At 33.1% G+C, this 72,089-nt stretch overlaps 1 protein-coding gene across 1 annotated transcript; it reads right to left on the bottom strand.

Moving 5' to 3' along the window:
• Positions 1–38,563: 38,563 nt before the first annotated feature.
• LOC138339248 (uncharacterized) lies at positions 38,564–39,220 on the bottom strand. Its single transcript, XM_069290830.1, has 2 exons — positions 39,019–39,220; positions 38,564–38,931 (listed from the first exon to the last, which is right to left on the bottom strand). The coding sequence occupies exons 1-2, from the start codon at positions 39,218–39,220 to the stop codon at positions 38,564–38,566; spliced, it is 570 nt and encodes a 189-aa protein (XP_069146931.1).
• Positions 39,221–72,089: the final 32,869 nt, after the last annotated feature.

Raw genomic sequence — 72,089 nt, 5'->3', positions numbered from 1 at the left:
AAGAAGGTAAAATCAAAATATTTTGCAATATTGCTTACATTGAGTTATTAAAGATAAATAACCGAATGAGAGACAACAAAAACTAATCCAGTATAGTATAATATGGGATAACAAAAGCATGTCAAGAGAAGGTGTTAATTGGATTGGTTTTTGTTGGGGTGGAAACGATAACTTCTCTTCAAATTGGGGTGAAATGATCGTATTTCTTTCAGAACTTCATCACAGTTCAAGTTCTTTAAGTTATCAATGAACTACTAAGACAAAACTACGCGAGAAGCTTGTCCTTCTTTTATCAGTTTCATCCATTCTCTTTCTGGTGTTGACATTATTTCTCTATAAACAAATCCGATTCAATAACAGGAAGAAGAAATTTTTTGGTCGGGAAGATTTCTCTTTCTCCAGTGCATGGGTATATTCAACTTTGGTAAGTTGATATAAATATTTTTAGCTATTTTTGTGTTTGCCGTGTATTTTATTTTTTTAGTTTCTTAATTAGTGTTTGTCTTATATATATATTTTGATCTGTCAATTATTAATGTTTTCCTTTTATAGACATATGTGTTAACCTATGCATCACAACATTTATGATATGATACAACTATCATAAAAATAAGCTATTGCTTATGAAAAATGAGAGGGTGTTTGAATTGGCTTAAAAGTCAGTCAAACTTACTTTTAACTTATGTATTTATTTATGGAAGAGTTTGACAAATATAAAAAATAATTTAAAATAAGTAAAAAAAGATTTAAAAGACGTCGAAAAGTGTTTAACAAGGTAAAAAAATGACTCAAATAAGTGTAAAACGACTTAAAATATTTCATAACCCAAAAGTAGGTCTCCCCCTACTTTTATTTTTGACTTAAAGTCATTGTTGTTTGATTTTTATTTTGACTTAAAAGCTAACTTTGACTTAGTATTTGATACTCTCTCCTTCCACAATTGTTTGACAGGTATACTAAAAATATATATCGAAGATTAATTTTCAATTTAAAAAATCAAGAAATAATAATTCAATTTTTTCCAATTCTGCCCTTAATAATACTCCATTTTGTTCAATTGAAAACTTATGTAGACTTTTGATATTCTTGGTATAGTAGAGTTATATAAGTAAAATTACATCTTGTATTAAAATTTTCATTGAGGGGAGTGCATTGCCTTACCGTGACAAACAATTCTGGACGGAGGGAGTATATTTTTTCAACATAATTAAGACGTAACATATGTTGAAAGTTACTAAAGTTATGTGCCTCACCATGTTTAATCTAGGGATTATTTATAAATTTATATATAAGAACATTATTTATTTAAAAGAGAAAAATACATCAAATCCCTCCTAAACTTGGCATTAAAACTTACTTAATATTTTAACTATATGGGTGTTTAAATCCCCTTAAAAATTTGGAAGTGATAAAATATCACCTAAAGGGCTAACGTGGAAAAGCAGAGTATTCACTCTTCTAAAAGCGTGTGATACAATAATTAAAAAAATAAATGGTATTATGAAACTCATGACATGTTTATTGGCAAATATATAACTAATAGTTTTTAATTTTTCTATTAAAAAAATTTAAAAAAAACAAAAAAAAAAGTGTAAAATTCTTGTTTAGAAGTAAATGAAATTTGTGATGTCAATATACTTTTGTTAAAAAATTAATTTTTGTGTTTTCTCTTCATTTTGTTAATTTCCCGAAATATTTTCTTTCCCATTAACACACTCTTTATACCTTTCTTCTTTCATATTTGTCATTTTTTCTTCAAGTTCATCTCTCACGTCACTAGCCATTTATTAACCCACAAATCTCAACACCTAATTTATATTATTTGAATGTAAACTTTCTTGAATTTTAAGTAATTCATTTTGAATGTTGGTCTTTTAACTTTTATATACAACTTTCATTTTTATTTGCGTTGTTAAGAAAAAAAATACTTTCACCAAATATCACTTTCCAAGTACAAATTTTCAGGAGACGGTTCAAAAAAGAAGTAGCATGTATTCTATGTTTTATAAATAAAATTGATGAATGTTGAAGAGAAAACCAAATACTGAAGTTTGCAAATGGTTGGGAAAAAAAGAAGTCAGTGAAAGCTGAAAAGTGTGAAAATCAAAAAAGAAGAAAGAGAAAGTGTGGGGGGGGGGGGTAGAAGAGATGGGGTGGAAGAAGGTGGAGCAATTTTAATTTTAAAATTCATTTTAATTAATTTATTAGTGTAATGAATTAAAAAAAAATTAAAACGGGTAAATGAGCAAAAAATATAAATTGAAAATTTATGGTTGTGATGTAGCACTTACATGAGTATGATGGGGCAGGTGAAAATGATATTCTACTCTCAGGGTTGTATATAATTCACATAAAAAATGTTAAGGGTAAATTTTATCGTCTGTGTAGTTTAAGTGCTAAAGTAAGTTGGGCTGCCAATTTTTTTTTTTTTGGGGGGGGGGGGGATGTAATGTGTTTTCTCTATTTAGTTAACTTGAAATAAAAAATAAAGTCTTACAAAACCAATTCTTTATGATTATTTTATTAATAAAATATTGGGGGGAAAACCCTAATTTCCTTTCTTATTGAAAATTAAGGTCATAATTGCAATGAAATTTTTGCTGAAATTCAAAAAAACGAAAGGATTTGTATAGAAAAAAAAGTGTTGTTAAATCCAGCTCACTTATTTGGAAGTTAAAATCTTCTTCTCTAATAGTTATTTTTTGGGTCAATTTTTTAAAGAATCCGAAGTATTTATTTTTAGAAAAAGTATTTATTTCTAAAATTGTTGATTCATTTGATCACTTATTTAAAGAAAAAAAATTAAGTGCTTTCTATATTGACAAAAGTCATATTGGTAAATTTCCCATAAGAACTTTCCGGACCTTGATCAATAAAAAATTTAGTCTTATATTTTTCATGTGTTTATCAAATTGGGTATTTGAACACCACAAAACCACTCATTATTGTACAAGATGTTTCTGGGTAAGAACAAGGGATACTTAGGGTGATTTCATCGTTTTCATCAAGAACATTTTTATAGGTAAGTAGTTTGTTCTCCAATTCAGTACTTTGATTTCGAGGATTTATAGACAGTAATTATGGCCCTATGGGAGGGTTTGGGTTCATCCAAAGGTGGGAAAACTCGGGTTTATGAGGATTTTGGTGTGTAAGACCTTGGGTTTTTTATGAACACATTTGTACTTGATTTAATTACCATAATTCTCTTATGTAACCATGGAACTTATTATAGTTTTAGGCAAGTAATTTATGGAAAAGTATTGGATTTGATAGAAAATCATGAGGTTGACCTGAGTTTGGGATTAAGTTATAATCAAGGAATCTTAGGCCATTGGGATTTATTTTGTACTTGTGTTCTATTTTAGACCTAGGACAAATAAAAGCTTCATAAAAGGAGTCAACAATTTGTGATCAAACTTCTATCATAGTTGTTTGGTGCCCAAGCAAGCTAAACTTAACAAAGTAGTCATTCATGTCTTTAATAGAATAATACCTTTAAATTATTGAGAGATAATAAGGTATTTGATTGCTGATGTTGACCTTATAAATGTTGTTAGTTGTTTTGGTAGGGGTGTTAATCTGTGAGGTTTTGTTGTTTTCTATTTATGTGATTATTAATTGCTTCATTAGTACAACTTGTATATGTATTGTTTTGGAGATGGGAGGAGTATAAACTGAAATATTACCTTGTTGTCATTCTTATGCAATAAATGTGTTTATTTGGATGTAAAAGTGTCATTTTATTCATTGTAATTGTCCATTGGCTTGGGTAACATGCATGATAAATACTAATGATTGGCACGATTACCATGTGTGGTACATAATATCTCAAAATAGACTCAAAAATTATATTGATACAAATTACTAAGAGTTTGTTCGAATACTACGCCTAAAACATGTGATTGTTTATGTCTGGGTTCCATGAGTGAACCAAGTTTACCTCTTCGTAGTGTATTGTTATATATTGATTCATGAGTGGTCAATGTTATATTTAAATTATTAGATGGTTCTTAAACATATGGGTGATTGATATGATTTTGGATATGTTTCAAGCGGTTGTTAAGTAAGGATATTGATCGGGAGTTTTTTTATTCACAAGCTTGCACTGTATTATATTGTTAGTCTGGTGGTCTAGAACATATTAGATGGGGCAGGGCGGTTTAGTCAAGGTTTAATAAAAGTCTTGTAGGGAGTGGTGGGCTCACAAATTTTACCAAATGGTTTCAACATAGAAAAAAAAATAAGCGAATAAATTAACAACAAAAGAAAGCATGATTGATCAAATTATTCATTACAATTATATTCTGCGAGTCTTTGATTTCTTGAAACCTATTCATAATATTATAATCAGAAACAATATCAAATATTTTTTTTCTAAATAAGGCACAATACATCCTCTACTTAGTTCATATTCCATTCAATTTTGCATTCAACTTTTCATAAATTTCAGTGCCGAAAAATCTCTTCGAACTGAAAATATGGCTACTGGCAAGAGAAATGCAAATTTCACAAGGCGAAATACAAGGGGATAGTTTAAATGTTTCTTTGCATTGACTTCCTTTCAAAAAATATCATCAAGTCTTAGGGTAAAGAACATATCATCAACATCACGGACATCAACAATATATGTCTCTAACTAACTCTTAACAGTAACCATCATATTTTCACCAAAATCATTATGATATAATTGAGTCATTCTCCGTACTTTCATGATGTTAAAATCAAAAAGCAAGTCAACCGGATTCAAGTAAGTAAATCCAATAAGTATATTTATTCTCACCTCATTAAAACGATCATTGACTTCTTGAAGTTGTCGATAAATAATCTTAAGATAAACTTTAACATGATAATGTTATGCGATACTATACTCAGTAACATTACATCGAGATCTTTGAAAATTCACATAGAACTCATAAAAGATTAGATATCAAAATATTATTAACAAAAAAAATAGATACATTCTCCATAAGTGAATCTCATCCTTAATCCCAAACATTTTGCAATCATCTATTCACCACTTTAATAAGTTGAATGACATTTGTAATATCTTGTTATTTCCTCATTAAGATCATTTGTAATAGCTAAAATATCTTTCATCGATTGCAATATGAAAGCAATCTAAAATGTTTGACAAACTTTAAGATATCATGTTGCTCTGGCACTCTCTTCAACAAATTAAGAATCAACATCAATAATTTTAAATACCCCAACAAGAGTCAACTAAAGTTGATGAACTAAACAATGGATTGCATGAGCTGATCTACTTTTTGTCAAATTAAAATTTAAGGTCACTCAGTCGCCCTTGGATATTGCTTTCTCCATAATAACATTTCCCACGTATATGATATACACTCCAAAAAATATCAACCAAGAAAATTAACAATTGCTTTTAAAAAAAAATAATACAGCACTAATACTATGAACATGAACAATCCCAATAAACCTTTCAGTTACGAATCTCTATTTAACAACATATCACCAAAAAAATTCATTTTCTATTTACATGATACGTCAGAACATTCATCGACTAGCAATGCCAAATAATAACCATTTAGATCCTTCATAACAACATAATTGTTTCAATCTTACACGCAGTTATGTTATCTTTGTCAATTTTATGAGAAGTAAAATTATTATATATAACAAATTGATTCCTTTGTTATGGAAAATTCAATGAAGAAAGAATTGAGGCAAGAAACTCTTTTGAGTAATTTGGAATTACCCAACCCAGTCTAGATTTGGAAGAAATTGGAGTTATTAAGGGTAGGAAAAATCAAGTAATAAATAAGAGATATAATTGTGAATTTTATTACATGAGTGGATAGATAAGACGATAACAAACTTGTACAATTTTACAGAATCGAATTTGGATGAGTAGTACTTCCGAAAATAATATTTTAGTGAAAGGGTAAATTCTGCATCCGTCGGGGGAGCTAGAGCGGGATTTTGGCCTCTAGATCAATAAGGTTTTAACTCTCTGAATCAGTTTTTCGATCCCTAGAACCTATTTTCTTGGGTTATCATTGATGGGAAGAGTTTTCATCTAAGAATTATGGTGGAAATGTAACAACCCGGAAAAATTTGAGGTAAGAATCAAACCATTTATCGTAGTGAGTGAGTTTTGCCAAGGAATTAAATTTTTCTTAAGTATTAAAGTTAGTTCACTAGATTTAATACCTTGTGTTCCATAAAGAATTAAATTGGACATAACAAAAATCTGAAAATTGGAGAGTTGAGTAAGTATGAGTTTTGAGTCAACTTTAAACAACCATAAATCCTAGCACATGATAAGTTAGGTGTGCTACAAGATCCCATACGAAAGATCTTTGAATTATATTTCCAAAGCCGCCGATTCATTGGGTTAATAATGACCAAGTGTAAGTGGCAACTATATATAGAAGAGCCAGAGTATTCATAATGTGATAGATTAATCTAGGCTTATGAATTTTGAAAGGAGAACCTCATGGTATCTATAGGATGATAGAGTTATTTGAGAGATAATATGGAGTAAGTGAGTAAGCAGCTCTTAAGTTGTGAAGTGGAATGTGATGGTTATTCGAGTATGCAAACAAAGAGGTAAGGATTGACTAATCGTCATGAATTTCTTGTGGGCAAGTGTTTCCAAATTGCCATAGTACTAATGAGGTATTGTATAGTAGGTGAGCAATATTATTGAAATTCGGGTTTAGTAATGAACATTAAGCATGAATTTGAGATGAGTGCTATGATCCAAAAGAGTGGCAACAAAAGGTTGATGATGTAAGTCTTGAGATTTGATATGGTAGATTTGACATAGAATAAGTGAGGAATGGAGATGGTTGTTGCAATGAATGCGAGTAGTAGACAACTAACCTTTAGATAAGGGCAGTGGTATGGCTAAGTCAAAAGAGTAAAAGAGCAGTACAAAAATGTACACCAAATAGAGATGTAGAATAGGTAACTTTCAAGTGTCAACTTTAGACCTAAGGGGAAGATGATAAGATGAGAAATCAAGTCAAGTGTTGAGAATTTCTTAAGGATGGTTAGTAGGATTACGTGGAGTTGTTAAATTACTTAGCTTGAATGTCGTGTTGTTAAACGTTAGGTGGATTCTTGAGACTAGCAAGGTGGTGGTACAAAGTAATAGTGTTGGGATGAGATTCCAATAGAGAGGTATAGAACTAGAACCTAATATTAGGTTAACCTTGAATATATTGAAAGTATACCATTAGAAGAAAACCTTAGTAAGAGCAAACCATTCTATACCCAGTTTAGTTGTCATTCGAGGATGAATGATCCCAAAGAGGAGATAATGTAACACCCCGAAAAATTATTGAGCTAAGACTCGAACCTTTTATCATAGTGAGTGAGTTTTACCAAGGAATTAAAATTTTCTTATGTATTAAAGTCAGTTCACTAGATTTAATACCTTGAGTTCCATAAAGAATTAAATTGGAAATAACAAAAATCTAAAAATTGGAGAGTTAAGTAAGTATGAGTTTTGGGTTAAGTTTAAACAACCATAACTCCCAACATAGGATGAGTTAAGTATGTTATAAGATACAATAGGAAAGATATTTGAATTATATTTCCAAAGCCGTCGAGTCTGCTATATTTCGAGTTTGGATGAGTGAGATCTGACCTTTTGAAGTTAGGTTGTCCAGTCAAGGAAAATTAGCCGAAAATAATGAGGGGTATTTTGGTCATTTCCTTACCCAATCAAATTAACTCATTTTAAGTTATATTTCAGGGTAATAATCCTTTTTTGTTCATTTCATAATCCAAAAATACGCTTAGGGTTTTAGTTGAGAGTTCAATAAGAGAAAAGAAGAGAAAATCGGAGAAGATTAAGCGTTCGTCGAGATTCTTGCATCTTGTTGCGGAATTTTGCCATTGGTATAATACCTAAAGAGGAATTGAAGCTTATATAGTGTTGGATTTGTTCACCCACACGCCAAACATGTTATTTTCAGCCTGATTTCATTCTCAAAAAGTTAAAGGATTCAAGTTCTTGTTAGGTGTTCTTGAGGTTCATTGTAGATCTTGTCTTCTTGGAGTTTTGATGATTTCTTGAGATTAAAGTGATTGTTTTGAGTGTATTAGTGTTTAGTTAGGTTGGTTAATTGAAAATAAGAAAAACTTGAAAGAAAATCGATTAAAAGCGATTTAGGGTCAGAAAATGAGAGGCGAAATTCATCAAAACGTTGCCTGAAGAAGGGATGGTGTGGCGCGCCCTAGATGTTCCCGGAGGGATGAGTAGGTGAGACTGAAGTGCTCCCTACTGTACTCTATGATGTTAGGGGCTGGCGCCCCCCGCCCAGAACGCGCCAGGGTCGCTTGCCCCAAGTCCTTTTGCATCGGTAGTCCCATTTGAGCTCATTTAAAGTGTATCTTCACTCCTTTTGATTCTAAACACTTTAAAGTACTTCTTAAACACTTATAAATCATTGATAACATGAATCGTAACCTTTAAGCAATAATTCAAATTCAAGATAAATTCAGGAATAATTTTTTAGAGTTCTTTCGAACCTTTTTTATAGAGTCCCTTCTAGTTCTTTTGAGAAGTCTTCTACATCTTCTAGTAACCTCTTTTCAAGACTCAATCAAGTGACTATAAGAGTGAAGAGTATGTATTCAAGTGTCAAAAGTATCATCTAAATCCTCCATTCCATGAATCAAAACTCTTGAATTCGTAATTCACATTCAAGAGAGAGTTAAAAGTAGAGTTCAAGAAAGCCTTTAAGTTAAATTGTAAATTGTTTGAGATCCATCATTGAATTGAACTGAGTTTTGAGGAAGTATATAAGAGAATGGGAGATTCATATACATGATTTCAATCGAGTTACTTAGACCCTCGAGTCATTTATTCATGCTCATAACTTCCGCATGAATTCAATAAATTGAGTATCATCGAGAGGAGTGGTATTTCCAAGTTCTTGGTTGTGAGTATTGAGTTCCTTATTCCTATCTAAGTTAAGAAGTAATTTTTAGTTTTCGAGTTGAGTAGTTCATGCTCATAATTCCACATGAACTCTCCAAGTTGAAATCATGAATTCATCCATAAACATGAGATCATGAACCTTGAATCCATACTTCAATTCAAGGAAAATTAAGAGTCAAGTCAAGAAGTTATGAGTCAGGTTTAAAAGTAAGAAGTCAAGTCTAAAATGGAGTGAGTAAAAGTAAAGTTTTCAAAGTTCTTAGAGTCTTACTTAAACGTTTTAAATTGGTTTTAAGGATCAAGTTCGAGTTAAGGAAAAGAGTAAAGGTTAAGTTCATTTCTCAAAAGCAACAAGGGAACTAAGTATTCCCCAAGAGTTAAGATTCAAGTAAGCAATGAGTATCAAAGTTTAAACAAAATATTTTCAAAATTTTGAGAAGGAAGGGAAGCTAGACTTTCATAGAACCTATGACTAGTTTTAATAGAAGAAAGAGAAAAGTATGATTTCCAAGAGAGCTTTTTAAAAGCTAGGTGTTGAGCACTAATCTCAAATCACAGAATAAGTATGTTTTAAAAACATAAGAGCCAGTATATATATATATATATATATATATATATATATATATTGAGAGTAGTATTGAGCATCGATGTGGTTATGTGAGTTTAGATAACTCAAGTCTCCATGTAAACCATTTAGTCATCATGGGTAGAAAAGTGTCATACTTTTTAGATGAACCCTCTTCATAGTTTACTAGTGGATCCATTAGGCAGTTCAGGTCCTATACTCTGGAAATGTTAGGATGGTCAGGCAGCGTGGGCCTAGTAACGTTGTATCATCATTGTAGCTCTTAAATGATGGTTGTCGGTTAGAGAAACTCCCACATAAATTATATTAGTTTCATATATAAGTAAAGTTGAGTTTACTATTTTTTTTATCTATAATGAACTAAGAGTTACACTATTTTGCCAGTTTTATACACCTTGCATATGTCTTTATTGCTCTATATTGAGTTGAGTATCTTATTCTCGAGTATTCTTAAGTATTCCTTGAGTTTCAAGTTTAAGAAGAGGTAAGTATGTTTCCATCTTTTTATTCAAGCATCAAGCTTATGTTATGCTTTAGAATTCCCCGTACATGGTCGTACATTCCACGTACTGAGAAAATTGGCCTGCATCTTCTCATGATGCAGACATAGCTATTCAGGATTATCATCAAGAGATCTGTTGATACATTCTAGATTCGAGTTAGCTATGGTGAGCCTCTTTGATTATGAAGGATTTCATTTATTTTTCACTTTACTCAGGATGTCGTGGCTCTTGTCCCAACTTCCATTTTTATCAGTTAGAGGCTTCATAAATAGTTTGTATAGTTGAAAAGTCTGTATTAATCATTAATTTTATTAAATGTTTTAAAGAATAAAATTGCCTACTTTATGGCTAGTTGAATATATTACTTTTATTCAAAGTTGTTCATTTGAGTTATAGACTTTTGAATTTTATTTCAGCTTTTAAGTTTCGTATGCTTAAGTTAGTCTTCCGCTTGCAGTCAACCAGGATGATTGTTCACTTGGGAACTAGCAATAGTTCTTGACTGCAGGCCACATCCAGGGTGTACGCTCAGGTCGTGACAAGAAAAATCCCTAATTTGGGTATTACGATCATGGGTTTGAACTAGGTTTTGTAGTTTGTTAGTATTCAGAAATTTAGTGTTTCTTTATTGACTCCCATATATAAATTGTTTTTTGTAGTCCACGAACAAGCGGAACAAATTCAAAAAATGAAGGATCAAGTTATCTAGGTTTTCAAGTTTATTTCGAGGAAGGTAATGGTTACGATTTTATGATTGTGTGATACACTTATTTTAATTCGTTGCGATACGTGTATATGTATGCATGTTAAAATAATAGTCATAGATGTTGAAATGAGATACATAAATATCGATACCATGAAATCATGATTGAATGGTGATCTTGATTTGTTATTGTGATGTGTTATTGGGATCGTCTGCCACGTACGTTCCAGCATACTAACTTGATCGGATTGTCATGTTCCTACATGCTAAATGGATCGATTGCCCTGTTCCAACAAAAAAATTTGATCAGATTGCTACGTGTCGGCATGCTAACAGTTTGACTTTGGGTTCCGTGAAATTACAAACTATGTGATGAAACATGTGAATTGTGATGTTTATTCTTATGATAGTATTGAATATATTGAAATTTATGAATGTTTTATAATGTTGTAATTGCTTCTTTTTGTTTCATTAGTGGGATAGCCATGTGATTCTACCAGTATACCGTGGTTGTTTACTAATTCTGCACTTGCTCTTATTTTTTGTTGAGTACAGAGAATCTACCTGCAACTATTGACACATCTCATTTATAAGATCAGTGAAAGTTTGAATTCAAGGGTGAGCTAGCTCTTCCGGGATGCCTTGAGTTCTCTTTGTTTAAGTCCACTATTTTCGTACTCAATCTATTTGCTTAGGTGATGTTTGTTTAGGGGTTGTACCTCATGTTCTTAGACTTTTCATTGTTGGAGTTTTGGTACATTGACTTTCATATTATTCTAAGTGTATTTTTCGAATTTTTCGTTTATTAGACTTGCTTTCGTAACATAAATATCTTAGTTTAGATTATTTACTTTAGTTGGATGGTAGTAGTGGTTCTCCACCAGAGTACTAGTGTGGGTGCCAATCACAACGGTTTGGGTCATGATATTATTATTTTTTGAATCTTTGTTCAACAGAAGATCTCTAATTTTATCACACCGCCTCTCATACTATGAAAGAACTTGAAAAAGTTACCTTTGCTTACTGATGACTCATCTTATCCATGTCCATGAAATATCAATCCTTGATTCGAAAGGAGTCTCACCACCTCAACAAAAGCTTTTAAACAAATTGTGTGCTCTAGTTTGGTTTGATTAGATTTCTTAATAAATGCATCTTGAATTGATTGATCTTGCCACATTATTAGATCTTCATACTTCATCATTGTCTGGTTGTGAGAACTATTTGATCCACCAATGTGTACATTTAATTTTTTTTGTGTCAACTACTATTGGTATATCACTTGACATAGTCTGATTACAAAATTCTTTCACGGTGAAGACAGTGATGATCTCCGACAACTTCTACAAATTCTTTCCTTCTGATGAAAGTTCAACCATGATCTTGTTTGATTTGTACATACATATGAAAATATCAAGTAATGCTAACATATTTGTGCGCCACATTTGACCGATGTTTTAGCTAAGCAAATAGGATATATTTATGTATTCTAAGTATAATTACTATTTACTTAATCATCTATTCATATTAACCACGTGACAAGGTAAGGTGTCAGTCGGATGATTTTGTTTGATGGCATGCACACAATAACTACTCATCATGTTTTTGTAAAATCATCAAGTCTATTTCAACATCAACCAATTCAATATATTTAACTTATTAAGTATTCATAAGACAAGACTACGTGCGAAGCTTCTCCTTATTTTATCACTCTCATACACTCTCCATCTTATGAGGAGATCCATCAATTCATTTCAATAAAACGGAGAATAAGATTCTTACATTAGAAAAAAAATGTCTTTATATTGTAATATTTATTACAAATATTAATGTGTTTCTCTTACTTTGGTAACATTACCAATTTAGTTATTCCTTTGGAATTTACCATCCATAATTAGTATTTGCTTTAAATAGACGTATATAGACCCTTGCAACTAGTGTTGTACAAAATCAAACTGAAAATGAATTACAGTAGATCAAGTCAAATAACAAAAAATCTTATTTGTGGTTTTGTTTGATTTGATATGGTATTGAAATAGAATCCAAGTATACTTTGTTGATTTAGTTCAACTAAAAAAGAATTCAACGTGATGTGTGTGTGTGTGTGTGTGTGTGTGTGTGTGTGTGTGTGTGTGTGTGTGTGTCTGTGTGTGTGTCTCTCTCTCTCTCTGTGTGTGTGTGTGTGTGTGTGTGTGTGTGTGTGCGCGCGCGCGCGCGCGCGCGTGTGTGCGTGTGTGTGTAATTTTAAAAATTATTTTATACATAAAAGTAGGGGGTGTCAAGTGGGTTGGTTGGGTTGAAATTTGAGATATTAAAATGGGTTCAAATAGAAATTGAGTTGGGTCTTTACTTGCCCAAGTTTACTTTGGGTTCAAGTGTATTAGGTTGGGTCTTGAACCGCCCATTTTAACTCGATTATTATCAATAATTTTGACATAATGATATTTAACTTTCATAATCACAATGCGAATTTCAGCTCAAATTTTTTTAGAAAAACAACAAATGGATAGATAAATCCTAAAAGATGTTGAATAGACAATAATCCATACCTTTAATATTAGAACATATCTTAGTAAAACATTTTAAAACGGTTGACACTAGAGATTTAATTGGCCTTAATTGAGAATTCTCTTGAAATGGGTAATGCTTGAATGAGTAGAGATTGAACCAAATTCAAATTATCTTGAGCCCAACCTTTACAACTCTTGACAGGTTGGACAGGTTACCTATGTTTGGGTATTTTTACCCCCCCCCCCCCCAGGGCTCCCACCCCTTTTACTCTCTTGGTGACTCAAACTCGTAACCTTCAGGTTGGAAGTGAGGGGTTCTTACCATCCAAGAAGCTCCCTCTATATAAATATCATACCCCGAGTCTACACCTTGGACGCGGCCGGCACCCAACGGCCATTGTTGGCCTTGAGCGAACCCTTGACCAGGCTTACTTTACTCAATGGAAGACTTACCTTAACTCAAGAATAAAGCTGGAAAAATTCTCATGAAAACACTTTCAATAACAGTCTTGGCCAAATATTGAACTTAAGTCTCAAAACAATATATGTATATCTGCCAATAAAGAGATACCCAAAACTTACTATCTGGCTATCTGTTTGTCAATGAAGCCTCAACTACTAATAAGATGAATGCTGGGACAAACACCACAACATTCTATAAAGGAAGAATGGAAAACAATTAAGGAGTCCTCCAGGATGCAAGAAGGCTCACCAATGACTTTGAACGCTCAAGATGGATAAACGAGGTGCGAGATGTTGATCTTTGTTACCTTATCAAATGACAGTGCACGCCAACTGACATCAATACATTGAATGTACGAGTATGCGAGTTGGAATGCAAAATAACAACTACTAAGTTTGAAAGGATTAAGAGATTGTCCTGAGAGGCTCTAGCTGGCGTGGCGCGCCAGGCCCTGTCAGACAAAGGCTGCCTTGTGGGGCTCTAGGAGGTGTGGTGCCCCAGGGCTTGTTAGACGGGATTTTTGACTCTTCTTCTCCGATTTTCAGTTCTAAACCTTCTTATCTGCCTTAGATCTTACTCCAAACAGTTAGGCTCACTAAAATCTTCAAAACCCAATGTTTTAGACTCGTGAAACAACCTTGAAACACAAAACAATCAACCAAAGTCATACCACAACTCAACCAACAAGAATTCAATGATTTTTCATCAAGAACTTGAATGTTCATCATTCTATCTACTCTTATTGCTCTAAATTAAAAATATTGTTGTGTGGATGGAAGAACCCATCACAGAAAGATCTCGCATACCTGATTTGGGATCACCCCCGACGAATTCCACTACAATATCTTTGAGTTCTTGGTGAAATCTGTTTTTTCTCCCTTCTCCTTCTCTTCTCTTTTCACCCAAACCCTAAGTGTAAAAAGTACTTTTATAATCTAAAATAAAACTTGGTTTACCCCAATTAAACTCTTAAAACAAATTAGTAAATATAAGTTGAAAAGACTACTTTACCGTTACAAAAATCAGGATATGACTTTCCTCACTCTAATAGCCCAAATTACGAAAGACATATCTCTATAATACGATATCAAAAAATAGCAAACTCGGCCCTGTTTGAAAGATCTTTCCAAGGTCCTTCACTCCACATAAATAACTGCCCATAACTCCTCCTGAGCTAAAAGTTATGACTGTTTGAAAATGACCAAAAACTTACTTTTACACTTGGGAAACTTTCAGATTTTTCCTATTCTTTACGAAAAAAATTATTCTTAGTTTCTTCGTTTAATCCTAGATATTTCGAGTTACCAATGTTTCAATAAAAGTGTTGACTTATATATAATTTCTAACTATCACTAATAATTTTTCATAATTTTTATCATCAAATATATTTTTTTAATTTTTTGAGATTTAGAATTTTGATTACTGAAGTAAAGGTTATAATCAATTGATTAATGCAACACTACTGAAGCACAATTCAAAATTAACTAAACAATAATCTTAACAAAAATTAATAAATTAATCAACTCAGCACTAAAATTACAATAATGTTGAATATTTATACTTTAGTTTTACATTGATTTCATGTAAACAACATAACATAATTTTAATTCTTGTTTAATGTTAATCATGTAATTAATACTTTTTAGACTTATTTTAATGTTATTGAGTACTCTTAAAATATAAACATTTTCGTAATGATTTATTAATTTGAAAAAATTATTTTATGTGATTTTATTATTATTTTTTTTTGAATATTTAGTGTCATCGCACATCTCATATTTTGTGTTATTTTATTGAGAAACACCTTAGATAGTTGTATTATAGTTGGACTAAAAAAATATGTGGAGGACAAGTTAATTATATACTTGTATAAATATTTTACCGGAAAAATAAAAAGATTAAGGTTTATTAGTATGGTTTAGCTTATTAATTTAAAAGTTAAACACAAATGATTTTGTTTGATATTTGAAAAAAATTGAACCAACCTAAAAAATTGCGAAGTTGAAAACCCCCAATTTTATTAATTTGATTTATAATTTAAAATTTTAACACAAATAATTTAAATTGATATTTAAAATGAATCAAAATGATGATCATGTATCACAAGATATTCTTATCTCAGGAAGAGTGGAGACATTCTTATCTGGGAAAGAGTGTTCAATTGATACATTAATCTTTTACATTACAACACTTACTATATGACACAACTATCATAAAAATAGGTAATTGCTTTGTAAAAATGAGTCAATGATGATTTATATGTCAACTAGTATTTGAAATATCTTTTCAACACTTACTATTTGATATATTCTAACAACTCAATTTTCCCAATTCTCTTTTGTTTCTTAATTTTGAATTAGAAATACAGTAGAATTTTGAAGTTTATCAAGTTACCAAATTATAATTAAGAAGTATATTTTATCGCAATTTAACATAAAATAATCAAAATAAGTTAACTAATTTATTTAAATAACAACATATAATCTACAATGTATATAGAGAACTGAGGGATCAAACCAGGTTTTTGTAATAAAATATATTGGCATTATAATAATATTAAATAACAAATTTGAGAAGAGATGACAAATACGGAAGAACATATATCACTTAATCATTAATATGCATTAATTGTTTAATTTAAGTAGAAATTAAAAAGGAGGTAGACACATTTAAATAGATTGTCGTAATTTTTGTGAGTCTTTTAATTGTAATTATATTTGTGGCTGTTATAAATTAAATATAAAAGAGGAGAACACCATAGAATTCTTTTGAAATTTAAAACGAAAGAAAAAGAAGGTAAAAGAAAAATACCTTGCAATATTGCTCACATTGAGTTAGTAAAGATAAATAACTGAATGGCAGACAACAAAAAGTAATCTTGTATAGTATAATAAAGGATAACATAAGCATGACAAGAGAAGGTGTTAATTGGATGATTTTTTGTTGTTGTGGTGCAGACGATAACTTCTCATCAGATTGGGAGTGAAATGATTGTATTGTATTTCAAAACTTCATCCCAATTCAAGTTCTTTAACTTATCAATAAACTCATAAGAAGCTTGTCCTTCTTTCATTATCCTTCTAGTGTTGACATTATTTCTCTATCAATCATTCAATTCAATAAAAGGAAGAATAAAATTTTTGATTAGGAAGATCTTATCTTTCTCTTGTACTATATTTATAACAACTGGTGCATGGGTATCTTCAACTTTGGTAAGTTGATATAAATGTTTTTAGCTATTTTTTGTGTTTTCCTTTTATTTTTTTAATTTCCTTTCCTTAATTAGTATTTGCCTTCTATTTTTTTAATTTTATTTCCTTAATTAATGTTTGCCTTTTATATTTTTGATTTTCTTTCAATTATTGATGTTTTCCTTTTATAGACATATGTATTGACCAAAGCATCACAACATTTACTATATGACACAACTACCATAGAAATAAGTAATTGCTTATGAAAAATGAGAGGGTGTTTGGATTGACTTAAAAGTAGGTCAAATTTATTCTTTATTTAGCTTTTGATTACTGGAAGTGCTTGACAAATATATAAAATAATTTAAAATAATTAAAAAATATTTAAAAGAAGTAAAAAAATGTGTGACAGCGTAAAAAAAAGACTAAAAGTAAGTTTAAAACGACTTAAAATATGTCAAAACCCAAAAGTAGGTCTCCCCCTACTTTTTATTCTTGACCTAAAGTCATTTCAGTTTGATTTTTAAGTTTGACTTAAAATCTAACTTTGACTTAGTATTTGATACTCCCTCCGTCCACAATTGTTTGACAGGTATACTAAACATAGATATCCAAGAATAATTGTCATTTTAAACAATCAAGAAATAATAAATCATTTTTTTCCAATTTTGCTCTTAATAATTACTCCATTTTGTTCAATTCAAAAGTTATGTAGACTTTAGATATTTTTGGTTTAGTAGAGTTATATTAGTCAAATTACATCTTGTATTAATTGTTCATTGAGGGGAGTGCATGACTATACCTTGACAAACAATTATGAACGGAGGGAGTATATTTTTTCAACATAATTAAGACGTAACATATGTTGAAAGTTACTAAAGGTATGTGCCTCACCATGTTTAATCTAGGGATTATTAATAAATTTATATTAAAGAGCATTGTCTACTTAAAAGTGAAAATACATCAAAATCCTCCTGAACTTGTCATTAAAACTTGCTTACCGCTTAACAATTTGGAAGTTATTAAATACAACCTTAAGGGCTGATGTGGCAAAGCGAAGTACTTACTCTTCTCAAAGCGTGTGAAACAATAATTTAAAAAAGCTAAATGGTAATATCAAACACATGACATTTTTTTATCGGCAAATATATAAGTAATAGTTTTTAACCTTTTCTATAAGTTAATTTTTTTTTTTAAAAAAAAGTTAAATTTCTTGTTTAGAAGTAAATGAAATTTGTGGGGTCAATTTTTTTTTGTAAAAAAAAGATATTCTTTTTGTTTTCTCTTCATTTTGTTGTGTTCCCGAAGTATTTTCTTTCCTATTGACACAATCTTTATACCTTTCGTGTTCCATATAGTCATTTTTCCATCAAGTTGATCTCTCACCATATTAGACATTCATTAATCCACAAAACTCAATATTTAATTGACTACTAAAAGTAGTGTAACTTGACTCCTAAAAAGGTGCTGAAAATACTCCCATATCAAAGTACTGATATACTTTGTTATTGACTCTAGAGTATCCTAAAATATAGGAATTAACACGTTGACTTTGTAAAACTAGGTAAAACAACGAAAACAGTAAATACACTAATTTGTTATAATTGATACACTCTATATACCTTTCTTCTTCCATATTTGTTGTTTTTCCTTCAAGTTCATCTCTCACCTCACTAGTCATTCATTAATCAATAAAACTCAACACCTAATTCATATTATTCAATGTAAAGTTTCTTGAATTTTAAGTAATTTATTTTAATTCTATCAGTGGTGATGCAAAAAATGTTGGTCTATGAACTTTCAAATACAACTTCCATTTTTAATTTGAGTTGTTAAGAAAAAAATACTTTCAGTAAATATCATTTTCCAAGTACATATTTGTAGGGGAGGGAGAGGGAGAGGGAGAGAGTTCAAAGAAGAAATAATAAGTATGTATGCTATTTTTTATATTAAAAAATTGATAAATTTTGAAGAAAAACCAACTATTGAAGTTTGGATATGGTCCGGAATAAAAGAAGCCAGTGAAAGCTAAGTGTGAAAATCAAAAAAGAAGAAAGAGAGGGGAGGGGGGAGGGGTAGAAGAGAAGGGGTGGAAGAAGGTGGGAAAATTTTAATTAGTTGATTAGTGTAATGAATTAAAAAAATGAAAACTGGTAAATGAGCAAAAAAAATAAATTAAAAATTAATGAAGTGGTGCCTAAATGGTTGTGACGTGGCACTTACATGATTATGATGGGGCAGGTGAAAATGATATTCTACTCTCAAGGTTGTATTTAATTCACATAAAAAATGTTAAGGGTGTATTTAATCGCCCGTGTAGCTTAAGTGCAAAAATAAGTTGTGCTGCCAGGTTTTTTTTTTGTGTGGGGGTGGGGGTATGTTATGTGTTTTCTCTATTTAGTTAACTTGAAATTAAAAATGAAGTCTTACGGAACCGTAAGTTCCAATTCTCGACGATTGTTTTATTAATTAAATATTGCAAAAAAAAAACTTAATTTCCTTGCTTATTGATAATGAAGGTCATACTTGCAATGGAATTTTTACTAAAATTCAAAAAACGAAAGGATTTTTATAAAAAAAGATTTTGTTAAATCCAGTTCACTACTATGGAAGTTAAAATCTTCTTCTCTAACAGTTTTTTTTGTCAACTTTTTGAAAATTCTAAGTATTATTTTTTTAAAAAAATATTTATGTCTAAAATTGTTGATTCATTTGATCAATTATTTCAGGAAAAAAGATTAAGTGCTTTTTATATTGAGAATAATCATATAGGTAAATTTCCCGTAAGCACTTTCAGGACCTTGATCAATAAAAATTCTGGTCTTATATTTCTCATGTGTTTATTAAATTGAGTATTTGAACATCTCAAAATCATTCATTATTGTACAAGATGTTTCTGTGTTAGAACAAGGGAGACTTAGGGTGATTTCATCATTTTTATCAAGAACCTTTATAAAGGTAAGTAGTTTGTTCTCCAATTCGGTACTTTGATATCTAGGCCTTATAGACGGAAATTATGGCCCTATGGGAGGGTTTGGGTTCATCCAAAAGTGGGAAAACTCGGATTTATTAGGATTTTTGTGTGTAAGACCTTGGGTGTTTTTATGAACAAATTTTTACTTAATTTAATTACCGTAATTCTATTTTGTAACAATGTAACTTATTATCGTTTGAGGAAAGTAATTTATGGGAAAGTATTGGATTTGATGGAACAATCATGAGGTTGACCTGAGTTTGGGAGTAAGTTAAAATATAGGAATCTTAGTCCAATTGGATTTATTTTTTACTTGTGTTAGACCTAGGACAAAATAATGTTTCACAAAAGGAGTCAACAGTCTGTGATCCAACTTCTGTAACAGTTGTTTGATGCCCAAGCAAGATAGACTTAACCAAGTAGTCATGCATGTCTTTAATTGCATAACACCTTTAAATTATTGATATATTACATGTATAGATCTTTGGGTACGAAGTTTGGGAAAATGAACATGTGTTATAGTTGCTTAGGATAATAAGGCATTTGATTGCAGATGTTGACCTCAAGATTGTTGTTGGCTATTTTTGTAGGGGTGTTAATTTGTGAGGTTGTGTTGTTTCCCATTCAGGTTATATGGAATTATTAACTGCTTCATTAGTACAAATTGTATATGTATTGTTAGGGAGATGTAAGGAGTATAAACTGAAGTGTTAGCTTGTTGTCATTCTCATGCAATAAATGTGTTTGTTTGGATGTAAATGTGCCATTTTATTCATTGTGATGGTCCATTGTCTCGGGTAACATGCATGATAAATACTAATGGTTCGCTCGATTGCCATGTGTGTTACATAATATCTCTTAATAAACTCAGAAATTATATTGGTACAAATTACTAATAGTCGGCTCGAATACCACGACAGCTAGTACATGTGATTGTTTGTCTGTTGGTTCCATGAGTGAACCAAGTTTACCTCTTCTTAGTGTATTTCTATAAATTGATTCATGATTGGTCAATATTTGCATTTAAATGATGAGATGGTTCTTAAACATTGTAAATGATGTCTTAGGAGTCCTTGGTGTTTGGGGTTATATTAAAGGTGTGATGAATCACATAAGGGTGATTGTTACGATTTTAATTATGTTCCAAGCGATTGTTAATTTGAGATATTGATCAGTAGTATTTCACAAACTTTTATTGTATTGTTAGTCTAATGGTCTAGAACATAATTGATTATCGGGATTTTAGGAGAGGTTTAATAAAAGTCTTGTAGGCAGTGGTGGACTCAAAAATTTTACCAAATGGGTTCAACATCAAAAAAGAAAAAAACATAAATAAGCGAATAAATTAACAACAAAAGAAAGCATGATTGATCAAACTATTCATTACAGTTATATTATGTGAGTCTTTCATTTCTTGTTCCTGTTCATAATATTATCTTCAGAAACAATATTAAATATTTTTTATTCTAAATAAGGCACAATAAATCCTCTAATTAGGTCATCTTCCATTCAATTTTGCATTTAACTTTTCATGAACTTCATTGCGGAAAAAGCTCTTCGAAATGAAACTATGGCTACTGGCAAGATCAATGCAAATTTCATAAGGCGAAATACTAGGGAATAATTTAAATGTTTCTTTGTATTGACTATCTTTCAAAAAATAACATCAAGTCCTTTTAGGGTAAAAAACATATCATCAACATCATGGACATCAGCAATATATGTCTCTAACTAACTCTTAAGAGTAACCATCATATTTTCACCAAGATCATCAGGATATAACTCAGTCATTCTCAATACTTTCTTGATGTAAAGTCAAAAGGCGAGTCAACCGAATTCAAGTAAGAAATTCCAATAAGTAAATTTGTTCTCACCTCATTAAAACGATCATTGAATTCTTGAAGTTGTCAGTAAATAATCTTAAGATAAACTTTAACACAATAATGGTGTGAGATTGTATGCTCAGTAACTTTGCATCGACATCTTTCAAAATTAACAAAGAACTCATAAGAAAATAGGTATCAAAATGTCATACTTAAACAAAAAATGTAGATACATTCTCGATAAGTGAATCTCATTCTTCATCCCTTACATTTTGCAATCATCTCTTCAGCTCTTTATTAAGTGGAATGACATTTCTAATATCTTTGTTCTTTTCTCATTAAGCTCATTTGTAATCACCAAAATATCTTTCATCAAGTTCAATATGAAAGAAATCTCAAATGATTGACAAACTTTAAGATATTTTGTTGCTCTGGCGCTCTCTTCAACAAATTAAGTATCAACATCAATAATTTTAAATGCCCCAACAAGAGTCAACTAAAGTTGATTGAAGAAAACAATGGATTGCATGAGCTGATCTACTTTATTGTCAAATCAATGTTTAAGGTCACTCAGTGGCCCTTGCATATCACTGTCTAATTAATAAAATTTCCCGCGTATATAATGTACACTCAAAAAATATCGAGCAAGAAAATTAACAATTGTTTTTTTTATAAAAAAAACATAAAGGCTAGTATTATGAACATAATAATCCCAATAAACATTTCAATTACAAATTTTTATTTAACAACATATCACAAAACAATTTTCTTGTTCTCTTTACGTGACACATCACAATATTCATCAACTAGAAACGATAAATAGTAACCATTTAGATCCTTCATAGCAACCTAATTGTTTCAATCTTACACGCAGTGATGATATCTTTGTCAATTTTATTAGAACTAAAATTATTATATTTAACGACTTGATTCCGTTGTTCTGGAAAAGTCCATGAATAAAGAATCGGGCAAGGAAATCTTTGAGTAACTTGGAATTACCCAACTCAGTCTAGATTTGGAAGAAATTGGAGTTATTAAGGTGTACGAAAATCTAATAAATACATAAGAGATCTAATTGTAAATTTTATTACATGAATGGATAGATAAGACTATTACAAATTGTACCACTTTATAAAATAAAATTAAGATGAGTAGTACTTTTGAAATTAATATTTTTGTGAAAGGGTACATTCTACCTCCGTCGGGTAAGCTAGAGCGAGATTTTGGCTTCTAGAGCGGTGAGATTTTAACTCCCTGAATCGGTCTTTCAATCCGTAGAACCTATTTTTTTGGGTTATCATCGATAGGGAATGGTTTGATCTAAGAATTATGGTGGAAAAAGCACTAACTTGGAAATAATGATCATGGCTTTGAAATAGGGTTCATAGTTTGTTAGTATTCAGAAATTTAGTGTTTCTTTATTGAGTTCCATATATAAATTGTCATTTGTAGACCACAAAAAAGCGGAACAAATCCAGAAAAGAAGGATCAAGTTGTCTAGGTTTTCAAGCTTGTTTCGAGGTAGGTGATGGTTGCGATTGTATGATTGTGAGATACTTTTGCTTCGTTGTGATACTTGTATATGTATGCATGTTGCAATATTAGTCATTGATGTTCAAATGAGGTATATAAATATCAATACCATGAAATCATGATTGAATGGTGATCTTGATTTGTTATTGTGATGTGTGATTGGGATCGGCTGACACATACGTACCGGTATACTAACTTGAATCGGATAGTCATGTTCCGGCATGCTAACTGGATCGGTTGCCCTGTTTTAGCATAAAAAGTGGATCAGATTGCCACATTTCTGCATGCTAACAATTTGACTTTGGGTTTCGTGAAAAGCCATCCTGTATTATGAAACATGTAAGTATTAAATATGTTGATATTTATGAATGTGTTATAATGTTGTAATTTCTTGTTTATTTGTCACGCCCCGAGATAGCCGAGACACGAACACGGGACCTAAGACCACACGTGATCCAAGCTAACCCTACTGGCATGATCATGAGAATACTAAATAATATAAACTGATGAGGACGCTAAATCATACTTTAAATGAAAAGATAGGGAATAGACATATACTATAGCTGAAATATTTGAAAACATATGAGTTCAATACAAAGAAAATATTAACTCATTGCTAAGCTGAAATTAACTATATCTGAAAATAGCCTCAAACTTACTAGAAATGTTGGGACAAGCCCCAACTAAATCTAGACAAAACTAAAACTAAATGACTAAAAATACTGGAACTAAACTCATGACTGTTGTCCTCGGAGAATCGACTCACCACTGATTCTGCTGAACTGGAGATTGGCAAAACGATCTAAGCGTGATCTAGATGTTGAGAACTTGAACCTACATCATGAGAAGATGTAGCGCACGTATGCGTCAGTACTTGAAAGATACTGCGCATCTAGGATAGAGTAAACTAAAAATAAATCAAAACTGAACAAGAACAAAAGAAAGTATAGTAATCTGAACATGATATACTGAATGTTGAGATAACTAAATGCAATGACCAATTTATAACATGATGAAACTGAATACTGAATATACTGATAAATGGTCAATGCAATAAAGTCTGACTAAACTGTGGGAGCTACTAACAACCAATAACAAAACCACATGAGCTAAATGTGGAGTCCGATGTAAATGTCTCATCGACAGGATCCAATATACCCTGCAAGAGGTATAAAGGCAGCTGGCATGATCACTAAATTGATGCCCATGGAGGGAACATATAACCTACTTGGCTAGTAGTTCTGGGACTATTTAGGTACATTGAACCTTAGTCCAACTTGGTATTATGTTACTCCCAATGAATTAAGTGATTAACATATCATGATTGAGTTTCTGTAAATACTAGATAGCTCAAAACTAAACATGCAAACTGAGAATGCAAGAATTATTCTGATAATTATGCATTAATAACTGAGGAATGTATATCTCAAGTAAATAAAGTATCTGACCTAACATGTGTAATTCAAAAAATAAAGAAATACATAGGTAGGGTTCTGAAATTCATGCAATAAATTGAATAATAACTTTACAATCTGATTTGAAACATATATCTAACTAATTATTGATGATCTTCTGTAACTCTACAAATCCTAGGTCTATTCATGATAAGAGAATCAATAATTGACTACAAACTAGAGACTTAATGGATGAAAAGAACCCACTAGTGAAATCCCACATACCTGGTGATGAAATATACGGAGAAATATTTAGATTTTGGGGCTAGAACTGCTAGAACCATGCTGCGTTTTTTGAACTAGGGTTCTTGACCTTTTTCTCCTTTCATGCTTCTAATTTTCTATGTTTTGATTTATGATTTTGACTTAGGTAAGTTCTTGTTGTGTTTCAAGGCTTAAACTGACTATATATATATATATATTTGTTTTTTTAAAAAAATCAATAAATTGATAGATAAATCCTAAAAGATATTAAATAGGTAATAATTCATACCTTTAACATAAGAACATATCTTAGTAAAGAGTTTTAAAACAGTTGAAATTGGAGATTAAATTGGGTTTAATTGAGAAATCTCTTAAAATGGGTTATGCTTGAATGAGTTGAGATTGAACCCAATTCAAATTATCTTGAGCCCAACCCGTATAACTTTGGACGGGTTATCATATTTGGGGTTTTTACCCCCACCCCCCCCCCCACCCCCAAGATCTCCTACCCCTTTTGTTCCCTTGGTGACTCGAACTTGCAACCTTCACGTTGGAAGTGAGGGGTGCTTACCATCCGAGAAGCTCCATCTACATAAAAGTATTGACTTTGATATAGTTTCTAATTATCACTTAGAATTTTTCATAGTTTTTATCATCTAATATATTTTAATTTTTTTTTTTGAGATTTAAAATTTTGAGTAGTTAAAAAAAGGTAATAATCCATTGATATATGCAACTCTAATGAAATACAGTTTAGAATTAACTAAACACTTATCCTAACAAAAAAATAAAAAAATTAACTCTACACTAAAATGACAAATAATGTTGAATTTTTATTCTTTAGTTTTATATTGATTTAGACATTTAAACTACATAACCTAATTTTAATTTTTATTTAATATTAATCATGTAATTAATACTTTTTAGACTTATTTTAGCGTGATTGAGTACTTTTAAATTATAATCATTTTCATAATGACTTTAATTAGAAAATTTTATTTATGTGATTTTATTATAATTTTTGTTTAAGATTTTAGTATCATCACACATCTCATATTTTGTATTATTTTGTTCGGAAGCACCTTTGGTAGATGTATTTTGGTTGGACTAAAAAAATATTTAGAGGACAAGTTAATTATATACTTGTATGAATATTTTACCGGAAAAATAAAAAAAAACAAGGTTTATTACTTTTTTTTAATTTATAAAATTACAACTTTTGTTTGATATTTGAAAAAAAATGAACCAACCCGAAAAATTGCGAAGTTGAAAAACCCCAAGTTTTATCATTTGATTTATAAATTTAAAATATTGACACAAATAATTTAATTTGATATTCAAAATAAATCAATCTGATGATCATGAATCCCTACATATTCTTATCTTAGAAAGAGTGTCCAATTAATGAATTAAAGTTTTACAATACAACACTTAATATATGACACAACTAACATAAAAATGGGTAATTGCTTAGTAAAAATGAGTCAATGATGATTTATATGTCAACTAGTATTTGAAATATCTATTCAACACTTACTAGTTGATACATTTCTTCCAACAACTCAATTTTCGCCAATCTCTTTTGTTTCTCAAATTCGAATTGGAACTATAATAGATTTTTAAAGTTTATCAAGTCACAAAACAATAATTATGAAATATATTCTATCCCAATTTAACATAAAATATTAAAAATAAATTAACTAATTTATATCAATAACAACATATAATCTACTATATATATAGGGAGATGAGGTAGCAAACCAAGTTTTTGTAATAAAATATAATGACATTACAATAACATAAAAATAACAAATTTGAGAAGAGATGGAAAATATAGAACAACATATATCGTGTAATCATTAATATGCATTAATTATCTACATTAATTAGAAATTAAAATGGGTGTAAACACATTTAAATAAATTGTAGTTATTTTTGTGAGTGTTTAAATTGCAATTGTATATGTGGATGTTTTTAATTAAATAAAAAAGAGGAGAAACACCATAAAATTCTTTTGAAATTAAAAATGAAAGACAAAGAAGGTAAAAGAATAATACTTTGTAATATTGCTTACATTAAGTTATTAAAGATAAATAACTTAATAACTACTAGGAGAAGCTTTCTAAAAAGACCAAATCAACAACTATATGAGAGACAAAAAAAATGGTATATAGTATAATATAGGATAGCAAAAACATGACAAGAGAAGGTGTTAATTAGATAGTTTTGTTTGTTGGGATGTAAATGGTAGCTTCTCTTCAGATTGCGATGAAATGACCATATTGCTTTTCAAAATTTCATCCCAATTCAATTTTTTTAACTTATCAATGAACTTATGAGACAAAACTACACAAGAAGTTTCTCCTTCTTTTCTCACATTCATCCATTCTCCTTATGATGTTGACATTATTCCTCTATCAATCGATTCAATTCAACAAAAGGGAGAAGAAATTTTTGGCTGGGAAGATTTGTCTTTCTCTTGTACTATATTTGTAAATAGTATTGCATGATTATCTTTTAACTCTGCTAGTTTCATAAATTTAGCTATTTTTATAGATTATCTACCATAATTAATGTTTGCCTTTTATAGACACATTTTTGTTGAAGGAAGCTGATGGAACAGGTTCGGTGAAGCTGTCTGACGAGTTAGAGTTTGAGTTACACTAGGACTAGACTACTCAATCCTAATTTATGTACAAGTCTATACTTCATACGACTACGATAAGGTGTATATATTATATTTGTGTTGTATTCAGATTCATAGTGTAGCTAGTATAGGACTCTTCTCCTATATAAGGAGTATGTAACTCAATCATTCGTTTATTAATACAATCCTTGACTCTTCACATATCTATGAGAATTCTACATGGTATCAGAGCAATAAGCTTTTCTGCTCTTTAACGTATTAGATCTAAAAAAACAACCAAATTATCAAACTGCAATGGCCCCTTTAACCAACACTCTTTCGACCTCTTCACTTTATTACCTTATTTTGTCCTGCTCCATTAAAATTAAGTGGACGAACTATCTTCTATGGAGGACACAAATGACTCAGTTGATTCAAGTGATGAGATTAGCCTATCTCATCATAGAACAACGTAAAGGGACCTGTTCCACTGGACAGACTATTGAGAAAACTGTAGCAGGCGAGAAGGGTGCAAAAGATAGCAACATTATTGATAAATGGGAGGAGAAGGACGTGTTACTAAGGAGCTGGATATCAGGCACCTTGACAGAAGAAATCATGTACCTGATCGTAGGTTGCTCAACTGCCAAGGAGATGTGGGAATGCTTAGAAGAAGCATATCTTTAAGCAACAAAAGATAATGAGTAACAGCTTAAGCAGCAGCTGCAAAGTGTGAAGTTTAGAACCAAACCAATTGATGAATACAATAAGAAATTTAAAGGCATATGTGATTGCCTTGCAGCCTTTCACAAGCTTGTCAATGAGGATAACAAAGTGAATTATTTTGCTAGAGTTCTAGGTCTTAAGTACAAGACCTTCAGAACTGTCATGTTAGGTAAGATACCATATCCGACTTTTAATCAATTAATTAATGCTCTTAGGGGTTTTGATATGAGGGAAGATGAAGAAGAAGAGCCTTAACAAAATCATAACATGGCATTCTCTGCCCAAAGAGGCAGGGGAAGAGGAAATTACTCTCAAAGAAGAGGAGACAGTAATTTTAATTCTAGTGAAAGAGGCTTTATGCCTGTTGGAGGTAACAGGTTCTTATAACAACAGAAACTAACCTGGTCCTCAGAACAGTCCTTCAAGTCGATGCCATGAAAGGAATAATTTTGATCTGTGTCAAATTTGTGGTAGGAATATCCATACTTCTCTTAAGTGATTTTAGAGGTGGGATTACTCTTACCAAGCTATAGATGATCTACCACAAGCGTTATTGCTACTAATCTTCAAAACACTGATGACACCTTGTATGTGGACTCGGGAGCAAGTAGTCATATGACACATAACTCATGTATCCTAACTGATCTTAAACACTATAATGGATCAAATAAAATTATTCTTGGGAATGGATCAAAGTTAGACATAACACATGTTGGGAACACGTCCAGATCAGGCAAATTAAAGGAAGTTCTTGTAGTCCCTAAGATTAATAAGAATTTACTCTCAATTAGTAAGATTGCAAAGGATAATTGTTGCACTCTTGAATTTGATGAAACTAACTTTGTTATAAAGGAAAAGAAGACAAGGACATTGCTGGCCGGGGAAACTAAAAGGAATGGACTCTATGCTTTTGAAGATAACAATTTCTATACTTTAATTGTTGCACACGATTGGAACACGTCAGACAACATGTGGCATACTAGATTAGGACATCCTAGTTTGAAGTTTTTAAAGTTTTTGAATAGTAATAGTTGCATCAATGTTAGTAGTTGGAATTAAATACCTACTGTTTGTTCTAGTTGTCAGTTGGGAAAGAGTTGTAAACTTCCTTTTGGTTTGAGAAATAAAATTCAGAAAGAACCTTTATTAAAAATCCATTGTGACTTATGGATACCTGCTCCTGTCGAATCTTCCCAACATATGAAATGTTACGCCGTTTATATTGATGATCACACAAGATGTATATGGATTTAACCACTGAAAAAGAACTCTGCATTCTTTGAGGTCTTTCTAAAGTTTCATAAAATGGTGGAAAAACAATTTTCGAAAGAGGTTAAGATTTTTAAGTGTGATGGAGGTGGTAAGTTTATCCAAACAGACCTCATTCAGCATTTGGAAGATCAAGTCATTGTGAGATATGTTTCATGTCCTAACACACCTTCTCAAAATGGAGTTGCTGAGATAAAACATAGGCATATTGTGGAGACTGGCCTAGCTCTACTACTTCATGCTAATCTACACTTGTTTTTATAGGTTGAAGCTTTCCTCACTGTTGTATTTCTCATCTATAGATTGCCTTGATCAGTCCTAAAAATGATGACTCCATTTTTTAAGTTGTATGGGGAACAACCTGATTATAACAGTCTAAAAGTGTACGGGTGTAGATTTTTTTCCATATATCAAGGGCAATAATAAGTTCAGTCCAAAGACCTATCCCTGTGTGTTCATTGAGTACATCAGCTTAAACAAAGGATATAGATGTTATCATCCCTATACAAGAAGGGTTTACACATCTAGACATGTTGTGTTTGATGAAAACACATTACCCTATGTGTCTTCAAAGCAATCTCAGACAAACATTGATGTCTCACCTCACCTTGCTACATTTATTGAATCTTTCTCTAAACTGCAGACACATGATAATTGTGATTCAGGGGAAGTACAGGCTGCTAGTGCACAAATTACTAGTGATAATGTTGCTACACCTCATGTACTCGTTGATGATGAGAGTTTTATTGAACTCTGAGGCGCAGGATCAGATGTTGAGGAACAGGTTGAGGTTGATGATCCATACAGTAGTATTGAAAGTCTAGCTGCAGATTCTGAATCTGCCAGCAGAAGTGAGGAACAGGTTGCGCTTACAGGTTCAGTCAATAATCATTATCAAATAACCACTTTAGTTGATGTACCAGTTGACCATCAACTTGACGATGCTACACTCCAGTCTACTACCTTACCAGTTGAGGTATGTCCTGCACCAAAAGGGCATCATATGATCACCAGGAACAATGTGAAGGAACAACACTTGTCACTTGTTGCTCGCAGCAGCACAAAATTTGTGAAAGAACCAAATTCTACTAAGGAAGAACTAAAATCACCTCATTGACTTGCAACAATGAAGGAAGAGATTGATGATTTACATTCTAAAATGACATGGATTTTCGTGCCCAAATCTCCTAGTATGAACTTGGTTGGATCAAAATGGGTGTTCAAGACAAAATCAAAAGCTGATGGAACAGTAGATAGACACAAGGCCAGACTTGTGTCAAGGGGGTTCTCGCAGCTTGAAGGGACAAATTTTGAAGAAAAATTCAGTCTTTTTGTTAAATCAACAACTATTAGGGTTGTTCTATCCATTTCTGTTAGTACAAAGTGGAAACTTAGACAACTCGATGTCAAAAATGTCTTTCTCCATGACTTCTTATAAGAGGAGGTTTACATGAGTCAGTTTCCTGGTTTTATCAATCGCCAGTATCCTCAGCATGTATGTCTGCTTAAAAATGCATTGTATTGTCTTAAACAAGCACCAAGAGCTTGGTTTGATAGGTTTAGCATGGATCTCTTACACCTTGGTTTCACTAGTAATAAGGCTGACCCTTCCTTATTTACTTTGAAAACTCACCAAGGCAAAATATTTCTCTTGTTATATGTGGATGATATTATTGTCACACGAACTAATCCATTTAATGTCTCAGAGTTGTAACTACAACTTGGGAAGGAGTTTGCCATGAAAGATCTTGGCCATTTACACATCTTTCTTGGAGTTGAGGTTAAGTATTTTGATGGGGGAATCCACTTAAGCCAGAGTAAGATGTTGCTGAGCTGCCAAACAAGGTTGAAATGACTTTTCCAAAGACAATATCCACTCTTTTGGCGCAAAATCATGGTCTACATGAAGCTGTGGGAAATCTGGTAAAAGCATCTTTTCACAGAATGATAGTAGGGATTATTCAATACTTGACTCTCACAAGACCATATTTTACTCATTCTGTGAAATTAGCAAGCCAATTTAAGCAAAATCCAAATAGTGCACATCTTCAAGGGGTGAAAAGAATTCTCAGGTACATCAAAGACACTCTGTACTTTGGACTTAGACTATTTCACAATCACCATGTAGGTTGTATGGGTACTCAGATGCTGATTGGAGAGGTTGTACCACCACTAGGAGATCCACTACGGCCTATAGCATCTACCTAGGTGCAAACTGTATTTCTTGGACCTCCAAGAAACAGTCCACAGTTGCTCGTTCAAGTGCTGAAGTGAGTATAGAGCACTTACCTCCAGTATATCCGAGATGACATGGATCATGGATCTACTTCATGATCTTGGGGTGTTTCTTCAATCTGTATCTACATTGTATTGTGACAACATGAGTGCTTTGTAAATGACAGTTAATCCAGTTATGTATGCTAGAACTAAACATGTTTAAATAGACTATCATTTTGTTCGTGAGAAGGTGGCTAGAGGACAACTTGTTACTCAATTTGTGAGGTCCAAGGATCAGCTAGCAGATATTCATACAAAATCATTAAACAAATAGGTTCTTGCTGAGTTTTGTCGCAAGCTAGGAGTTACAGTTCCTCCACTCACTCACTTGTGAGGAAGTGTTGAAGGAAGCTGATGGAACAGGTCAAAGGAACAGGTTCGGTGAAGTTGTCTGACGAGTTAGAGTTTGAGTTACACTAGGACTAGACTACTCAATCCTAATTTATGTACAAGGCTATACTTTGTACGACTAGGATAAGGTGTATATATTATATTTGTGTTGTATTAGGATTCCTAGTGTAGCTAGTATAAGACTCTTCTCCTATACAGGAAGTATGTGACTTAATCATTCATTTATTAATACAGGTTGTTTGAATTGACTTAAGAATTGATCAAATACAAACCTATTTTTAAGTCACTTTTTGATTTGTGAAAGTATTTGACAAATATAAAAAAATAAGTCAAAGTAAGTCAAAAATGATTTCAAATAACTTAGGAACTATTTGGTAAGGTTAACATGACTTGAAATAAGTTTTAAAAAATCGAAGTTATTAGTTTATTTCGATTTATAAATTTAAAAATTTGACACAAAAAATTTGGTTCGATAACTGAAAAATGGAACCAGCCTGACAAAATTCGAGGTTCAAAACCCCCAATTCTATTAACTTGGTGCATAAATTTAAAATTTTAACATAATAGTTTAATTTGATATTTAAAAAATCTGAACCAATCTAATCAATTACACCCCACTTACAACAATTGATAGTATTATATGAAAAAGAGTGTTCAATTCATGCATTAACCTTTTACAATACAACACTTACTAAAAATAGGTAATTACTTCTAAAAAATGAGTCAATGATGATTACTATAGTCGACTAGTACTTGAAACATTTTTTCAACAGTTACTATTTCATACATTTTTTCAACAACTCAATTTTTCCCAATATCTTTGTTTCTCAAATTCAAATTGAAACTACAATAGAATTTTGAAGTTTATCAAGTCAACAAACTACAATTACGAAATGTATTCTATCTCGATTTAACATAAAAGAATTAAAAAAATTGACTAATTTATTTAGGGAGCAAACCATGTTTTGTAATAAAATATAATGGCCTTATGATAACATAAAAATAACAAACTTTAGGAGAGATGACAAATATGGAAAAAGAAATTGTGTGAGCATTAATATGCATTAATTGTTGAATTTAATTAGAAATTAAAATGGATGTTGACACATTAAATATATTGCAACTATTTATGTGAATTTTATAATTGCAATTGTACTTGTGGATGTCATAAATTAAATAAAAAGGAGCAGAAACTCTCACACCCTGAGCCTACAGCCTGGGTGGGACTGACATTCGGTGACCATTAATGGCCTCGAGCGGACCCTTCGTCTTGCTTATCTCAATGGAAGATAGAAGTCACACTTATAACGATAAAAGAACTTATCTCAACTACATAACAAAATAACTGGAAATGTCTTAAAGATGTAAACATTAAACATGGATAAAATGGCAGCCCAAGTCTTTAACATAAGAATGAAAATGTAAAGACTACTAAACTACTAACGGTCTATGAAGCAGCCAAAATGGACAAGCTCCACAAAACCCTATTGAACTAACTAAAAAGCAATAAAAGATGTCCTCCGGAAAGCAACGAGGCTCACTAACTGACTCCGAAACACTCAACTGGATCAACGGTGCGCTGGATGTCAATCCTCGTTACCTGCATCTGCATCATAATACGATGCAGGCCAACTGGAATTAGTACATTGAATGTATGAGTATGAAAGTTGGAATGTTAATACCACTTAAGCTAGAAAGAAATTCTGAAAGAAACACTTACATTGGCTCTTCTCCATGAATACTTACTAAACTCATTTCATTATAAGGCAGACTTAAAAAAGTGCAGTATGAAGAAAAGTTGTTTACAAACATGCTATAAACTTAGTGTGTATGCAAACATACAATAAACTCTTAAGTGTATTAAAAGTATAATGAACTAATGTATACGAAAATACATACCTGCTATGGGAGTTTCTCTAACCGACAATCATCATATAAAAGCTATAGTGATGATACAACGATCTATCTCACGCTGTTAGCATATCCGACACACGTCCAAAGGTATAAGACCTGAACTGCCTAATGGATCCATTAGTATAATGTGAAACGAGTTCATCTAAAAAGTATGAACCTTTTATACCAATGGTGACTACATGGTTTATGGGGTTGTGAGTTGTCTGAACTCTCCCCTATATTGGTGCTCAATACTACTCCCAAAAATATGCTAGCTCTTATGTTTTAAAAAAATACTGATTCCGTGGTTTTTAGATTAATACTCAAAATACTTAGCTCAAAGCTATCTTGGAATCATAGTTTCCCTAATTGCTTGTTTTAAAAAGCTATAGTTCTTTTCTGAAAACTTTCTCTAAGGCTCCTTAGAAATCAAAGTTTCCTTAAATGTTAACACATTTCAAGTCACTTTGGGACTTAGTCCCCATATACCTTTAAGGAAAAGAACTTCAACTTCACTCTTTACAGAACTCAAAACTTAAGTCTTAAAACAAAGTTAAAAAGTTAGTAAAAGACTAATGAAAAGTTGAAATGACTCCTCTCATTTGACTCCTGATTTCTCTTAACTTTAATTCTTAACTGCTCTAAACTTGAATCTGACTGATACTGAATTGAATTATGGATTCAAGGAATAAGATTTATGTTTTGAAAAACCTCATAATGTTTAGGAATTATTCTAGGTAGCTAATCATGAGAAAAATCCGAAAATCAAATTTGAATGTGCGTCCGCGACGCGAAGGTATAATTTAATTCTGATTCTTAAAATGTCTTTTGAGGTAGAACACCTCGTTAAGATCCCCGATGCGGAGAAGAAATTTTGATTAGGGAACATGTCGCGCGACGAGCTCCTATGTCCATATTTCGCTCGTTGAAATTTTTTCTTCATTTTTCTTCCTCAATTCACCCAAACTTGGTTCTTTTTCTGAAATCTCTTTTTTATATAGATCCCCAGAAAATGTACCTAAGAACCTAACCCGAAATGACCCCATAATGCGTCGTAACGAATTCAAAAACTTCACAACTCAGGCAATTCAAAAACAACACATGAATTCAAGAAAAGGGTATCAAGATATCAATATTCTAACGTTTTTATGAGTAATCCAAACTGAAATAATATGCTTGGCACGTGGGAGAAAGATTTCAATGTTATGAGAGACTTACATACCCGTTTGAAGCAAGTTTCTTAGTGAAAACACCAATATTCTTGGTTGGTTTTTCCCTTTTTCTTTTGTCTTCTCCTTTCTCCTTAGCCCTAGCGTGAAAATTCCAATTTTCTAAAACTGACCAAGTTTAGTCTTGACCAATATCAAACTCCTAAAACTAGAATAAATAATAGGGTATCTAAAAGACTAAAATACCCTTGAAAATCTCGGATTGGACATTTTCTTAATTTAACATCCCAACTTCCAAAAGGTGTATCTCCCTCATACGATATCAAAATTATGCGAACTCGGCACTGTTCGAAAGATCTTTCCAAGGGCTTTCCATCCATAACAAGAAATACCTCTAAATCATCCTAATCTAGAATCAATGGTCATTTTAATATGACTAAAAATCCCTTTTTATCCTTAGTTAATTTCCCAAATTTCCTTATACTTTCCAAAATTAACTATTTCAAGATTTTACACTTCCTTCTAGTTCTTTCTAGTTACAAGATGTTACAATATCTACCCCTTGGAACATTCATCCTTGAATGAGGTCACTCCTACAATGCTAAGGGCGGTAACATCTAGTTCAAACACCCAACAAGAAAATGACACAAATAACATACTTACGCATAATTTAGATAGTACTAAGAAGAAAATTAGTACCTTGGTCTGCATTTTCTCTGGATTCAAAGAGATGTGGATATCTCCTTTTCATATCCTTCTCAGCTTCCGAAGTAGCTTCTCCAACATATTGGTTCCTTCAAAGGACTTTGACTGATGCAACTTTTTTTGTCCTCAACTAGCGAACTTGGCAATCTAAAATCTCAACTTGAATTTCTTCATAGGATAAGCTATTTTTAATTCCAACATTTTCAGTTGGTACAATCAATGAAGGATCACCCATGAACTTTTTCAACTTAGAAATGTGAAGCACTGGATGAACTGCTGCTAACTCTTGGGATATCTATAACTCATAAGCTACACTGCCAATTCTCTTGGAATTCTATAAGGTTCAATATATCGGGGACTAATCTTCCCTTCTTACCAAACCTCATAACACCCTTCATGGGTGAAACTTTAAGATATACCCAATCATCCACCTCAATCTCCTATGGTCTTGTCCTCACATCAGTGTAGGACTTCTGACGACTGTGCACCGATTTCAGTCTCCCTTGGATCACCTTCACCTTCTCCATGGCTTGATGAAATAGATCTGGTCCTATCAACCTTGATTTACCCAATTCGAACCACACAATAGGAGATCTGCATCTTCTCTCATAAAGAGCTTCATATGGAGTCATTTGGATGTTCGAATGATAATTGTTGTTGTAAGAGAACTCGATGAGAGGTAGGTGATCATCCCAAAGCTCTTAATATATCTTATAAGATATGGATAGTACGCTCTATTTTTCCATCCTTCTAAGGATGAAAAACATTGCTTAAGTTCACTTTTAAACCCAAACCCTTCTGGAAACACTTCTAGAACTGCGCAGTGAATTGTGTACCTCTATATGAAATGATTGAGAATGGGACTCCATGAAGTCTCACCACCTCCTAAATGTATAAATTCACATAATCCTCTATCGAATGAGTGGTCCTCACCGGCAAGAAGTGGGTTAATTTTGTCATTCTATCAACAATCACCCAAATTGAATCATGTTATCTTTGAGACCTTGGCAACGATGAAATTCATGTTAATCATCTCCCACTTCCATTTTGGAAGTTATATATTTTGAGCCAAACATAATGTACTTTAGTGTTCCACTTTCACTTGTTGGCAATTGGGCATTTGGCAACAAATACAGCAATACTCTTCTTCATGCCTTTCCACCAATATACCTTTCTCAAATTTGGCACATGTTTGTGGAAACCGGATGAATGGAATATCTGGAGCTATGAGTTTCCTCCATGATCCTCTCCTCTCTATCCACCCTAGGTACACACAAACTACCTTGATACTTCTTCAAACCATCTCTCTCTTATTCATAAGCTAAAACTATTTGCTTATAATCATTTTCCTTCAAGTCATGCAAAATGGGGTATTGGTCTTGCTTCTCTTTCACTTCTGACACTAGTGATGACTTACCCCCATTGGTCACCACTATCCCTTCTTCTGTGGAATATATAAGTATGACTCCCAGGCATGCAAGTCTATGGACATCCTTGGTTAACAACCTGTTCTCTTTTTTAACATGGAGGTACTAACCATAGACAACCTCATTAAGGCATCAACAACCATATAAGCCTTACCTGGGTGGTAAAGAATACTCATGTCATAATCCTTGAGTAATTCTAACCACCTCTCCTCTCAGAGATTGAATTGTTTCTGGTAAGCTCTTGTGGGAGTGAATATGTCAACATTAACACCATACTAGTAGTGACGCCATAATTTTAATGCATGAACTACAACAACAAATTCTAAGTAATGTATTGGGTAATTCTTCTCATGAATTTTCAACTATTTAGAGGCATAAGCTATAACCTTGACATTATGCATTAATACACCGCCTACACCAACTCTTGATGCATTAGAGTACACCACAAAACCTTGAGTACCTTCCGGTTTAAGTCAAAATTAGGGTAGTAATCAACTTGTTCTTTAATTTCTGATGCTTTTCTCACAAGCTTCAGACCATTGAAACTTGATTGTTTTCTGAGTCAACTTTGTCAAAGTAGACAAAATGGATGAGAAACAATCTACAAATCTTCTACAATAACCAGCCAAACCAAAGAAACTCGTAATATCAGTTGGAGACATGGTTCTAGGCCAGTTCTACACTGCCTCAATTTTCTGGGTATCAACTCTAATACACTCACCGGAAATTATGAACCAAGAATACAAAAACTCAAGCCAAAACTCACACGTAGATAACTTGGAGTACAACTCTCTATCCTTTTAAGTCTGAAGAACTATTCTAAGATGACTAGCATGGTCTTCTTCATTTCTTTAATATATTAGTATGTCATCAATGATGATGATAAAAAACAAATCTAAATAAGGTTTGAAGACTCTATTCATAAGATCCATGAATGTGGAAAGGGCATTGGTCAAACCAAAAGACAAGACCAAAAACTCATAATGCCCATATCTGGTCCTAAAATTGTCGTTGGAATTTCACATTCCCTAACTTTCAACAGATGGTAGCCTGATTTGAGATCAATTTCTGAGAAGAAAGAAGCACACTGAAGCTGGTCTAAAAGATTATTTATCTATGGAAGAGTATATTTATTCTTTATGTTCACCTTGTTCAGTTGGAGGTATTTTATACACATCCTAGGGAACCATCTTTCTTTCTCACCAACAAGACCGGAGTGGTCAAAGTGAGACACTAGGTTGAATAAAGCCTTTCTCTTAAATGTCTTTTAACTGCTCTTTTAACTCTTTCAACTCTGTTAGTGCCATTCTATATGGCGGAATAGAGATGGGTGAGTATCTTGAAGAAGATCTATACTGAAATCTCTCTCTCTCAGGAGGGACTCCAAAAAGATCATCTCGAAAGACTTCTGGAAACTCTTTCACTACTGGAACTGATTGAATAAGAGGCATCTCAAAACTAGAGTCATTAACTCGGACTGAGTGATAGACACGCACCTTAGAAACTAAATTCCCCACCTTAAGGTACGAAATAAATCGACCCTTAGGCACTGCTGAACTGCTTTTCCACTCTAAGGCTAGCTCATTCGAAAACTGAAACTTCACTATTCGAGTGCTACAATCAACTGAGGCATAATAGAGATGAAGTCAGTCCATACCAAGAATGACATCGAAGTCTATCATGTCTAACTCAACTAAATCAGTCATGGTACTCTTGTTACTGGCGGAGATGGGACAATCACGATAGACTCTTTCTATTAGAATGGATTCACCAACACGTGTGGAAACACTGAATGGTTCACTAAGTTGCTCACGAATAATGTCAAAGTTCATGAAAACATATGGAGATATAAAAGATAAACTTGATCCTAGATCTAGCAATGCATAAGTAGTAAAGTCAAAGACTTGAATCATACCAGTGACAACGTCTGGAAAATTCTCATGTTCTTGGCGATTGTTGAGAGCATACAAGCGGTTTGTTCCTCCGCTAGAACTTATGCCCTAGGTGTAACTTTGTTTGGTAGAGAAACTGATGAAGACTGAGCTTTGTTTCCCCCATTGCCACCGCCTTGCTTGTTCTTTGGACACTCCCTCATGAAATGCCTGGTATGACCACACTTGAAGCAACTCGTGGATCCCTCACATCAAACACTAGATTGATTTCTACCACACTTGGTGTAGGCAGGAGGCTTACTGCCTCCTTGCGCCACACTACCCTATGAATATGCAGGCTTAGCTCGGGAGTTCTGACCATGATGCTCAACTCTGTCTCTGGGTGCAAATGCACTAGCAAATGATGGTGTAGGCCTCTTTTTTTTCTGAAACAGTGGCCGATTCGAACCACCTTTCTGCTGCCCAGACTCATTTCTAGTCTTAGCCTTCTTGTTTCTGTACTCTTGTCGGTCCCTCAACTTTTCCTCCTCTACCTGTTGTACGTAGATCATCAACCTCGAAATATCCATCTCCAATAATCATTGCAGCTCTTCCTTCTTTTCTTGATGCCCGACCCAAGCCATTAAAAAACAAGCTCATTCGGCTTCTCATATCTTTAACCATCTTAAAAGCATAGTGAGACAATTGGGTGATGAAAAGAGCTAGAGGGTATATGAGCTTTAGGGATTCATCTCTAAAAGAGAAATATAAAAAAAAACAATAATTTTTAAAAAGGGGATAAGTAAAGAGGTAAAAAATGTGAGTAATAGAAGCGGAAAATAAAGAACCTCAATTAAAAAAATAAAAGAAGAAAGAACGTACTAGACTTTAAGAACAAACAAAATAATGAAAAAAAAAAGAAGAACAAAAACAAACAAAAAAATAAAATATATATAATGTTTTTTTTGAAAGGGAGGGAATAAAAAATAATTTCTAAAAAATGGTAAAAGAACATAAGCAAAAGAGGAATAGGATACCTGTCAAAAAAATGAAGCATAATAATAATAATGATAATAATAATGATGATAATAATAATTTTTAAAAAAATTTAAAAAAAAGTAAAAAGGAAAAGGAATATAATAATAAAAATATTAATAAAGAAAAACTAAAAAAAAAGTATCTCTTAATTTTGATTTGTTTTGTTTGAGTAAACTTATGTGTATCAAAGAAAGCAGGATTTAAATAAATTGTTAGGCGAATAAATATATGTATTCAAAAAACTAAGTCAAGTCATATACAAGTCAATAAAGCGATCGTGCTAGATACAGGGGATTGGAGGGGCGTCTTACACCTTCCTTTCGATCAATAGAATTTCTTACGCATACTTGTTCGTGCAGACCATAAAACAAAGAATCAACTTCCTTTTGATTAGAGATTTTAAAAAGGTGACTTGACATATCAAAACCCAATTCAAGTGGCGACTCAAAAATAAAATAATCTCTTTTCAAAATGTCACTTCAATTGGAAAAAACTCTTTCCTTCATAAAACACTAATTCTGAGGAAAATATAGGGGTGTGACAAACATCTCTTTCCAATGTCATTCATGGACCAAATGTTAGAAAGTCTTGTGGAAAGGGTTGGTATTGTTATCTAAATGGGTATTCGGGCTATAATAATGATCTTCATACCTCTGGAATAGCACGATAAGACTACTTTCACTTGTCCTTACGAGATACGTCTTCAAGAGGATGTCATTCCGGTTGTGTAATGCATCGATAACTTTTCAATGTTGCATGATATCTATGTATTTTTATATGGTGGAACACACTATCGAGGAATTTATGGATAATTTTTTTCTATGGTTGGTAACTCGTTTGATGATTGCTTGGCTCATTTGGGTAAAGTTCTAAAACATTGTGAAGAATGCAATATTATGCTAAACTAGGAGAAATGTCCTTTTATGGTAAATGAAGGCATAGTTTGGGCCATAGAATTTTGCAAAGGGCATTGAAGTTGATATAACAAAGGTCGAAGTGGTTGAAAGTTTGGCTTTGTCCATCTCTGTAAGAAGTGTTCAAGGGCATGCATATTTATATAGGAGCTTTATTAAAGATTTCTTGAGAATTACACACCTATTGTGAAAGCTATTCAAGAAGGAGATAAAGTTTGAGTTTGATGATGCTTGTCTGAGAGCATTTGAGAAGATGAAAGAGAAGTTGACTTCGGCACTGATCATTATTTCATCGGATTGGGACAACCATTTGAAGTTGTGTGATGCAAGTGGGGCACTTGGTGTAGTACTGGAAAAAAGATGAGAGAAGATGCTTCATCCCATATATTATACGAGAAAAGCTCTAAATTTGGCTCAAAAAACTTACACAATCACCGAACTTGTATTTCTTGTTGTAGTCTTCACATTTGAAGTTAAGACCATATTCAAAGGCGAATCCGGGATTTAAAGGTTGTGGATGACGTATCACCATTAAATAGACATGTTTATTAAATCGACCAAATATTTAAATTATTTTATCCTTATAAATAGATATTTGGAATTGTTGTTCGGTTATTCATCTTTTCAATTTATAAAAACAATTGAATCAAAACAATAAACAAATAAATAAATAACGACAACTTGGCGCAATGAAAATATTTCCAACAATATCCTCTATGATTGCACTTGCTGAATTTTCAATATCTATATGCACTCAACAATAATATAGTTATTTATATTTATAAATAATTCACCATCTATGTAAGAGACTTAACTAACGTAGTTGGAATTATTGTACATGCACAGTTTCAATAACAGAAATGAAATCTTATGTTGTTGTTTTGAGTTTTGACTCCCAACCATAACAAATTTAAAAGATTAATGAATTGATATGAAGTTTTAGTACAATTCTCATGTTGTCTTTAAATGCAGCATGCATTTTATCTTGTAATTTTAAATTCTTGATAAGATTTAAATCATCATATCCAAAACTACTTCTTTTTTCATATGCATTCAAATGATTAAGATAATAGAGCAAAGGATAATTTAAATTTGGCATTGAGTTTCAAAACTTTTGAGAAAAAGAAAAGGAAATTTTGAGGGAGAATATCTAAAACAAATCTTTATCATTATATAACCATAAATTATGCATAAGGAATATTACAAATTAAAATAGTTTCTAATAATAGAAAAGTAATGTTTTTTTGAAATAATCTAAAAAAGAAAGTGTATATCATAAATTTAAATTTAAGTAGTAGTATTTTAACATGCCTAAAATAAAAAAGGGGGGGAAAAGAAGTCGATGAAGACAAATTTAGAAGTTTGATGTCATGCTAACAAATATATGGTAAAGGATAAAATATCATAGATGACTGATCTCAACACATTGCAAGTTCGAATCGTGGTAGGGAACAATTTTTTTTTTTTTTTGGAAACAAAAAAAAAATGCAGTGTATGCAGAATCGATCCCGCATGTCAGGGGAGTAAAACTTGATCTTCTACCATTAGAACCATATGGTTCATTTGTTCTCTAGTTGCAAGTTAAATATTTATATATATATATATATATATATATATATATGTATATATATATATGTATATATACATACATATATATATATATATATATGTATATATACATACATATATATATATATGTATATATATATATATATATATATATATATAAAAGAAATTTAAACTGAGATCACTGGTGACGTGGCATCATCACGGCCATACATAGATCTGCCCCCTGATCCTATTTTCAGGGCACTAAAATCATTGTGCACACATGTATCTTATGGCAAAGAAGGATGTAAAACTAAGGTTGATTCGATGGGTGGGTATTATTGCTGCAAGAATTTGACTTTTGAGGTGAATGATAGAAAGGGGAAATAAATCCAAGCGACTGATCACTCGTCCATATTAGATAAAGGGGCTATGTTGAAGTTGGATGATGGAGTTAAGATAGATGATACGTTACCAAACGAACAGTTTATGGCTTATTAGTTTGATTTTATCCCATGGTTCGTAGATTTCGCCAACTACTTGGCAAGTGATCTGGTGCCGTCAGATTTTTCATTCCACCAAAGAAGAAATTCATGTCTAGTGTGAATAATTTTCTTCGAAAAAGACTCGTATTTGTTTTGTGTCTATACTAATGGGATTATTTGGCGTTGTGCGTCTGAGGTAGAGATGATGATTATATTAGAGGTGTGCTATTTATTCCTGTTGATGGCCATCGTAGTGGTGTATGTACTGCTCATAAAATCTTACAGTGTGGGTATTATTCTCCTACTATCACCCAAGATGCTCATGATCTATCCAAGTCTTGTGATTCATGCCAAAGAGAAAGAGGTATCTCAACAAAACAAGAACTCCCAATGACTCATATTTTGGTGATTGAACTATTTGATATTTGGAGCCTTGTCTTTATGGGTCCGTTTGTGAGTTCGAATGGGATGACATACATAGTAATTGTGGTTGAATATGCGTCTAAATGGGTGAAAGCTTTTGTGCTTTCAAATAATAAAGGGAAGAGGTTCGTCGCATTCCTAAAAAGAATATCTTCTTCTTATTTGGTAAACCAAGGGTCATTATTAGCGATGGAGGTTCCCACTTTTGTAATGATTTGTTCAATCACTTTAAAGTGAATATGGTGTTTGTCACATTGAGCAACTCCCTATCATCCACACCCTAGCGGGCAAGATGAAGTGTTAAATTGATAAATTAACAAAATCTTTGCAAAGACTATGATTCCAAACAGAAATAATTGGTCGAGAAAGCTTGATGATTCTCTATGGGCCTATGCACTACATTCAAGATTCTTATAGGTATGTCTCCTTACCAACTTATTTTTGGGAATTCTTTTAACTTGCATGTAGAGCTAGAGCATAAAGTAATATGGGCACTCATGAAGTTGAAGCTAGATTGGGATGCCGCATCAAGACAAAGGTTGAATGAGCTTGATGAGTTTCTCCTAAAATTGTATGAAAGTTCAGACTTATATTCAACTAAAGGTTGCGCTTATTTCCTGGCAAGCTCAAGTCTAAGTGGATGGGCATATTCAAAGTGGTAGAAGTGTTTAATAATGGAGTGGTTGAACTTGAGAATAAGAAAGGAACAAGATTCAAGGTTAATAGTCAAAGGGTAAAAATCTAATTGGGTCAACCGAAAGATGTCAATGTGGTGATCGAAGCATAGGATTTTGATGAAGTCTAATTAATTAAGGGGCTTGTGTCATGTCATGACATTAAATCAAGCGTTGCTTGGGAAGCAATACAAGATTTAAAACCCTTTATTTTTAATTCATTCCCCATTTTCCCTCCTCCCAACCGTTACAACTCTTCAAAACCAGTTACTCGTTCATCATCCCACCCTTTAACATTTACTCCCAACCCATCAATCTCCCATATACCATTATATATTCCTTTTCTCTCTCTCATTTTCTCCATCTTTCCTCATTTTCTCTTATTCTCCTCAAATTTTATTCCTCTAAAATTGAAAGTCGCGCGTCTTAAGTCTAGCAAGTGTGGTTATCAAAGTCTAAGACAACACTGTCATACAACTTTGAAATCTTTTGAAAGATATTGGTTTAAAACAACAAACAATTAAATTTGTAGTTGAAATTGAAAGTTTCTAGTTAACCTTGGGTTTAAATTATTTGTTAAATTTGATAATATTAGTTAAAGTGTACCCTTGGGATGAAGATATTGTGAGTGTCATTGAGTTTGGGTGTAAACATATGGGTAAACGACTTCTAGTTGTGTTCTTGACTTAGAGTTTCAATTTGATTATTTGTATTGTGTGAATTGAATAAACAACACCTTATGAATGATATAATAACAATAAATGTGTTTAAATGCATGTCCTAAATGTTTATTGGTAGTCAAAATGTTAAAAGTACGATATTGGATGAAATTGAGAAGTTCATTGTAAAAATGGTAACTAGCGGCCTTGACTTATGGCTCGTAAGAAAACCTACGAACCTTAGTTTAGAGTCCGTTAATCAGAAGTACAAACCAATAGGCTAAGTTAGAAACAAAAGTTTTTCATATGGTCCATTGCTAAATTGACGGACCGTTCTAATGATTCGCCTCCTTACCTACCGTCCATACACGTTTCTACAGCCCGTAATAATTAACCATGGGTCCCAAAATGATAGTTTTTTTCTAGATTTGTTTTAGTTTCCTAGCTTTAGTTTTCTTTTATTATTTTTTTATTTTATCTAGTTGGAGTACTTACAAATATTCTACACATATTATGGATTCAAATAAAGAACACACTTACCAACAGAAGTATAAGTCCAAGTCCTTGATCAATGGAGGAACAATATCACCATTTTTGTTTAATAAGATAACAAAGTGGATGATTGTCACCAACTAATTGATCAGTCGACTGTGTCTGAATTTGATCCAGGCATGACCAGACACTCTCATATGGCACATCAAACTACGTGGAAACAATCTAGAAAACGTGATATTGTCGAGGTGTTAGAGGGGAGCAGTCCTCTAAAGACGATGATGCCTCACAGTTTGAGGAGGGGCACAATGTTTGGGAGAAACAAATAGGGTATCCCAATCTAGTTCCAGAGCAGGTTAGTGCCCACCTCTGCTTCTAGCATTACTAAAACCGCAAAGGCCCATGATTCTCCCACACTAGAGTTTATACACCTTTCTGTTGTGCCAAATCGATGGTGTGTTCCAGGGATGTTCCAAATATTCTCAGAAAGTCTACACATGAATGAATAGGTTAAGCCAGTTGTGACTATTATAGAAGAGCTTCGAGTTCTCACTAGAAGCCTTAACACAGTGTTGGCTATTTATGAGTTGTCCAAGCAGCACATATGTGAGTGGATGGCATTCAGGAGGTATAGCTCAGAGATGATTAGGGAATTTTATGTTTCTAAAGAAGCAAATGTACATAATTCTCTGCCATCACGGCCTAAGGCCATAGCTCAGCTCCCACTTTGGACTACTTTGGTGTGAGGCATCTGCATTGATCTATCCAAGGCCACAGTTCACCTATTTATTTATGAACCTTCATATGTTCACCCAATTAACACAAGTGAGTACAACTATTAGATAAGGGTGGTTCATAATAAAGTTATCATGCGTGATTCTGACCAGATGGAGACCCTAGTAAGCTAGATGTCTAGGCACATTACTGAGAACGGGCTAAATGTTAAGTGGTTTTGTGAAATGACCTAGCCCATAAAAAGCTACTTTTAACTTTGCAGCCAAGTTCTGGTGTTCTATTATCAAGTAAAGCTTGTCCCCCCCATTGGCTAATTATAAACTGACTTGGATTAGTGTTGTGATGCTCTTTTCATTGATGGTAGGGTACGAGATAGATTTCTCCTTGATTCTGACAGTCAAGATTCATGAGAGGGTTTTTAGGGACAAGACCACATTACCATTACCATATTTGATCTTCTGCCTATGTAGAGAAGCCAATGTTCTAGTATGAAGATGTGATAGGTTGATATAGGTGACCAAGAAGGGTGATGTTCTTGATACAGGATCATGCAAACCCCACAGCTCCACAAAGAGGTATCCCATTTGATTTACCTCTTATGGGGGTGGCACTTGCTCCTGACCAAAATGATCAAGGGCGCCATTCTTGCCCCTACTGAGGTGCCCCATGTGACTACTCAACCTTCCATTTCACCTGGCCCGGTTATGAGCATACCACATGCTCTTACTCCTTAAGGATTTTCCATGTTGCCACTAGCAAAAATTAATAAATTTGAGACTCAAATGGTAACTATCTTGCTGCACATTAGGGCATGGATAAATAAGTTTTTAGAGGAATTGGAAGCAAGGAGAGAAATGGTTATTTAGGTGAAGATACAGGTAGTGCACATGAGGGTTGATTCTTTTAAGCTTTGGATGTTATAAAGGCCTCATCCTGGGCATATAATGGATCTAACTGCATTTCACGTGGAGTTGGAAAAAATTCAAGCTTATATTGATTCCCTAGTCAGTGTAGATGTTGTTGTACCGGATCCTTCCCTAGAGGATGATATTGGAGATGTGGTGATTAATGCATTATTTTGTTAGGATGGTCCTACCTGTCACCCTCTTCTTGAGGCTGGAAAGCACACATGGGATTTAGAGCATACTATAGATATGGAGGAGGAAAAGAGAGCTAGAAAGAAGGAGAAAAAACAGTTAGACTCAACACAGAGGTAGAAGTTACTTGAGGAGGAGATGTGGCAACTTATAGAGAAGGAGTTGGTGATAAGTGTATCCGGTTCGAGGGGCACTATTGATGGTTCCCCCCTCATTTAAAGTTGAGGGTGTCTATGAGGGCATAACTCATGTTTATGCAATGGGTTTGGGGAAACCAGACCCACCTACTTCTTGATAGGTCTTTAGTGTTTATGCACTACAAGTTTGTCTCACCCATGTTTTCTTTTTTTATTTTTTTGCATTGACGGCATTGTACTATATTTTTGTGTGGGTGGGGTAAATGGATTGTCAGTGTTTGAGTGAAAATTTGAAAAACCCAACACACAATCCTTTCCTTGGGGTTTTCTTGCATGTGCCTTTTTCCCTAAGGAACTATGTAATTTTAGTTTAACCGGTATGTCTAAGATAGTATAAGTGTATAAAGATATTAGAATTAGATCATGAGGACAAAAGATCCCGAAAAGTGATTCCCCTTAGATTTTTTATATCTGATGTATCTATGTACTTAATAATTTCAATGTGTAGGATCTTTGCATGGCATGAAAGGAATTGATTAGACAACGTTACTTAAGCTTTAACATGAACCAGATACATTGAGGATTTGATAGTTAAACAAGGTTCCACATGTGTGTGAGATTGTTTGTATAGTCATATAGTACATGCAAATCTAGAAAATTACACATTGGTCTTGCTAAGATAATTTAAAAGTGGAAATTAGGAAATGATCACAGGTCATTGTTGATAATGAGTCCACTTAAGCATAAAAACAACCAACCAAAAGAATATTTTGATTCCTTCGATCCAAATGTTGGATCTCGATGAATACCATTCTTTGAATACACCAAATTCACCTTTCCTAAAAATATTGTGAAATTCTACTTTTAGTCCCCCTTGGACATAGTGTACCTCAACTCATGCAAAAAACCTAAATTGAGGGTGGCTACTGCAAATTTGTTTCTTGATTTTGACCCTGGTTCTTCCTAGGACATTATGCACCTCAACTCATGCTAAACATTTAAGTTGAGGGTGACTATTATGAAGGAAAACAAGAAAGAAAGGGTATGAAAAGAGTCAGGTATAGATAAAAGTAATAAAAATGAGTAAAAATATTGAAAATGGTGTGACTAATAAAAAAGAAACACAAGAATGAAAAGCTTAAATAAAAAGATGAAAAAAAACAGATGAATCAAACAAGAAGATCAAGTCAAAAGTCACACTGAAGCTTCAATGAATCACAAGGAGAAGAGCATAAAGCAATATGATGTCAGAATTGGTTGTAAAGAGGTAAATTGGTCAATGTAATGTCAAGTAGTGCAGAAAATGACTTAATATACAAATATACCACAACTGATCCTAAGCCTAAGTTACAAGCTACGAAAGTCCTACAGTAATCCTAAATGAACGTTTTGGAAAGTCAAAGCATAGAAAATAAGGGAAAGCATATGGTATTGAGCACAAACAGTATTGAATATGCTTCTGAATGTGAGTATATATTGACTCCCTAACTAAAAATTGAAATTACATGTGAACAAAGGGATCTCTTGCATTAAGGACTACATTTTTGAAGAGTTGGTATCTTAGTGATTGTTGTTTAGGTATGTGAATGTGTCTATCAGTATGTTTATGTCATGTAATTATCCGCATGCATTGGTTTGTTGAGTTGAATAAATGATTTCCACAATGATGAAAATAAATAAGGAGGGTGATTGCTGAGAAAATGTCAGTTGATTGCTTGAGTTTTTGAATTACTTCTACATAAGTATCGTTTAGAGCTTGTCGTGTCACCTAATGATAAACAACGAACTTAAGTTGAGAATGTTTATGTACCTTGAACTTACAGTATTTTGATGCATTAAACTTAGAGTTTTGCAGGATTCTTAGGTGTTCTATTATTAGAAGTGGTGGTATTTTGGTCTGGTTTTGTATGAAATAGATTTTGGAATAGCTGGTGTTAAAAGTGTAGCAGCAACAAGATTTTGGTGATAGACAACTGGACTTACGAGACGCACCTATGAGTTGTCATCTCTACAACGAGTCATAGGTTTCCAAATGTAGGTGACACTGTCCAAGCTAAATATCCTTAGTCTTCCATTTTGTACATTGTTTAGTATTTGTTTTCTATAAATATTAGTTGTACTTTTCATTTTTGGGTTGTTGACGTTTTGAGATACTTACTTTTTAGCTTTGAGAATTATTTGCAAAGACTTTTGGCATTTAATTCTTGAAGTTTGATCATAAAATTTGTATTTGTTATTCAATTTAAGATTCCAGATTTCATCTAATCTAAATAATTTCATGAAACCTTAACATGAATTGTGAACACTCATGAATGATTAACTAAATCCATAACTAGGGATTTGGGAACCATGAGTAAATAAGTAAAACTAATAAGTATGTAATTTTGGAATAGTGTTTATGCATATATTGTTAATCTCATTGTATTGAATGCTTTCTAATGGTGTGCAATGTTACAATTTACCTCATTCCTAATTGTTCGACCAAGGAATTAATTAATGAGAAAAGGGTTAAACAACAAAGATTACCATGATAATTTGTTATCTAATAGTCTAACCCAAATACGTAAGGGCTAATCTTGGGTTAAAGATAAGCTAGTAAAGCATACACCCATATTACCAACCTTGAATTTTAACACTTAAAAGATACCTACTTGGTGAAATTCCCTACTTGGAAAACCATACACTTAGGAGATACCTAATTTACAAACCTTGCATTTAAACACTTGGAAAGAGTTACTAGTATTAGAAATACTGCATTACGAATTTGTGGGAACACATATATCCTAGTTTCAATCTCACATTGATATTGCAAACTTCGAATTCTATTACTTGTTATTAAAAATTAATCGACAATTACATTGTGTCATAAAAATCCCACCTTTTTACTAGAATAAGCTAACTAAAAATACAATCAACAATAAATTAGTCTAAGTCTATACCATTTTCCTCGGGGGATCAATCCTAACCTCAGTTATATTTTTTAATTGAAAATCCTCACTTATACTTTTGCAAGAAGGTATAATTTTGGTTTATCAATAATTAGACCAAATTCATGCACGAATAACAAAAAAACAGAGTAAAGCACAATACCTACTATTTTAAATCAACACCCAACCCCACTGAGCATAGAACAATACCTACTACATTAAATCATTACCCAACCCCATTTGAGAACCCCTAGATCTTGTTTTAGCCAACCATAAAAAAAAATAAAGAAACTATACTTTTCATGAAAGAAGCCACAGGTAAACATGAAATCAAGCAGCTAAGAGTAAACACACTTTGGATTTAACTTCAATTTATCAACTTCAAATTGTAAGACCCAAAAAACTAGAATAGTTTTCTTCAAAGGTAAATTGCTCTTACACTATCTAGGAAAAAGCTTTATATAGTTTCCCTTTCAAACTCTCCAAAAACATAAAACTTGGTACTTCAGAATTATATCCTTTGGGCTATTTGTAATTTTCTAAAAGTTGGCCCAGAAATCTATTAGGTGCTTCCTTCAGTGACATTAGTCAGGCTCACCAAACCTACTCGGTGAATCTCCCTTCGATCCTCATCTCTACTTGTGATGCTCTAGGCTTTAGGTGTTTGAAACATAGTTGTCCAACTCAATTGAGTCAGCCTTTGACGATTGTGAATCGTCAAATACCACCTTGACTCGCCTTTCAAGCATTATTTCACTGCACACTGTCTCTTTTGACAAATTGTATCTATACCGCCTTTCTCCTTCAACAGATTGTTGTTTCTACTAGATATCGCCGACCTTATGTGATAGACACAAGTGTTATGCATTGTCAAATTGGCCGAGGTCATGTACAACTGGTGATCCTTCCTTCATGTTAGGCAATCAATAATGTTTACTTTGCACTTTTTTTGTATTTTTGGTCATTCTTCCAAACATCAGACCTTGCCTTGTACAATTGCCTTCATCCCTACAAATCATCAATATTTTATCATAATAGGAAAAATTAGGCATTTAGGACACTAAATATTGAGCAAAATTGACCTTAAATGAGTTTAAATGTACCACTCATCACTACCCCAAACTTAAACTTTTACTAGTCCTAAAGTAATTCAAAAACACAAATAGCTCAATAAGGGTGTCGACAACAATACTCAATGAGAGATAATATACAAGCGCCAAGGAAAAACTATTCTCAATAAATTCATGTTAGTGATGTACCGTGGTTTCATTGTACTTCCAATTATTTTTCCTTAAGTTTAGTGTGTGTCTAGGGCCTTTTTGAAGTAATTTTAATGGTTTTTATCTATGTTTTGCAGGACAGTCATCCAAAATAGAAATGCACAAGATTGTGCAGAAGAGGTGACCCACGAAGCCATCGACGGCTCGTCATTCCATCGACGATCCGTAGGTGGTGGTCGTCGATTGGAGGCCCAAGCATCTGGAAGCAACTCAGGGAATTCTGACCAAGTGTGGGGCTATAGAAGTATCAACGGTCCATCGACTGATCTACGGACCGTCCTGGCAAACAGTCGATCAGATTAGAGATTAGCCCTAGTACCCGAAGTTGAAGAAAAACTAAGTGTGGAACTACGGAGGCATCGATTGAATGTAATCGCATCAACAGACCGTGTGGTTGGTCCGTCGATTTGATTAGAGAAGATGCAAGGATGAAGGCTGAAGAAGATGCTAAGTATGGACCGACGGAGGTAGTCGGCGGTCAGTTGTTCTATCGACGGACCATCAGTGGTGTCGTCGATTGAAGACGCGATTATGGACAAACTGTCTTTATTTAGAAATCCTTATATTTTTGGTCTTTATTATTATAAATAGATTTAAAAACCCCGTTTTTAAGGTTTGAATTTTTGTTATTTTTTATACTCTTGTAATTGGGAACTTTGGATATTGGGAATTAGTTCAAGTTTCCGGAATCGATTCTCAAGATATTTTTGTTAATTCAAGTGCTATTTCTGGATTTTCTTCAAACTTGTCAAAGTAAGTACATGAAATCTTTTTTAACAACTATGAATTGTGTTTTTCTAAGCATGAGTCACTAAATCCACAACTAGGATTGTGGGAAGTATGGGTGATTAAATAGGTAAAACTAGCTAAATAACAATTCTAGAATAGGTTCTTGCATGTATTGATAATTCTTTCGTTTAAAAGTCTTTTTAACGAGCGCACGCGTTAGAACTTTCCCTATTTCTACTTGCCGGACCAAGGAGGTAGTTGATAGGAAAATAATTATCAACATAGATTTAGCATATACTATCTAATAGGCTAGTTTCGATAGGTGTGAAGTAGTAACTAAGCCATACGTCGAATATGATTCTTAATATGAGGTATATGGTAAAGGTTAGTAATTTAAACACACATAGTCGGACCAAGGTACAGAGTGAAATTCTCTAGTTGACGGACCAAGGGATTAGAGATACATAACTTACCACTTTGCATGCAAGACACTAGGAAAGAATTGTTATAGATAGAATTACCGCGTTATGAACTTACGGGGAACACTTACACCCTAGTTACTCTCAACACTTGATAAACAACAAAGTTTAATCTTGCTACTTGTTTTACTTAGAAATAATTGAACAATTTTGTTTCACAAAAAAAAACCTTTAATTAACTATTTTCGGAAAGGACTTGACTAAATAGACGTACTCGTAGACTAAAGTTAAGTCAAAACTATTTTCCTCGTGGGATCGATCCCAACCTAACAATTAGGTTCTTTACTTGATACGACCGCTTATACTTCTTTAGGGAAGTATAATTTGACTGTATCAAATTTTGGTGCCTTAACTTTAAGAGCAATTACTGAAGTTTAGTCAACAATTTCCTGAGTTTAAATTTTTCCTCTTTGTTTATGTCTCTTTCAAGTCTAGATCTAGAGTATGCCAAGTACACATAGTCGAGGAAAACCAATACATCCATTTGATCCAGAACTGAACCCTACACTCCACAGAATGAACGAGACACACAATCCTGATAATATTGTTGATGGGATCAACCGTCAACTTCCTCCGCCGGTTGATGCTAATAACCAATTGATCGTGGAAAACCCTGATGAGGGCGCTCTGAGCAGAGAAACTCCTACCCCATGCCCTCAAGAGTATAATAGGGTTAATATTAACATCTCCAAATCGGATGGACCTCTTGTCCTACCTCCTCTACCACAAGGTCATTCATTCGTGGTAACTAGTAGCTTCATGCAGATGCTCACTGCTAGAGGTTTGTTTTCAGGGCTACCATTTGAGGATCCACATGCTCACATCGCCAAATTGAGGTCGGTGTGCAAGATTTGTGTAGGGAGGCCGGACTTGGACATGGATATTATTGGATTCAGGGTGTTCCCTCTCTCACTGATGTGAGAGGCCGCGATTTGGTTTACTGAGTAGCATTATAATTCGATCTATACTTGGAAGCAGTTGAGGGATGTGTTCCTAGAAAGTTATTACCCGGTTTCTAAAAATCATAACCACAAAGAGAGGGTGAACAACTTTGTGGCATTGCCTGGGGAGTCGGTTAGTAGTTCTCGAGATAGGTTCACCTTATTTCTTTGAAGTGTAGCAAACCACCGCATTGATGATGAATCGTTGAAAGAATACTTCTAGGGAGCAAGATGATAACAATAAAGCGATACTTGATACTATTGCGGGTGGTTCTTATGGTGAATGCATTTATGCAGAGATCGCGGAAAAATTGGAGAAAATTTCCAAAACAACAAGGCTTGGAGCACTAGGAAGTCGGACACTAGGAGAAACACCTTTGTAGTGCAAGCTACACACAACACGGCCGCAGATGAGATTCGTGAAGAGATGGCCCAAATGAGAACTAAGCTTGAGTTAGTATTGAAACATGTCATTGGGGGTGCAGAGAAAGTGAAGGCGGTGAATTATTTGACTAAGACACCACCACCAGTACATGAATTTTACTATCAGGAAGACTCTTATACATTGAATTAGCTGACGGGGGCTTTCCGACCGAACACGCAAGACTCCAATCAGGAGAATTGGTTCCAAGGTCAAGGAAATCCAGGTCGAAACTACGGAAATTACAACCGAGAGGGTCACTATGTTTGAGATGGCAACTACAACCGCGACAACAACTTCAACCGGGGTAACTATGGTAACAAAAATGATCAGAGTGGGTCCTATGTTCAACCTCAAAATCGAGAAGTTGCTACTAGGGATGGTGGAGGTAGTATGGCACGAGTTGAGGATAAGTTGCAGAAGATGATGATGAGGTTTGATTCTAGTGATGAGTACCAAAGAGTTGAGAGGTTATTTAGCGAATATTGGGAAAAGGTGGATGCACATGCAATCTCAATCAAGCATCTTGAGTTCCAAATGGCCAAATTGTCTTCTATTGTGAACCCACGCCAACCGGGTACTCTTCCTATCAATATCATCCAAAATCTGAAAAATAATGGACATTGTATGGCAGTCACTACTCGAGGGGGTAACCAAACCATTGACCCACCTATGTCGTCTGACGTAGAAGATGAGATGAGAGGAGATTATGTGGTAGAGGAAGTAAGTGGTGAGTTTGTGTGGGGTTTGAGAATCACGAAGAGTTTTCAGAGAAATGTCCCAATTCTAAACTAAGTAGGAGTTTTAACTTAAGATTGAAAATTCGTCAAGTGTTGGGGAAGGGCAGGGGGCGGTGCGCCATAATAGTCCCAAGGCTGAACTTCATTAGTTCAGATCTTATATTAGGGCGACACACTGACACTGCACCAAGGCCTGACTTCTAAAGTTTAGGCCATGGGCAACGCGCCAGTAGTACACCAAAGATTTCAGGCCAATATTTCTTTATTTCATCTAGCACGTGTTCCTTAAATTTGTGGTCACGTTTCTCATCTCTGAATCATAAACTATATGCTTCATTAACATTTGAAAATTCTGGAATATCCTAATTATGTGTCTTAATGCACGTTCAAAATTAAAGTGAGTTCGAGAAAAAAAATTGAGAGCTTTTATAATGTTATTATTGAGAATCCTTGTTAACCAACAATGATCTTAAACTAATTTTCCGAGGAACCAAAGAAGAAATGATTTTGAGTTCTTTTGTTCCAGAGTTCCTGATTCATTTTGAAATTTTATTCCTAATTGTTGAATTTTTAGATGTTATGCATTGAGATATTTGAGTTGAGTTATTCATTTCTATATTTCAGTATGAACCATATGAATTGAGTATACTCTAAATGATTAGTCTCAGTGTTTTAAAAGGCGAGGCGTTTATACGGTATAGGGAGAGGCATAAGTCTCGAGACACGGGGTGTAAGCCTCATGGATCTACGAGGCGTAGTCTCATGTATATTCAATTTTATAGTTTTATTACTAATAATAATAAGCAAAAATAAATCTTTCAATGATTTATAATTTTTATTTGTGATAAGTATTAATAATCAATAATGAAGAAAAAAAATATTATAATTACTATTTGAGAAATATCATTAGACAATAATTTAAATATGATTTAAAGAAAAAAATTAAAAATAAATAAAAAATTCCCTGGCGTGCGTTTTTACGCCAAGGACTTACGTTTTTATGCTCGTAGCTTATGCCTCATATTTTAGGACTTACAACTTATGGATACACGTTTTTCATTTACGCTCTAGAGCATTTTTAAAATGCCACATCCCGGGACTCGCCTCAAAAACGTTATTTAAAGCACTGATTAGTATCATGAGTTCTAAGTATTGAGTTTTATTTATTGTTAATTAGATCCTTGAGTTGATTCGTACATGTCTATATTTCAGCATGAATCTTATTTGAGTTATGAACTTTAAGAAGCTTTTAAAGTCAACATTTGTGCTTAAACGGAGTTTTGAGGAAGTAAAGAGGAGCTTGACAACTAGTATAAGGGAAATATGTATTTCCCAAATGTTTTATGTTTTATGTTTTATACATGAAGAAAGAGAGTATTATTTTGAGAAAATAGAAACTTTGCTTTCTAAACGAGTTTATGAGTTCAGAGGTATAATAGAGGAGTTACATTTTTTAAAGAGGATTAGTTTGAGAAAAATATCTCAAACTAGAGAAAGAGTATGATTTATACATTTTAGCATCAATATACATATTATTGGGAGCAGTATTAATCACATATATGAGATGAGCTAAAACAACTCAAAATCCTCACAAACCATGTATGTCAACAAAGGTAAAATATCATACTTTTTATATGAATCCTTAGTGCATTTAGCTGAGCTTAGCGGATCAAGTTAGTTGAGATGTTTTATTCCCCAGCAAGGTATAGGACAGTTCTGGCAATATGTGTGAGACATTGTATCATCATGTAGCTCATCGTGTTGGTTTTCTATTAGACAATCTTCCAAATAGAGTTAAAAGTGTATTTTTATTATATCGCTTAATATCTTGAGTTTAGCGATGAGTATGTATTTTTGGTAAAGTTTTAATGATTTCACTTCCTTATTTCTTAACATTTATTTGAGTATATATTTATTATCTACAGTAGTCCCTTCATTCAATTAATACAAGTGCTTAAGAACCTCAAGAAGAGTTTGTTGTAATCACTTCATTTGCTCGTTAGCTTTTTGATTAAGCCTCTTTGATTCCAGAGGACTCCTTTATAAGTTGTAAGTATTAGTTCTCTTGAGGAGTCGTGGTTCTTGTCCGGACGCTCATCTTTGTATAGTAGAGACTTCATAGATAGATTGTTTTGGAGAGTCTTTCGGTTTTAGAGGTTTGTTATAAAACTTATCTTAAATACTTAGAATATTTAATGAGTTTTGAGAATTACTAAACTATTTGTTACCATTTCTTTTAGTTTAATGTTTGGGTAGGCTCAATTTAGTCTTCCGCTTATAGTCATCCACGATGAAGATTCGCTTAGGAATCAACAATGATTCTCGAGTGTCGGTCATGTCTAAGGTGTAGGCCCGAATTGTGACAAACTTTGTATAAAAGCATAGCGTTCATATTTTTAGGGTATCTATGAAGTCATTTAAGGAGGATCTTATCTATGGTTGTGAGGGCCCACTTCTATAAATAAGGGACTACAGGCATTTAAGAAGATTTCCATTCTTTCATACTTTAAATTGTGCAATATAAATTTGTCATAAGGAGCTTATTCATACTCGTATGTTTCTCAAATCCATTTTACCCCTTCATACTCAAGGTAGTCAAAAATAAAAGCCCAAATTCTCATAGATGAGTTGCGCTTATCAAAATTCTTCAAAAAAATCATAAGACTAAAAATGGGCTTGAGAGAAGCCCGTGAGTGAGATTAAGTGTTGAGATTTGATGAAATGCACTCTTATTTCATATGAATCGTGTGTTCGAGCTAAAAGCATGATACCTAATGAGAGAAGTGTGTTCTAGAATGCTTATGTAGTAATTTTCAGTCGAAAGATAGTATAAATTATGATGAACCACTGTAATAGAAGTTCCCAGAGTTTAAAAGATTCATTAAGAGTATAGAAATCTAAGGAAGATAGGTAGTGATATCTTGTTGTAATCATGTACTCAATAACTCATTAATGAGGAGTTTTCCTTTATATGTAGTATAAAAGAAAAATAACTTTTGTGTGGATTTCATGATTGGAGATAGAAATTAGTACAATTTAGGATGAATTAAGGTATAATCTTACTAGAAATTAATTTATGTCAATGTGTTATTGTGTTAGTGAAGACCAAGTATAGTTGTTGAATAGAAGAGGAGAGTATTTATGAAGTGATAGATCTAATCTATGCTTCTGATTTTTGGAAGTGAAAACTCCATGGAATTCAGAGGGTTATAGAATTAATTGGGGAATGATGTCTACTGAGTTGGTAAATAATACTTAGATTATGAAATAGAATATGTTTATAGGTTGTAATTAGATAGACTATGACGCAAAGATCGACTATTTCACCTAAGGTTTTAGGGATCTGGTGTTTTATTGATTCTATCCACTAGTTGTAAGTTAGTGTAGTATATGAGAAGTGGTTGTTGCCAATGCTTACTACTATCAATAAGCTTGAATTTGAGATTATTAGTGTGATAAAAAAAGGGAGGGGGGGGGAGGGGGGATGGTATCACGAGGATGATGTTATTAGTTTTAAGATTGATCTAGTATGTTTGACATAAATTAGGTGAGGAATTAAGGTGTTACTTTTCAATAAATCTGAGAGGTACAAGTGTGGTATGACTCTTAGATGAGAGAAATTAATTGAGGCTAAGTCATAAGATTAGCAAGAGAATTAAAAGGTGTACCTGAGATCGTATTTAGTTAGACGAGGTTCCAATTAAGTTATTATTTTTCATGTGTGCCTAGGTAGTATATTTGACCTATCAATATGGAAGAGGTTAAGAGAAGCATCTTAGAAAGAGGTCTTAGAATAAATCTTAGTACCTGCTTATAAAGAGTTCATTAGTCATAAGATTAGCATCTTCTGAGTAAGAAAATAAAATGTAGACTAGTTTAGAGATGATGGAATAGATTCATAGCTTTAAAGTATCAATTTCATACCTAAGGAGGAGATGATAAGATGAGAAACCAAGTACAGTATTAAGAATCAGATAGTTATGTGTTTTGAAGGAGTTATAGTTTTACCTCAATCCATTAATACTCTAGTGTATTCCTCAAATTTCATTCATTACAACATCTTTTTGTTATTTCTAATATAATAATTGTGTATGTGGCCTATACTCACACACATCATGTGGATTTACATATATGCTCAGTTCATAGAATGAAGGGCAAAGACTTTAAACCATTAATCTCAATCTTACTTCATAAAGTTATAGACATCAACATTATGATATGAAACTATTCATATAAGCACGTGTATCTCACAATATTCTCAAATATGAGAATTCATGATTTACCCTAAATGTCTAGAAACAAATGGTTCTGTCATGTATATTCTGATATTAGATATCTTAAAAAACTATACTTATGATCTTTTTCCATACGCTATGGGTTAACTAGTAACTTGCTTCATTCATAAAGTAAGTTACAACTCCACTTACATAACTCCCTATAGTAAAAGAAGAAGAGTTATGAATTAAGTGCAAGTTCTAGGATAAGGGGTGATGTAACTCGTGAATGAATAAGAGTTACAAGCCTTAACTTTGTCCTATAAAAGGGAGGACTTGGGGTCATTCAAAGACAAAAAAAAAAGCACAAGAAAAAAGTTTCTTAGATAAAGAGTATAGTTGTTATGGAAAACAATACAAGACTCCATAGTGATCTTTTAAGAAACCACAAAGGCGATAGGTGCTAATAACACTTGATCCTACAACAAGAAGGTATGTATAATTTTGCATGAATCTCTGAGTATAAACCCCCTCATTGGTATCAGATCAAGGTTTGTTATATGGTATTATATTTTCACCATACCATCATAAAAAATTAAGTGATAAGTGGATTTTTGATTTTATTACATTTCGAAAAAGTATTTCCTTTTTTTATAAACGCATTGACTTTCAACCAAGTTGTATCCTATAGTGGAATGACAAACTGAATAAATTATATATTAATGGAAAGATATATTTGATACATTTACATCAATAAATTATTTGTAAATTTTGATATTGGATGAAGGAGATATGGGTGTTGAAAGTTGGCTGCAAAAGAAAATTAAAAAAAAAACTGCTGGAAATTTCAGCAAGACTGCCCAACTTTAAAGCTCATTTTCTCCCCTTCATATTTTCTTATGTGTGGAAGACATATCATATCACTAGAAATATACTTTCAAATAAATGAGATATGAGTGCTGAATGTTCACTGTTTGAAGACATAATAGGGAAATTTTATAAGTTCTAACAAGTATTCTAGGCAAATATAATTATGGTTTATGTCATTTGTGAAAGACATGTATATTGAACGACTTATAAATTTTATATATATATATATATATATATATATATGCAATTTTGCAGCAAATAAAAATAAAATAAAATTGTGGTTTGTGCTTATTTGTGCTATATCTTTTATGTGCATAGATAAGTTTATAAAATGGCTTCAAAGACTATCATTGCTAAATTGAATAAGGGTGAAAAATTAAATGGTGATAATTATGAAATTTGGCACCGTAAGATTCATTCTTGAAGAGCAAGAGGTCTTGGAGACCCCAAACCATGTGATGGTTGAGTTGGCGGGTGAAGACACCCAACAACATGAGAGAAATCTTGAGACTTTTCATGTCTGAAGAAGAAAAATAGTATTGCTCGCATAACGTTGCTGATTAGTATGGTTGATGATCTTATGTGTGAGTTCAAATCTTATCCAACGGCACAAGCCATGTGGATAGCACTGAAAGTAAGTTTGGTGGCACTTCTACTACAAAATTTAGGAGGTTGACCGTTAAATTTGACACCTATAGATTTCTCCCTAATTCATCGATAAGGCAGCATTTAAGAGAGATGTCAAATATGATACGAGAACTAAAATCAGTTGGTCATAATATTTCTGATGAACAACAAGTGCAAGTTGTTATAAGATCTCTTCCTGCTAGTTGGGAATATATGAAAATTCATATGATCCACAAGGAAAACATCAAGTCTTTTGAAGACATTGAGCACCATCTTGTTCTTGAAGATGATCGTCGTGACACTTCTAAAACAACTGATAAAGCTTTTCTAGCTGAATCTGCTAAGACTTCTAATCCTAAGAAAAATATCAAAAACAATAAAGAATGGAAGAAAAAGGGATTTGACAAGTCAAATCAGAATGATAAATCTCAATTTTAAGAAGAGAGGAAAATGTGGTGCTATAAAGATTGATATGTCCAAAGTGGAGTATTATTGTTGTCACAAAATGTGTCATTTTGCGTGGGATTACCCAGAGCAAAATAAGGTAACATCATGCACTAAAACTCCTCATTTTGCTTATGTCTCTAGCATTGCATCAATGGCCGATGCTAATACTTTGTGGAGTGTTGACTCAAGATCAACAGAACACATAGCTAAAGACAGAGGATCATATCTTGAATACCGTCAACTGCCTTCGAGGAGAAGATGACTTTATGGGGAAAATAATGCATCAGTTGAAGTGAAAGGGATCGAAACATGCAAACTAGAGTTGCAAGGTGGATCGGACAAATCCTTCTCCTACATGATGTCTTATATGTTTCAAACATTGGGTGGAATTTAGTTTCAGTTTTTTCTATTCATAAATAAAATCTCAGTGTGAATTTTCACAATAACTCTGTTGACATTATTTATGGCACTGGATATTATGGTTCTAGTTACCTTTTTATGGTTTTATCGTGTTGGACACAATTTATGGTTTTAATTATATGTCTAATAATCATGGTTGTTTTTGTTTTAACAAAAACTCCAATTTCATATATGAATATTTGGCATGCTAGACTTGGACATATAGGCCTTGAAAGAATGAATAGATTGGCAAAAGAAGGATTGTTGGGGTCCTTAACTAAAATTGAAATGTCAATATATGAACATTGCCAAGAAGAAAAACGACTAGAAAACCATTTGGAAAAGAATTAGAGTTTAGTTTCCATTGCAACTCATCCATTCAGATATATGTGGTCCTATGAGTGTAAAGGTGAAGCATGGAGCCTCATATTTCACAATATTTATAGATGATTAAAATCGTCATGGTCATATTTATTTGATTTCCCATAAGTCAGAAGCATTTGAATGCTTTAGACAATTATGAATTTGGTGGAGAATCAATTAAACTTAAGAAAATTGTAAAACGGTTAACAATTCCATACACTCCTCAACAAAATGGAGTAGCTGAGTGAACAAATAGAACTTTGCTTGAAATGGTTAGGTCTATGATGGCGCAGGCTAACTTGCCAATTTCCATTTGGGGAGACGCGTTAAGGTCTGCAACTTTTATGTTTAATCATGTGGCCACTAAGTTTGTTGCTTCCACACCATAAGAATTATAGACGGGTAGAAAACCTGACTTAAATATATTGCGACCTAGGGATCTGTCGCATACGTGCATGATTCTTCTCATAAATATGGGAAGTTAGGTCGTTGGGCAAAAAATGCATCTTCATTGGCTATTCAAAGCAATCAAAACCTTACATCTTCATAGGGGAAAATGAAGATGGAAGTACAACAGAGCTTGAGTCATGAGATGCTACAATCTTAGAAACTGAATTTCCTAGTAAGGGTGATACTGATAGAACCGTGTCATTTTATGAAGTTGTGGATGATCAAGAAAATACTTAAGATAAAAAAAAAAAAAAGAGGAACAAGAAGTTGTACCTTCTCTTGTTGATGTAAGTGGGAGAATTACTCATTTAGAAAATATTAACAAGTGACACGTGTATAGAAGAGTACACGAGAAACTATTCCCCGACGTCAATTATAAAGAATTCATAGTTACTCTTCAAGATGTTGAAAAGCCTAATTCAGTTAAAAAGGCTTTTTCAGACCTTACCAAGGATAAGAGGATAGAAGCAATGAAAGAGGAAATGAAGTTCATGAGGACAAATCATGTTTGGGATTTTGTTGATCTTCCGCTAAGTCGAAAGAAACTTGGAAATAAATGGGTTCTCAAAATTAAAATAAAGGCAGATGGTGTAATTGAACGCTACAAAGATTGTTTGGTGGCTAAGGGATACACACAATATGAGGGCATTGATTATGAAAATACTTTCTCTAGTTGTGAGATTTAGCTCTATTAGACTGATTCTAGCTATAGTTGCAAGTATGAACTTGGAGTTACATCAAATGGATGTAAAGACTGTATTCTTAATGGTGAACTACATGAAGAAATATATATGGAACAACCATTAGGTTTTATCAAAAATGGTAAAGAGCGCAATGTTTGCAAGCTCAAAAAGTCTATTTATGGACTAAAAGAATCATCTAGGGAATGGTGCTTAAGATTTCATCGTGCTATTATGTCTTATGACTTCAATATGATTGATGAAGACCATTGTTTGTATATGAAGCGGTCTGAAATTGATTTTTTGATATTGTCCCTTTATGTGGATGATATATTATTAGCTGGAAATAGTCTTACTTTTGTAAAGGCTATAAAGAGTTGGTTATCCCAAAATTTTGAAATGAAGGAAAAGGGAGAAGCAGATTTCATCCTTGGAGTTGTTAAAATTCATAGAGATCGTTCTAAGAATTTATTAGTTTTATCACAAGATTCATAGATTGAAAGAATTCGTGAAAGATTCAGGATGAAAGACTAAAAATCATTAGACAGCCCTATAGTTAAAGGTCAAAATTGAACCTTGAAACATGTCCCGAAACTCAAACCGAAAATGATGCCATGAGGTGGGTCACAAATTCAAGTGCAATTGGGAATTTAACGTATGCAATATTGTGTACACGTCCCGATATTTGTTATGCAGTGGTTCTTGTTAGTCGTTATCAATCCAATCCAAGATAAACACATTGGAAAGTTTTTAAGAGAATCTTGAGATACTTCATTGGAAAGTTGTTAAGAGAATCTTGAGATACTTGAGGGGCACTGTTGATTACAAATTATGTTATCAAGTAAGTGACATATAGTTTGTTGACTACTCTGATGTTGACTGGGGTGGAGACTTGGATAAAAGAAAGTCCACTTCTGGTTATGTTTTTTGCTAAACAATGGCACTATTCATGGAGTAGCAAGAAACAATCATGTATAGCTTTATCAACTATTGAAGCAGAGTTCATTGCATGCTCTATAACAGTACAAGAAGTTGTATGGATAAAAAGGATCATGGAACACTTAGGGGTCATTGGCAGACCAATGGATAGACCCTAAGATCATAGAACGTAAGACTAAGAACATAAATACAAAGTATAATTTTGTAGAGACATCAGAGCTCATAAGAAAATCGTTATACATTATAGTTTTACGCACAAGATGGTAGCGGATCCCTTAAAAAACCAATACCTATAGATGTCTTTGTTAATCATGTGAAATCTCTAGGCTTGCGTGGGACGATATACTTTCTTATTTGAACATCTTGATCATAATGTATAAATATTTGGAGATTTTTTTATGTTTATTTATAGTTATTTCATACATTATTATTCATTATCACATTCACAATATTAGAGTATGTCGTACAAGTTGATAAGGTTGGCTTCCTCACATGAGCAACCGCCTTGGCAGCTTATGGAAAAGCGAGCCAAAATGAGACATATGTGTTTCTTAACTCTAAAAAGGATAGCTAATATATGTGGCACCTTGACAACATATAATTTAAAGTCGCTCTAGTAAAAGACTAGGATGAGATTCAAGAGAAAAAGAAAGGATCGAAATTATGGATTCCCACTACCTATAATACTTGTAGCCAGATATGAGATCTCCTCTAAAAGTACAATAGAGTAGTAGAACTCTGGTCAAGCAAATGATTTACTTGGACCAAGATTTGTACAGTGTGAAGAAATGAAAATCGACATACACTCTGATGGAATCAGAGGCACACTGTAACATGCATTTCATACTACATGTGCTTCATTACCGCAAATTGAAAGGTAAGTGAATACACCCTACTTTACTTTTATATGAGACCTTGAAATGTTTCTTTTCCACTAGTGCGATTTTGAATTTGATAATATCATGAGGTGATGGGTTAGTGTATTCTACTTTATTATGAATCTAAAGGTTATAAAAAAAATACGACCCGAATGAGTTATTCTAGGAAAGCAATTAATCTTGATCTTAGTGATATGTGGGCAAAAGAAAGATCATGTCAAAAATATACACATTATTCTTGTGTCTGAGACCGGTCCATTATGACGCCTATTTTCGTTAGCATCATAAGTAAGGACACAAGGCATATGAAAATTTAAAATGGAAAGAGGGTTAAAAGAATCCATGTATGTATATAGACATGTTTGGGGCATCTAAGACACTTTATATGACATGCGATCACAACAATACACTCGGTATGAATGTCTAAAGGAATTTACGTTTCAAAGCCTTACAGGTTTCATCCCATAATGTGTGAGTGGGATATGTTGGAAATAGATAAACTCATTGATGGGTTAACTGGTAACTTGCTTTATTCATGAAGTAAGTTACAACTCCAGTTACATAACTCCCTATGGTTAAAGAAGAAAAGTTATGAATGATGTGGGAATTATAGGATAATGGGTGATGTAACTGTTGAATGAATAAAAGTTACAAGCCTTAACCTTGTCCTATAAAAGGGGGGACTTGGGGTCATCCAAAGACAACAAAAATAACACAAGAAAGAAGTTTCTTAGAGAAAGAGTGTAGTTATTGTGGAAAACAATACCAGATTCCACAGTGATATTGTAAGAAACCTCTTAGATAATTGGTGGTGAAAACACTTGATCCTACAACACGAAGGTATGTATAATTCCGCATGAATCCCGAGTATAAACCCTTTTAGATGTTGTCAATAGTAGTTGAGTAATGATAGAAGGAGAGGGTTGATGTTTCTTATCGTGGTAGTGGTGTCTTCTTATTTAATATAAATTTATAATGTGGGAACAAATATGATAGTGTTTTACTATGTGTAATAGTTAAGTAAGAGAAATTAGTCGGTTCTTTGTAATAATATGTGAATATTCAATTGGTAGATATGTTAAGAGAATAAGAAACTCTTAGAAGATTGATTAGTAGGATTCCATGGAGTGGTTATGATACTAGGCTTTAATGTTGTGTTGTTAACATACGGACAAATGCATGATGCATTAGGTGCTTCTGGATATGGGCTCAAGGTTGGTTCAAGACAGCTGTAAAGAGAAGTATTCTTGGGATGAGATTTCCGAATAGAGGTATAGATACTGAATCTTATACTTTAGATAAGTATAATCATCTCATGTTTAACATCTAATTTAGAGATAAGGCTTGAACACAGTGAGAGTGGATAATTTAACTTAGACCTTGGTAAAAGTAGTGATCAATCCTTGTAGGATTTATGAGTGAGGTGCGGTATTTATAGAAAGGGTGTGGTCTAGAGGTGTTTCTATACTTGAAAGTCAGAAGTTGTATTGCTTAAGGCATAATAGTCTTATTCTTACTTTATGCTTAGACTTCATTTATCTCGTGTAACATATAAAGCTTGAGTTTGTTAAAAAACAATATCGCTATTGACTTATGTGCTATAGACAGTTCAAAACTCTTAATATGAATCGGTTTTGCCAATGTTGGTAGGAATGTTAGAATTCAAAAACATAGTTTAAGAATAAATCATTTCAATTCTCAGTCCTGCCGTCATTCGAGGACGAATGATCCCAATGGGGTTTCTAAAGTTAAGACTTGGACCATTCTTTATTTGTAAATAGGATTGTACCAAGTGATTCATAATTTTTATTAGGTGTTAAGGTCAATTCTGGAGTGCGGGAATAATTTTGTATATAAATTAAAGTCACTAGAATCCCTAGCACAAAGTTGAGTTTGAAAGCTTCTTACTAATTACGTTTCAATATCAGATTTTACTTTGAAAAACTTCAAATAACCACAACTCTTAATACACAAAGAATTAGGTGGCCTATGACCTATCAAACTAAAAGTCTTTGAGTCATCTTTCCAACGCTTCCATGTTTGCTCCATTTCAAGCTCGGAGTAAAAAGGTATGTTTGTTTTGGTTAAGACTTCTTTTTAAGGCACCTTAATCATGTTAGAGGGGTAGTTTGGTCTTTTCCGATCTCTTCTAAGCCTAATCCATATTTTTTCCCACCCAATTAAGATCTGATCAATGTGAAAATTATTTTCACGTTCTTTATTAGTAGAATTAAAGCAAGGTTCTAAGAGGAGAAAAGGCTAGGGTTCAAGTGTTCTTCAAGTTTTCATCGATTTCATTAAGAAATTTTATTTATTCTAGGTATGTAAGGCTTATCACAGTTCTGAACTTATTCTTCCTCTCGACGTACATCTCAATTTAATCAAGAAAATGTTATATCTAAAAGATCCACTCGTAGCTTTTGATATTGAGTTCAAATTTTATTAACAATGAAGGTTTTGATTCTTTTGTTTTGTGAATCTTTGGTTAGGTTCTGTTTCCAAAGGAATTATACGAAAGTTCTTATGTATTTGTGTTGGGTTTGAGAATCAAGAAAAGTTAATAAGAATTCTCAATTCTAAACTAATTATAATCCTAATTTTAAATTCGTTACATTGTCGAGGAAGGGCTTGGGGCGGCGCACCATGATAGTGTCAAGGTTGAACTTCAATAGTTCATGCTCTAAAGAGACACGCTAGCAGTTACCCAAGGCATGAATTTTGAAGCTCGAGCCCTAAGTCGATGCGCAATAGTACACTAAGGATTTCTAGGCAAAAAATTTTTTGTTTCATCTGGCACGTGTTCCTTTAAGTTTTGTCCACATTTCACTTCTCTCTATTAGCTCCCCAAGGTTTCATTTACCTTTGAAAATTCTGGCATATTCTAATCACATGTCTTAATACATGGCTTAAAAGAAAATTTTGAGAGTTATTATTGAGAATCCTTCTTAACCAATGATGATCTTAATCTAATTTTATTAGAAAGCAAAGATAAGTTGATTTTGAGTTTTGATTCTTATTAAAATTATTGTAGCACTTCGAAAATCCAAGACATGTTCTAGAGCCTAACATAAGTGTCATGAGGTCTAGACATTGTTTTAAGGTCTATTTAACGAATATAGGTCATTTAGGAAGTCTAGGAACAAAAACGTCCAAGAACGTCCATGATGTTCGGAAAACTAGCTCATGGAGGTACTGGCGTGCCTTAGCCTATTTGACTAGCTTTTAGGAGTCTTAAATCCACGAAAATAGGTAAAAGGGTGTCTAACATGTGTTTAAGTATATTTATGGTTGAAACGTCCAGGTACGACTCCCCAAGGACCAACCAAGGTCCCTTGAGGAGGACCCTTGCAAGTGGAGTCAAACACGGGGGCGTGTGTTGATCGACGGGGCGTGTGTTGATCGACAGGGAGTCGATGACGACCATAGACCAACACTTTTCCAATTTTTTGGAGCCCCTCACCTGCACAGTCTTTGACCAAAACGACGAGTGTGCATCATGGAGGGAGGGTCTGTCATCGATGGACTAACGATCCGTCGATCATGATCTCGTCGATGGGCCCTGTAACTCCTGCACGTTTTTAAGTTAGTTATAACTAATTAATAATGGGGTTTGGTGGTTAGTTAGGGATTAAGGTAAGTCTAATTAACTTAATTAACACCCCCCCTCCATATAAATACCCCAACCCCATTAGTCTAATTACAATTCTCAAAACAAAACTCTCTTCCTTCTCTCTTCTTTCTCTCTCTATTGGAAGACACCATAAACACAAGCTAGGGGAGGGATTTAGGGGATGTAAATGGAAACTTTAACCATCAATTCTTCACCAAACATTGAGGTATGCGATCTAATTCACCTTTGAGATCTCTTTCCTCAAAGGGTTCCTTTAAAGTATTTTCAAAAGTTGAGTTTTCATGTGGGTGTTTCTCAATCTCGAAAATTATATCATGAATTGGTTTGTTTATGTTTTCTATTGGATAATATGAATTGATTAACATGTATTCTAACTTAATTTTGATATATATTTATGGTTTGATCTAGTTGTAGAAGATGACCCTTAACTTTTAACCCTAGGTTTGATCTTGATATGAATTAGGTTGTATTTGGTTCAATTGACTTGGTTATTCGTTGAATTGATACTATATGAGGTTGTTACACTAATCATGAATAAAATTAGAATGGTTGGTAGTCTTTCATGATAGTTCTTGAGAAGATGATCTAAGTTATAAAGTGTATTGTGAATTGACCTAAGTATCTTGTCTTAAGCTATGATCTAGTATTGAATTGTGATATAGTGATTCTTCTAGCCTTGTTATCATGCTTATTATTGACTTATGATGATGTATACCCAAATGGGGTTTAATTGAGGGTTTATGGTAAGACCTTGATGATGAACTATGAAGTAGACTTGGTAAGTCTTATGATCTCTATCCTTTACTACAATTGTAGTTAATTATGATTAAGTCACAATGTTGTATTGGAGTATGCTTGATTGATAGGGTGGTATGATGTTTGATTGAAATGTCTTGATTATGAATGTGAGGTGTTGGCTTAATATATAAATGTTATAAGGAGGGTGAATGATTTGCCAATGTGCCTTATTATGATATGAAAATGTTAATATGCCCAAGTTCTTACACTCTTATAAGATGGTTATGAGATGTCTTGTTATGTTTATGATGAAATGTCTCTTATTCATACTTGTTGTTAATATGACTTGATGATAGAGTTACTTGGATATGTATTCGATTATATGATAAGCATGTGGACTTGACTAGTTTTGATGTTGTTGGTCTTGTGATATACATGCCTATGGCCTAATGAACATGTTCTATGGATTGATACGATCTTGTTGAATATGCATAAGTGTTTTCAAAGTAAATTGTATATCTTTATGAAATGTACTTTTTCTTAGCATGTTTTCATAGTATGTGTGCATATGGTATTATACTTAGTACAAGTAGCGTACTAACCCCATCTTTTCCTTTTTCCCAACATTTTAGGTTCCAATCATTGAGGTATTTCGAAGACGGCTTGAAGAAGGCTTGGATCTCTCATTCATCCTTGTAGGGTAGGTCCTCATTTTCCGAGGGTGATGCCACTATCTAGCTTATGGAGTTTGTTTTTAGTTAAAGACTTCTATAGTTATTTCTTTCCATTTAGTATTAAACATTGTATAGCCCATATAAGGCATTTTTACTTGATGTATGGGTTATGCCCAAGTTCTTACACTCTTATTAGATGGTTATGAGATGAGACGACTATTATGACTATTATGTCTATCTTATACTTTATATACTTATGCGCAACAAAAGTAGAAGACTAATTAAACTTCATATATGAAGGGTCTATGTATACTCGATATATATATGTTATGTGTATGTAGAGGTCTATGCAAGTAGAAGTAATGCAGAGTTCTAAATTTTCCGCTAAATTTGACCTATGAATGTAATGATGTAAACTAAGAGGCTAGTCTTGGTCCTCACAGAGGACGACAACGCCGGTTACGTCTCGAGGTAAACCCGGATGTGACAATTATATTCCTAATTATTAAATTGTTATATGTTATGCATTGATATTCTTGAGTACGTTGAGTCGTTCGTGTCTATATTTTAGCTTGAACCCTATAAATTGAGTATTCTTAAGATGAATAGTATCGATGAGTTTTGAATTATGAGTTATTGAGTTTCAAGTATTGTGTTTTCTATATTATTATTATTGAGATCCTTGAGTTAATCCGATCATGTATAAATTTCAACATGAACCCTAATATGAGTTATGACTTTTGAGAAGCTTTTGAAGTCAACATTTGTGTTTAACTAGAGTTTTGAGGAGGTAAAGAGGAGTTTGAGAAAGAGTACAAGGGATCTAAGTTTTTCCCAAATGTTCCATTTTTTCTACATGAAGAAAGAGAGTATTATTTTAAGAAACGAAAAATTTTGTTTTCTAAATGAGTTTAGGAATTCAGAAATATTATAGAGCGGTTTCATCTTTTAGGAGGATAGTTTGAATAATTATCTCAAACATACATACATACATACATACATACATATATATATATATATATATATTGAGCACCGATATAGGGATGAGTTCAGAAAACTTATAATCCTCATAAACCATGTATGCGAAAATGGGTAGATCATACTATTAAGGATTTAGTGGATCCACTTAGTTGAGGTGTTTTATACACCAACAAGGTATAGGACATTTCTAGTAGCGTGGATGAGACGGTTTAACATAACGTAGCTCATAATAATGGTTGTCGGTTAAAGAATCTCCTAAATGGAGTTGAAAGTGTATGTTTATTATATCACTTAATATGTTGAGTTTAGAGAAGAGTTAGTATTTTTGGTAAAGTTTCAACGATTTCACTTCTTTATATTTTTACATTCAGGTGAGTATATAGTTATATCTACAACAGTCCTTTCATTTGATTATTTGTTATTTAGTTATATTACATACTCATACATGCAATGTATTGATGTCATTAGACCTGCATCTTTTAATGATGGAGACACGGGTTCTTAGGATCCTCAACAAGAGTCTATGAGATCACTTCATCTGCTTGTCAACTCTTGAGTAAGACCTCCTTACTCCCGCAGAACTCTAGTTTTATGGGTTGTTAGTAGTAGTTCTCTTGAGGAGTTGTAAGTCTTGTCTCGATACTCATTTTTGTATAGTAGATGCTTCATAAATAGACAATTTTGGAGAGTCTTTCAGTTTCCAAGATTTTCTTAAAAATTATAATTAAGGCGAAATGATCTGATGAACCCCTATACTTGTATGCATTTGTATTATGAACTATTCTACTTAACCATTTGACAATTGAACCCTTCAACTCATTAAAACACAATATTTCAAACCCTTCTGACCATTGATCATGCTTATGTGGCATTAAAATGAATGAGGTTGCAAGAGAGTGTAACACACACATCCAAAGGCAAGTGAAGAACATATTTAATTTTAAAAAATATAAAATAATATTTTTTTTAAAAAAAAAAGTTTCTTCTTCCCCTCACCTCATCTTCTTCATTCATCCCCCACCCCACCCTTATCATCGCCCCAACCTTTCTTATCAGCCAACTTGCTACTTCAATCCCCCTTTTCAGCCATCCCTCACCCCATATCTGTCCTAACCCCCCTTTTTAGACATCCCCAACTCCATATCCGCACCAACCCCTCTTTCGGGTTTCAACTATCCACCACTCCATTTTGCCCCAACTCCTCTTTTCAGTCACCCTCACCCCATTAGTAGACCCAGATTTTATTGTTAAAATAATTCATTTTAGTTTCACTAAATACCACCATTAAAGAGTGAAATTTC

The sequence above is a fragment of the Solanum lycopersicum genome, chromosome 11 (assembly GCF_036512215.1).
Source record: "Solanum lycopersicum chromosome 11, SLM_r2.1".
Taxonomy (NCBI): Eukaryota; Viridiplantae; Streptophyta; class Magnoliopsida; order Solanales; family Solanaceae; genus Solanum; species Solanum lycopersicum.
Note: the sequence above shows the minus strand (reverse complement) of the source record. Positions and strands in the feature narration are given on the sequence as shown.

Bases quoted from the DNA above. Each gene is read 5' to 3' on its own strand.
- LOC138339248 (XM_069290830.1), bottom strand. From the start codon at position 39,220: ATGATTCAAGTCTTTGACTTTACTACTTATGCATTGCTAGATCTAGGA. The intron at 38,932-39,018 runs GTACCATGACTG...ATTATGCCTCAG, and splicing joins CATCTCCGCCAGTAACAAGA to TTGATTGTAGCACTCGAATA.